At 38.3% G+C, this 72,089-nt stretch overlaps 1 long non-coding RNA gene across 3 annotated transcripts; it reads left to right on the top strand.

Moving 5' to 3' along the window:
- Positions 1-21,376: 21,376 nt before the first annotated feature.
- Positions 21,377-70,286, top strand: LOC137848292 (uncharacterized). 3 transcript variants are annotated; one of them, XR_011091254.1, is made up of 8 exons: positions 21,377-21,940; positions 28,050-28,216; positions 39,937-40,055; positions 41,547-41,625; positions 46,010-46,347; positions 56,711-56,866; positions 63,425-63,595; positions 70,028-70,286. It is a non-coding gene; the product is annotated as an uncharacterized lncRNA (long non-coding RNA). The 3 variants fall into 3 exon arrangements; XR_011091253.1 differs by having other exon boundaries at positions 21,377-28,216; XR_011091255.1 differs by lacking the exon at positions 56,711-56,866 and having other exon boundaries at positions 21,377-28,216.
- Positions 70,287-72,089: the final 1,803 nt, after the last annotated feature.

Here is a 72,089-nt window from a genome sequence, read left to right as displayed (position 1 = left end):
AGAAAAGTAAAGGCTAGAGAAAGATAAAGGAAGTGTTAAAAGGTTTGTTGAAAGTGTTAAAGGTATTCGAAGTTGAATGAGCAGGGAAAGGTGATGTAGGCATTATCTAAGTAACAGTCTAGAAGTTTTGGTATATTTGCATATTTGCTGTGGTGTTTGTTCAGTTTCCCAAGCATCGGGGAGGGGGGAACAGCCTGCTCCACCAGGGGCCTCTCCAGCGGCCGCAGGGGGGCTTCGGCTCCAGCGCCTGGAGTGCCTCCTCCCCCTCCTTCTGCACTGACTTTGGTGTCTGCGGGGGGGTTTCTCGCTCTCCCAACTGCTGTTACTTGTAAAGTATCAGGGATTAAATTAACTAATGAAACCCTAAATGTGATGGGGGTAGAAGGGACTGGGATAACAGTGCCACTTTTGGGGGATACCAAGCTGAGACTAGGGGATAAAATGATCACTGGGCAATTATTGTATGTATCCAAGGCAGGGACTAACTTGTTGGGAAGGGAGTTGATGATTAAATTGGGCATTCAACTAGTAAATTGTTAGACTGGAAAAACAGTGTTATTAATGCAGTGCTCTCTGGCCCTGAGAGCAAACATACATGTATATTCACCTCTGATTGGAAAGACCCTGAAATGGAGGCGGAAGCAACAATATAGGTGGACAATTTTACCTCAGAAGTTTACAGGGCCACCTATCTATTTGGGTAAATTCTAAAAAAGATTTTGGAGCAATTACAACCTCCCAAGGAGGTATTAATGTTACAAATATGTGGATCATTTTAAGGAAAATCGATACTCCCTGATGGGAGAGAAATGCTGAATAAAGTGATAATGAGGCAAATATTAACTGTTTTACATCAGAAGAGTCATTGGGAGGTGCAAGCAATGTGTGATGTTGTTCTAAGAAAGCATGTCTATGTAGGAATATATATACTTTAGAGAAGCACACATGCAGAGGATGTACTATATGTCAAAAGGTAAATAAAAAGGTCTTCTGTAACCTATCTAGAGGGGGACGGGAGCCAGGGCTTTGACCTTCCCAAAGTATCCAGGTAGACTTTACTGAGTTACTTGTTTGTCCTAATTGACCACGTGACTGAATGGGTGTAAAGCTTTACTGCAAGGATTAAAGCAGGACTTAGAGATTGAGTGGGATTTTCACAGCCCCTGGCACCCCTCCTCTTCTGGAAAGGAAGAGTGAATGAATGGTGAAATTAAGAAACAACTAACAAAACTTGTGCTGGAAACTAAGGCTTCTTGGGTAAAATGCTTACCCCTTGCACTGTTAAACATATGGACACAGCCCAGAACTGATGTAGGAATTTCTCCTTTTGAAATGCTATATGGTATACCCTATGACTTGGAATTGCCACTTGATCACCCTCAATTCTAATTAAGACTTGGAAAGAGACTGCTTTAACACCACGATGGGGAAGGCCCCTATGTTGTTTTGCTTACCACAGAAACGGCTGTTCGAACTGCGGAGAAAGGATGGACGCATGCCAGCCGTGTGAAAGGACCAATCCGGGAAGGTAAATGGGAGGCAGCTCCAGGCCCTGACGACTTGAAGCTGACACTAAGACGGACTCGATAAGTATTTTATATTATCTGTGTATCGTGGGAAGGGGAGGAGGCCCTGTTTCAAAGGCTCCCTAGTAGGTTCCCCTGAAGAACACTGCTGCTGCCAAGAAGAACCAATACCTTGTAGTTCGCTGCAACCGAACTGACAAGCGAGGCAGAGAAGTGAAAACGGTGGGGGACTGAGGGGCCGACAATTTAGATGGGCTCCAACCACCTCCTACGATACATGGGAGTCAGTATCATCGTTTTGGTCAGCTATGGGTCTGCGCATCCCCATCAGCCTTTTAAATGGAGCTTGATCAGATGGAAGGATCAATTCGTCATCCAGCAAACAACGACAGCGGGTGCTCCCAGTTTTCGCATCACATTATGTGACCTGGTGTCAGTGCAGCCATGCTTTAACCGATCAGGATTTTATTTCTGCCCAAGTTCTAACCCAGGAAAGGGGTACTGTAATTACCCGAACATGTATTATTGTGCATAGTGGGAGTGTGAAACCATTGCTATGGACTGGACACTCGGGGCTGGTCGGAATAAATTCTTACAAGTGGGATATGGGCCGCAAGGTTGTAACCAACAAGCAGGTCCCCGTTACAGGTGGTGAGGGCATGGTATAGGGTATACAGGAACCTTCCATGGAAATAAAGAAATTTGCAAGGTTCTATATATAAATATAACAAACTTGGATGATACTAGCTGGGTACTAGGAAAAATGTAAGGTGTCAGATTTTACAAACACAGAACAGAGAGGGGAGGACTCGTGCTAATAAAAAGGAGGATGCCGATAGGCCCCAGGCAGTAGGACCAAATGAGATATTGTCAGAAAATGTCCAGGGAATCCAGCCTGCGGAAAATACTGCACTTCCAACCCTCGGCAGCCCTACGAGCTCAGGTGATAATTATACCAAGGATTCTATACCACTCTGAGGATTATATGTACACCCAGACACAGTGGAAAGTCATCATCTGGAAAGATGGGAACCATTCACGGCTCTAACTTTGGCCACCCTAATAATCCTGGGAAGAGCTGGAGTGGGAACCAGGGTAGCCTCATTGGTTAAACAAAATCAAGAATTTACTTCCTTCTGTGGACGAGGACCTGACCCAAATTGAACAATCCATCTCGGCCCTGGAAAATCTATCAGGTTGCTTTCAGAGGTAGTGTTACAAAATCATAGGGGATTAGATTTGGTATTTTTTTTACAACAGGACAGGCTGTGTGCAGCCCCGAAAGAGGAATGCTGTGTGTATGCTGATCACACTGGAGAGGTAAGAGATACAATGGCAAGACCCAGGGAAGGGTTGAAAAAAAAAAAGGAAACGGGAGAATGAAGCCCGACAGAGCTGGTACGAATCTTGGTTTAATTATTCACCTTGGCTTACTACTTTATTATCAACAATAACAGGACCTTTGTTGTTCTTAATAATAGCACTAACTTTTGGACCATGTATTTTTAATAAATTGATTGCGATTGTAAAAGGTCGTTTAGAAGCGGCACATCTAATGCTTATACGTGCCAAATATGAGCCAGTAAGTACTAACGAAGAAATCGAGGAAACATTAGTTCTTAGTAGTCAAGCATTGCAGAGATTCAATGAACAAAATGAGTAACTAAAAGAAAAAGGAGGGATTGTAATACATACACCATAGATGTTTGTTCATTGTCCTTTGTATTATAAAACAAAGAGTTTTATTTGAGGAGCAGGTGTTGCGAAGGTTTCCTGCTGAAGTAAGGAGCTGTATAATGCTTAGCTAGACACTATGAAAATTCCATTGCTTAATGTAACAAAAAAAAGAATCCTCTCCCCTTCCCTCCTTCTGCATCTCAGTAGCCTCTTTTGTTCAGAAAACACAGCTGCAAAGTTCATGTAACCATTTTCTGATAAGTTGTTAAACTAGTGTATCAACACCCTGCCTTCCTGTCTCACGCTGGGCCAACATGACCAAATAAAGAAAGAAGTTGAACCACAACGCCGAGGAAGACTACGGCCTTCATCTTCACGACCACCAGAGGGACAGAGACGACCCCCTAGCAACAGTGCGCGCAGTCGCAGAACATACCCGGACGTGCTGCGTAATCCTGAAATCACCAAGATATAAAAAGGGACCCTGGGGGGGGTGAGGTGCGCGCCGTTGGCGGAGCTGAGACTCCCCGGCCGCCCAGCGCTGTTTTGCTTGCTGTTGCTTACTCAATAAATTCCTTTCTATTATTAATGCAATGCTCTCTGAAAATTAATTACGGGGGCAACTTATAACAGTATATACCAGAGGAAAGACAATATCTAGATGATGAGTGTATTAACTCAGTTTTTGTATGAGAAAATTCAGATCAGTTAGCTACTATGACTGTTTTAGAGGGCACCTACTGTTGCTCTATGCATATATAGCCTCTGCTCCACATTAACTAGTACTAAAACGTGAAAGAATAAATGCTTCCACTAGCACCCTTCAGTTCATGCTTTTAACAAGGAACATGATGTATTTAACATAGAAATGCTGAAAAGAGAGAACAGTGCTCACAGAGAGAACAGCTTTATCTCCCATTAAAGCTGTGAAAAACTGGGTAAAGTGCATATACTCAAACTTAGGCTTGAGCACTTGGATTTATATATATATATATTTATATAGTGATGAAATTAATGCAATACTAAGCATAAATAAATAAGTAAAGTGGACTACTACATGTACAAAGTCCTCTTAACTAAAAGAACATATTTTCTATACATTTTAAATGGCCTGGCCTCAGGCCTGCCTGTGTTGTTTCAACATGATAATACTGCATATATATAAAAATACTGAGCCACGAAAATTCAGCTGAGCTGAAAGAAAATGAAACTTCAGGTTGGTGGAATGATATCTTCTGCAAAAGACAATTTAAAAATGACCCCAAGACAAATCAGAAATAGCTTAGGTCCCTATGTGACAAAATAATTACCTACTACATCATTTACAGTACTACAAACACTTCAAGCAGAAACAAAACAAAACAAAGCAGTTAAAGCAACCCTAATCTTACACCATCATGTAAAAAATGCACATTGGGCCATATTGTGCCATCTGTTTTGAAAACAGAACGTGAGATTAGCAGGGAGGTACCCTTAAAGGCCAGATGGCACAATGTGACCCGTTATTGTCAAGTCTGAAAAAAAATGAATGTTTCATCACAGCATAAAGAACTTAGCTTTTACCCATAAGTCAATACATATTGAATATGTTTTTTGTCTTTTAGGCAGCTAAATATTTTCCTTAAAGACTTATTGTTTGATGGGAAATAATTTAAAACATTGATTGTGCAGCAGTTGCTAATTCCTTTTTGGGAAAAATATACAGCATGTTTTAAAGTTAATGCAATAATGGCTGGAGAAAGAAGAGTGGAACAGCTGTGAAGAACTTCTAATTAATTATGGGGCAGTGCCATGCCTGAGGAGACCCTCGCTCGGACTCCAGGATGAGGATGCTGTTTCAGGCTTTTCTAGACTGTATGTATTTACTACTTTTTACACTAGGAATACTTGCCTTATTTGAGAATATTTATTTATGGCATATAAGACAAGGTTTGCAAAAATAAATGTATTTATTACATTTACAGCATGTGAATGATAGCTGTGGTTTCTGCTTGAACTGAAGGAGTTCTTCCACTACTTGTAGACAACAAAACTGTTATGCAGTGAAAATTCACATACTGGCAGATGGCATACTCAAAAGTGTCATCTACCTTCCAGTCATAAAGGAATGAATCATTACATCCTTCACTGAAAGTGACCTAGGCTCTCTCTGAAGTTCCCTTTAAGGAGAAATAATGAACCTTTCCTCTATCTATCTAGTTTGCCTAGCATAGGACTTCAATCTCCTAAGGAACCCCTATATTAGTTTCATGGATCATTTCTGTAACTGTAAGAATGTGTTCTGCAGATTTTTATAACATATTTAGAATTTTCACAATTACTGTTTTGGTCAGGGAACTTTGCTGAGTTCGGCCTAGTCTAGAAGATACCACAGTGATTTGGAAAAAAAATCCCTCCTTGAGACAAGGACTTGTCCTGCAGTATTTGAGAACAGAATGGGGAAAATGGAGTGGAAAAGAGGACAGACAGCAATGAATAGGGAAATAAATCACTATAACAAACACTACTCTGTGAGAACTGGATGATACTCCAGGTATACATGTAAGATATTTATTCTACAATATATAGAACTTATTCTACAATATACTATGCAAGTCTAGGTGAAACTTCCTCTTTCCATCACTGCTAAGGCCTGGCTTCAGTTTTGTTTCTTGCTTCAAGAAAATTCCTCCTAGCTGACTCATATTTTAAGAAAAAAATAAATGAGAATTAAACTGTATATGTTCACTGAAGAACAAGGATTTGTGTCAACAAGTAACAAAAAGTATCAGTAATTCTAGTAATTAGTTGGATAGAATAACTTCATTATGCAAAATATCTTCTTAATACTTCTCATGTAGTCAGCACAATATAGAACATCTGTACCGAGATGGCAACTCTACAGATGTATTCCCATCTGTTCCTTATGGCTTATTCCATATCTGGCTTGGCTGCCAAACTGCTTGACAAAAGTGTCCCATTGAACTTAATCCATATAAATTACAAGAACATTTTGAATGTCTATGATACTGTGATATTTTTTTTTTTATTATTATTTTTTATTTTGATTATTCCAACACAATCAGTTTCTTATAAAGTGCTGTTTTGAACTCAAAGACCTTCCAAATAGGACTTATTGCTCCATTAGTTTTTAAAATACCATAAGCGATAAGAAGTAGTAAAATTGACGCTGGTTCTAGTATATATAGTTTATTTTTTAAAAGTTAAATAAGTTCCTCAAGAGAAAATAGATGTTTCCGCAATTGAAGATTCAGATGTAGGATTAAATCTATTGACAGAAAGAGAAAATTTTATAGAATCACAGAATTGTCTAGGTTGGAAGTGACCTCAAGATCATTGAGTCCAACCTCTGACCTAACACTAACAAGTCCTCCACTAAGCCATATTGCTAAGTTCAACATCTAAATGTCTTCTAAAGACCTCCAGGGATGGTGACTCCACCACTTCCCTGGGCAGCCCATTCTAATGCCTCACAACCCTCTCAGTAACGAAGTTCTTCCTAACATCCAACCTAAAACACCCCTGGCACAACTTAAGCCCATTCCCCCTCATCCTGTCACCAGGCACGTGGGAGAATGGACCAACCCCCACCTCGCTACAGCCTCCTTTAAGGTATCTGTAGAGAGCAATAAGGTCGCCCCTGAGCCTCCTTTTCTCCAGGCTGAACAAGCCCGGCTCCCTCAGCCGCTCCTCACAGGACTTGTTCTCCAGGCCCCTCACCAACTTGGTTGCCCTTCCCTGGACTCGCTCGAGCACCTTGATGTCCTTGTAGCAAGGGGCCCAAAACTGAACACAGTACTCGAGGTACGGCCTCACCAGAGCCGAGTACAGGGGGACAATTATTTCCCTAGATCTGCTGGCTATTCTGCTTCTTATACAAGCCAGGATGCTGTTGGCCTTCTTGGCCACCTGAGCACACTGCTGGCTCATATTCAGCGGACTATCCACCAATACTCCCAGGTCCTTCTCTGCCAGGCAGCTTTCCAACCACTCATTTCACAGCCTGTAGTTCTGGTTGGGGTTATTGTGCCCCAGGTGGAGGACCCGACACTTGGCCCATTTTGCATTCAGGGGCCTTGAGTTGTCAAGTCTCCCATATTGCACATAATTACCTTAGCTACATGTTTGTTATACAAGTGTCTTCAAACGACTGTTTTTTTGTTTGTTTGTTTGTTTGTGTGTTTGTTTTAAAAATAATATCTTTTATTGCTGAAGTTTTAGAGGATGGAAAGTACCATCTTGCATAAATGCAGTTTTACAGTTAAAACCTCAGAAACATTCAGTTAATTAAACACAAACAAAGCCCTCAGCCTGACAACCCACCATCTGCAGATGCTTTTCAGCCACAAATCTATATTTGCGTCTGAAATATATATGTGCATGAGGACAGTAAAATGGTACACATATATCATTTCAACTCCTACAAGTACTGTGCAGTCTTGGAGCTAAGCTAAATAGGCCTTAAGATTTACATTCATATGGATAAGAGAGCTGTAGCACCTTTTATTGAACTAACATTTGATCTAGCTTCAAACTGATAAGAGAAAAAAGGTAGTCGTTATGTTAAAGCCATGTAGCTTAATGTCAGGAGTCATGGGTTTTTCAGGCTTAAGGATTTGCCTCATGGCTTTATGTTTCAGCAAGAATAAAAGATCTGAAAGGCAATGTTTTGAACCTTACCATAAAAATTCTATTTCTGGACTTCGAACTTGGCACATACCTATTTTCAAAGGGGCTATATACTATTTTGGAGAATGTTTTTTCTCCTTGACTTCATCATAGATAAAGCTATGCCTGGGGAAACAACTAAGAAAGTCCTCTAGAATATCAAAGACATCTTTGTAATATGTTAAGCTTGCAGTGCATCACAGGGAAAACTCTGAGACTCCAAAGTTGAAGGTAAAAATGTTTTCTACAGTCTAGCCAAAAAAGAATCAGATAAAAATATTTTAGGAAAAATAGTTAAAGCTATAATCTCTTTCAGCGAGGTAGCTTTAAAACGTATTTAGTCTTCTATCAAACTCTTTTTATTTCTGACAAGTATAGTAAGTTAATACCATTTTGGTAAGGAAACATCTTGAAAATTGTTTTGCCACATAATTTGGTAAACTCTTAACCTTTAATACAGAGAGAAAAGAAAACATTGAATTCTCAGAAAGCAATTCCTGGTTTAAAACAGAGAAAAGATGAGGGTGTTAACCTTCTCTAATTACTGTGGCCTACAGCTTCAGCAAAATGATAAGTTTATCCTCTAATATCTGAATATGTGACACAGTTCACAAAAGTATCACCTCACTAAGACATAGTCTTAACCTTCCAAATAAGTTCTTATCACCTCTGTGAACCTTTACTCTAGGGACTGTGCTATGCTCAAGATAGAAATGATACTGCTCACTAAAAATCAAATTAATAATTTAATGCCATCTGGTAGTTTCTGGTGTAAATAGTCAAGCTGAAAGTTGCAAAGCAGGTAAAGAGAAAGGGCTTTTCCTGTTGGTATAATATTTTAATCTGTGTACAAACTAAAAACATAGAGCTTGTCTTGTTTTCTATCTACAGAGAAAAAATACTTTTAGAGAAAATTGAATGTATTCTAATTACATGGATAAATGTAAAAAGCACAAATGACTGCTAATTGCTGAATCACAGCATTAGGGATGTTGGAAAGGACCTCTGAGATTCATGTGGTCAAATCTGCTGCTAAAAGCAAACCCAGTTACAACAGGTTTCTTGTGGGCATTCTAAGACAATTTTTTATAAACATCAAGGATGGATATCCCACAGTCTTTTTGTGCTTGTGTTTGGTCATTGTCTTGTGGTAAAGTTTTTTACACAAAATTTCCCATGTTCAAATTTGTGGCCATTGCCTTTCATGTTTCCACCATGTACTTCTGAGAAGGTGCAGCCACTCTATACCCTCCAATATATCTCTTGTAGTTGCAGACATTGGTAAGGTCTCCCTTTCCCATCAACTTCCTCAGCCTCATACACCCCAGTGCCATATGCCTTCCATTCTGCATCCTGTGCTCCAGCAATGATAGTCATGGGGACCCTCCACTGAACTTGCTGCTATACAGCACAGTCTGTCTTCCACCAGGAGAGCAAACTTGAGGAAAGAACACCAGCAGCACTCTCATCAGTGCCAAGCAGCAGGGCAGGATTGTTTAGTTCTATTTCCTGGTCACTCTTCCTTATACTGTAAAAGGAACAGTTATTTCTGCATTATATATATGTCAGGTAGATAAGGAGTATGAAATTACTTGGTTAAAACAAAACAAAACAAAACAAATAAACAACAACAACAAAACAGACAGAACTAAGAAACTACAGAATCACAGAATGTTAGGGTTTGGAAAGGACCTTGAAAAATCGTCTAGTCCAATTCCTCTGCTGGAGTGGGAACACCTAAACCAGGTCACACAGGAACATGTCCTGGCAGGTTTTGAATGTCTTCACAGAAGGAGACTCCATAATCCCTCTGGGAAGCCTGTTTCAGTGTTCTGTCACCCTCACAGTGAAGAGATTTCTTCTCATATTTAAGTGGAACCTCCTATATTCCAGCTCGCACCCATTGCCCCTTGTCCTATCATTAGATGTCACTGAGAAGAGCCCGGATCCATCCTCCTGACACTCACATTTTACAGATATATAAGCATAATAAGGTCACCCCTCAGTCTTTTCTCCAAGCTAAAGATACCCAGCTCCCTCAGCCTTTCCTCATAAGGGAGATGCTGCACACCCTTAATCAAGCTCATGGCTTTGTGTTGGACTCTCTCTCCCTGTCCTTCTTGAACTGAGGGGCCCAGAACTGGATGCAATATTCCAGATGCGGTCTCACCAGGGCAGAGTAGAGGAGGAAGAGAACCTCTCTCAAGCTACTAACCACATCCATTCTGATGCCCCAGGATGCCGCACCCCAGGATGCCCCAGGGTCCTTTTGCCTACACTGCTCTCTAATAGGTCAGTCCCTGGCTTATACTGGTACCTGGAGTTGTTGTTCAGATGCAGTACTCTACACTGCCCTTGTTATATTTCATTAAATTTCTCTCAGGAAGATTACAGTCAACAAAGAGATTTGTTCTAATGGAATCAATATTTCAAAAAATTAAAGTTGAAAAAAACCAAACAAATTAAAATCCCATTTGATCCACATAACTTCAAAAATTAAAAAAAAAAATAAATTATGTAGTCATAGATGTATTGTTTAAGGAGATTAATGGTAAAAGTGAATGGAAATTCCTTCATCACCACAGCTACATGCTCCTGTGAGCTGCTCCTGTGAGCATCAGACTAATATTTCTAAGTTTTATTAGAATCATTTCTAATGAGCAATGCTAAAACACAGAATATCAGGCTCCTTTATGCAGAAATCAGTATTAAAAGTAATAACTTCACTAAAAAGAAGAAGAAAGCAGTTAGCTTTTTATTTTAAGACAATGTGGCAGGAGCAGTTAGTTTTATGTAACTAGTGAGGCATTGCTCTGAAGAAGCTGGCAATCAATTATATCTGCTAAACTATGTGTTTTTTTTATATTTATTTTATTGTGTCAAATGTAAATACTGTCTTTGTAAGCACTGTTATCTTATTGGAGAAATACCTTAGTTTGAAATTCTATCTGGTTAATCAAATTATTTTCATAACATCTTACTTCAATTCCTTCAGTCTTGTAATACCATTACAACAGAACTTGCAATTCCTTATTAATCAAGTTTATGTTGTTCATATTATAATGCTCTAGCGAATCTGTCTACTTAATAGAAGCCATGTTTGACTTTGTCTAAAAAACCTGTAAGGTTCTATTATACTCTGTGGGCCAAAGGAATACTAAGCTATAGGCATGCTGTGCACTGAAGCTGCTGTACATCTAGAAAACTTATTGGCCTAATTTTTTTCCTGCAATATGTCAACACTTCAGTGAGACAAATGAATTTCACTGTAGGTAAAACAGAGATTCATCCTAAAAGATGTAGCTCAACTTAAAATGCTGAATGTAGAGAGAAGAACAAAAACCTGAGATTTTCAACTTCTGGGTACCTTTGATAGTCCAGAAATCTTTCATAAGCCAATATATCTCAAGCTGATAATTTTTCTTCTCAGTGAATAAAATCCATTAGAAGGAAGTTTGTGAGCAAGGACTTAGAGCCAAGGTTTTCTATGGAAATTCTCTTTTTGATTAACTCTGTTGCAATCTTATTATATAAATTTTAGAAGTTTTGCTTGACACATTCTAACTCAAATGGCATGCATGAAATGATATCAGAATGTTATTGCTTTGAAAATGAGACATCTAACATAGAGTGGAAATGATATTGCTTCTGGGCTTTGCTGACGCCTACCAAATTCCTGCTTCATATTTCATTGTGTCAGAACCAAAGGATTTTCACTGATCATAGGTCCTCTTCATAGCATTCTACCAAATCAGTTCAGCTTCTCTTCCATTTAAACCCTTGATGTCAGAACAAAAAATAACTGTCCATAAGAACATACAGAATCCATCGCTAATTCATGACATTGATATGTATATGTCAAAGTAGCAGTTTTTGGATTAACAGATATGGTAGCATCAGGATTATCAGCAGGAGCAGATTTTTTTTGGGGGGGTTACAGATGAGATAATAATTCATAGATAATTATTAATTGGTGGTTTTGGCTATTTCTGTCTGTTCACACAATGCTGTCTCTGCAGTTTATGTTCCAAAGGCTTTCTTGCTGATGCTCTTTACTGAGAGGTGGAAGAGCTCAGCTAGCAGTCTGTGAGGCTTTCAATCACTTGAGAAGCAGCAGTAGACAGAAAAAATTAAGGTCATACTGAACTTTTAAAAGCTGCATTTCGCTATGCTATATAGACCTTGCTTAGCTTCTATCTATATATTTATTTATTAATTGTCCTGCTGGAGAGCTGCAGTTTTGTCACATTGGATAGTGTTTCAAAAGGGTCCAGAGTTTCAAGAGCATTTCATCAAGCCATGTGAGAGAGATGATTCCCACATGTGATCTGAATGTTTACTTTCTGTCAGAACACTCATTTCCCCTGTTAAGGGATTGGTGTCTGGCAGCACAGCCTTCTGCTAGGAAGCTGAGCATGACCACAAATGGTACAAAACAAAGAGTAAGAAACTACTCATTCAGATTAGAAAAGACTTCTAAAATCCTCTAGGTCCAATCTTCAAGTTCAGCACTGCGAAGTCCACCAATAAACCATGTCACTAAGCAATACATCTACACATTTCCTGAAGGCCTCCGGGGGTGGTGGCTCAACCACTTCTCTGAGCAGACTGCTCCAATGCTGCACAACTCTTTCAGTAAATAATTTTTTTCCTAATATCCAGTCTAAACTTCCCCTAGCACAACTTAAGGCTATTTCCTCTTGTCTTATCACTTAGTGGTTGGGTGAAGAGCCAGATCCCCATCTCACTGTAGTCTCCTTTAAGGTAACTGTAGACTGTGATAAGGTCTCCCCTGAACTTCATTTCCTTCAGCCTAAACAACCCCATTTCCCTCAGCCACTCCTCATAGGACTTGCTTTCTAGATCCCTCACCATCTTTGTTGGCCTTCTGTGAACATGCTCCAGCACCTCAATATTCTTCTTGTAGTGAGGGGAGCAAAACTGAACGCAGTATTTGAGGTGCAGCCTACACAGAGCTGCGTACAGGGGGACAATTGCTTCCCTAGTCCTGCTGGCCATGCTATTTCTGACACAAGCCATGATGCTGCTGGCCTTCTTGGCCATCCAAGCACACAGCTAGCTCATATGCAGCCAGCTATTGACCAATACCCCCAGGTCCCCTTCCGTCTGGCAGCTTTCCAGCCACTCTGTCCCCAGCCTGTGCTGCACGGGATTGTTGTGCTCCCAGGACCTGGCACTCAGCCTTATTGAAACGCATACAGTTGGCCTTGGCACATTGGTCCAGCCTATCCAGATCCCTCTTCTTACCCTCGAGCAGATCAACAGTCATGCCTAACTTAGTGTCATCTGCAAACTTACTGAGGGTGTGCTCGATCCCCTCATTCAGATCATTGACAAAGATATTGAAGTGAACTGTCTCCCTTACTGAACCCTGGGGGACACCACTTGTGACTGGCCTCCAACTGGATGTAAATCCATTCAGAACAACTCTTTGTGCCCAGCCACCCATCTAGTTTTTAACCCAACAAAGTGTACGCTTATCCAGGCTTTTAGCAGCCAGTTTCTTGAGGAGAATGCTGTGGGAAACCATTTCAAACGCTTTACTGAAGTCTAGGTAGACCACATTTACAGCTTTTCTCTCATCTGCTGAGTGTGTCATCTTGTTATAGAAGGAGATTAGGTTTGTCTTACAGGACCTGCCTTTCATAAATGGAAGGGTTTTTTTCTACTCTGAGGACAGAATTGCAAAACTGTGATTTAAATAGCAAGAAGAAGAATGAGAAGTAAAATTTATTTGGTCATTATACCTGCACAGAGAATATCAACATTAAGAAACACTATATTGTGTGGTTTTACAGAGGCAATAAAACATTCTCAGGTATTATTTTAAATCACAGTAATATATAGACAAGGCATTGTTCACTGTCTTAGAATACTCCATGAACACAAAATCTGCAAGATAATAGTTATATCCAGACCTACAAAGTACCAAGTACCATTCTATTGATTCTTAAATAGTATTATTTAACAAGTATCTACATTATTCCCAAACTTCTGTGAGGCAGCCTTTATCACCAAAATATACAGAGGAAACACTGAGATATGCAGGGCAGTGTATTTCTGGTTGTGTTTAAACCTGAAGACGACTATAAGTATTCAGAAACAAGTGCAAGATACTAATAAAAATACATATGAATTTAATTGTCACAGTGACTCGGTGATTAAAACTGTGATTCAGTTAAATCAAGCTAGTTGCAGTGTTCAAGCTGTGATAGCCTAGCAACACCAGAGTCATATTGGAGTAGATTTATTTCAGTTCTGCTAAGATTTTTTTTTTTTTTAATGGTAAAATAATTTGTGTTTCTTTTGTTCAGAATTTAAAATTTGAAAAATTACCTTTCCAACAAACATTATTGATGGAATATTCCTGAGCAATTGTTGTAGAAAGATACTCTACAATTTTCTGTTCAACAGTACAATTTCAATTCCATTATTATTAATATACTTTACAAGTGGATGACCAATACAGGCCATTTGAATAACTTAGTTGTAAAAAATATTCCATGTCAGTAAACGTTATATTTTGGGGTGATTTACTTAAGGGAGATATTTTTGATACTTGGGAATGTATTACACATGTAAGGATATTTAAAGTTGTCTAAAATACTTTTATGAGCAGCATATTATTGTTGGAGCTTCAAGATGTCAAATTTCTCTTTTCTTTCTATGTCAAGTTCAAAGGAGAAAGAATTGCCTTGTGAGAGATAAAGGTTTATATAAGAAATCTCTTGAAAAGGTCAGGATCTGTAAATGTGAATCCCAGAGTAGCCAGCTGGGAACTTAAGTTACAATAAAGCTGAAATTCTAGAGACAAGCCAGGCAAGCAAATGTACAATCAGCAATCACACACAGGAATTTTTGAAGACTGCATTTTGATGGTGTTGTGAACTGACCAATACAGAAACCAACAAAATATGTTTAATGTGAGATGGAAATTTCTTTGGTATCTTAAGACAAACAGGTCCTCACAGAACTACCGAATCATTCAGAAATGTAGCGCTGCAGGATTATTTGGGATGGCAGGGACTTGGGACGGTCTGGCCACCTGAACTGAGTAGGCACAGCTGTGGGGTCAGACCAGGCTGCTCTGGGCTTTCTTCCTCTGAGAAGGGAGATGACACCACTTCTATGTGACCCAGTCCCATGGTCCCTGGGAAAAAGCTTTTACTTCTCCAAAGCAACTGCTGTGAAGAGCCTTTCTCCAGTCTCTGGATCAAGAGTTCTGCAGGGTGTCCCAAAGCCTCCTCTGCTTATGGATGAGCCTGCACTGGCTCCACAGCCTCTCCTAGGGCTCCAGTCCCACCTATCTGTCGGTGTTTCTGTCAGCATTTCTTGAGGTTTTAATCATAGTAAACACATTTCCTGGAAATCATTTGATATTGCTTAAGCTGCAACTCTATCTTATGCTACATTTAATTCTGCAGCCAGTAGAGTTCTTCATGATTTGCACAGGATATACCCAGAGGAAAATCATAACTTTTAGGAAGAGTTAGGTTTTATTCTGTGTTTATAAGGACTCCAAAAAATTCTAGGCCTATCCTTGCAAGTTCATTTTTACAAAGGTGATTTTTCTAATTTTTCAGGGATCAACCACCTCACACTTAGGAAACATGACTTCTTCATGTGACAGACTTAGGTAATGACTCATAATGTTTTCACTTGAGGAAAATCCAAACAGTTTGATCACACTGACTTAAACTAGGAGAAAAAAAATACACTTAATTATTACACTGACAGCTGGCAGGCTGTACTGATATTGTTGTAGCAGGTATGTCCCTAATTCCAGTGAAATACAGAGGTTAGTCTGACCCAGTAACGCAAGATGAGACTCTTGCAAGAAGCATGATTTCTCTGGTTATACCAAAAAGGGAGCACATTCACCTGGTTCATGATGTGTTTTTAATGTAAGTTTAAGCTAGAACTGAGCTCAAGGCAATAAGTCTTATCAGGAATAAAAGTTAGTTGTGGCAGGCTCAGACTCTACTGTGTGTCTCTAGTCAAATCTGTCATTAGAAGTATGGACTTAACTGAGAAATGTGATATGTATACAAATGAGCAGGCTTTCTTAGAGAATAAAACTCGTCTCTGTTCTGTATTCCTTCCAAAATTTGAGAGCAATGTCTCTCTGCTCTTGTGACAGCATAAGGTTCTTTTCACCATAAGAAAAACAGGACAGAAGGTAGATTATGCCTTTCATCTCTCTCTCTCAACCTTTCTTTTTTCAGGTCTTCAGTGCAGAGTTACTAAAATCATTCTAAGTGTCAGTGTCCTAACCCCCAGACTCCTTCCTCAGCTCTGTAGTCCTGCTCTCCAGATCAACGATGAGGAAATATCACTGTAATGCTGCTTCATAACCAGCTAGAAACAGTGGTCAGGTTGGTAGGTCTCTGTGTCCCATCTCCCCACAAAATTTGACACTCAGGTGGACTTCTGCTCAGTATTCTCTCACTTGAACGCTGCAGATCAGGTCTGAATGAGGAGACAAAGCTCACTATTTAGCAGGTGGATTTGTTGTGCTGATTGAAGAAAGGTCAAGTATTTTAAATTCTTTATGCCAAGCAGGCAAAAAACCTGCCTGCTTTCTTCTCTCTTTTCCCATACTCACCACTGGCTCCATACTTATCATTCGAGACCTAAGACAGCAACAACTAACTGCAGCAAGATTTTCCTTTTGAACTAGTTATCATTGGCTTTATGGGGTGTGAGGCGTAGGTGTGTGTGCGTGTTTGGGTGGGGGTGGGAAGGGAAGTTTACTTTACAGGAAAGGAATTTGCTGTGTTATTTTGGTAGTATAAAAGAAAAATGACTCTTCCTTTCTTCACTCATTTAAACCGAGGAATTAATGCTGTATACAAGTTAAGATTATCAGGAAGAAAAGTATATATAACTAATAAAAAATGTGAATTGAGTTGTTTGCACTCCAGTTCTTTCCAGTGTTCCTTTTCAATTTTGGAAGAAATAACATTAATTACATTAACCGCCAAAACAAATTGACTGGAAACAAGATGGAAATAATCTTAAACCCATCAAAAAATAAAGAGTAGCTTGTTCCTAATTATACCATTCTTTATCAGCAGATATATACATGAACATATATATATATATGTATGGACATATACTGAATTAATAATCTTAATCAACACTGTGTTTATCAAGATGCTAAACATATTCAATGCAGATTTAAGCCATATGTTACTGGAACAACAACAGTCCAATCAAAAATCATTTCTGAGACTAGAATTTGGACAGCAATATATTTTTTTTCTCTCTTAATTTCCATTAAATCCTTATCAGCTGATGAAATAGTCTTTATATTTTCCTGTAGCATTTTCAAAAATGTTTCTTCTCAGAACAACTTCTTAATGCCTTAACAATAATAAGCTATCAGAGCTTCTATAAACTTAATGAATACTTCAGTGATCATGATTACAAAACACTTTTGGAAATCAGAAATACTAACTTCCTGTTAAGTGCATGCCTCTAAAAGTTCTTTGCTATTCAATGCCTAAAAGCCTGTTGTTTTAAATTGCACTAAGACAAGCAAGATCTGTAAACTCTTTTTTTTTTTTTTTATCACAGTACAGCTGACATTAAGGTTAAAAAGGAAAAGGCCCTTTCTTCAAAAGCTAAATACTGCATTATTTTGTATTCTATCAAACTAGAGACATATTATATTTACGAGCTCATTAGGGTGTGAATGAATACTTCACTGACTTAAACAGAGTTTGGATTTGCCCATTACTCTGCTGGCATTCTTTTTTCTTTTTCTTTTCTTTTCTTTTTTTTTTTTTTCCTACATAAACTAATGATCTCAGATGAAATCTGTTATTTTCCTTTGGAGATTGTTGTTCCTTCTACTTCACTGTTAATAGAATTGGGAAGCAGAATGGGGATGACAAAGAACGTATGTGTGAACACAAAGTATTGCTTCAGCCTGGTGAGATTTAGTAAGTGTTTTTTGAACCAATAGAGTATCCATTATATTCTTTTATTTTAATTGCAGAATTATGAACAAATCAATTTATTCTTCAGAAATCTCACCAAGCTTGATGGGTATGGTTATTTCCATTTAGTGTAAATGCATAAGTTAAGTGACATAACAAAACTATGGTAAGCTATGTGGCAACATTCCCATGGTAAGCAAGTTGTATCAACAACTATAAGGTCTATTACTGCTGCACGCCAAATTCATGTTCAGTTGAAGACTGGTTTGAATATCTGTTTGAATGCCTGAAAGCAAACTGAACTGCTACCAGTGGAAAGCCTGTAGTCTTTCTCTGGATATGCTTCAAATGAGAGAATAAGGGCAATGTTTTGTGCCTTGCTGAATCTTTCCTCGCTCCTCTTTACACCTGGGACTGCTGAAACTACCATTCTACCACCTGACAAAGTGTGATGGAGCTTATTAGCCTGGCTATTTGCCTCCTATGTAACAATCTGACTTAGCAGGTGGAATGCATAGTTCTAATGAATCCCCACTTGTAGGGAAGGAAACTGAAAGACTAAAACTCCTGATAGCTAGCAAGAGATGTTCACTTCACTTTTTTTTTTTATTTATTTTATTTTTTTCAGTATGCTCCATTTCGGCCATGAGCTTAATATTTGACATTTATTTATTTATTTTATTTTATTTTTTAATTATATATATATATTTATATATATATATTTGAGTGAAAATTGAAGAAAATGTTGAAAAGATTTATGCATATACTCTTACTGCCTCAACTCACCTATATTATGATTTAAGTTGCCCTTGGAGGAAAAGGACAATTCTGATATAAGAAACAGAGGCTCTTGAAGGAAATGTCCAGTAATTTCCTAGTGGTATAAACTGTTCCACTCAGGTTAACAAATTCTTCACTATAAAATAAAGCTTGAAATAGGTGGAGGCAACTGAAGTGGTGAGGGAGTTAAGTATGGGAAAAATACATCGTTAATAAACTGCCAAGCCAGTCACAGAATAACAGAAAGGTTTAGGCCCAACCTCACTGCTCAAGCAGGGACACCTCTTTGGGCAACCTGTCCCAGTGCTTGGTCACTCTCACAGTAGTGTTTCCCAAAATTCAGAAGGAGAGTGTTTCGGTTTCTTTCTGCCCTTTTCCTCTTGTCTTTGCACAGGGCACCACTGGAAAAAGCCTGTCTCAGTTCTCTTTTCCACCCTCCCTTCAGATACTTACACACAGTGGTAAGATCTCCCACTGTGCTGTGCTTTCTCTTCTCCAGGTTGAACAGTCACAGATCTCTCAGCCTTTCCTCATAGGAGAGGTGCTCCAGTGCTGTCATCATCTTTGTGGCCCTATGTTAGACTCTCTCCAGTAGTCTCTCTCTCTATGTACTCTCTCTTGTAATGGAGGGCCCAGAGCTGTATACAACACTCCAGGTGTGGCTTCACCAATGCTGAGAATGATCACTGTTCTTGACCTGCTGGCAGTACTTTAATGCAGCTAAGAATGCTGATAGCTTTCTTAGTGGCAAGGACTCTCTGCTGGCTTATGTTGACCTTGGTGTCTACAGGAACCCTCCAGGCATATTCTGCTTGGTGTCTGCAGTTATTCCTCCTTGGGTACATGACTCGGAACTCTCTCTTGGCTGAACTCCATGAGGTTCCGGTCAGCCCATTTCTCCAACCTTTCTAGACTCCTCTGAATGACGCTCTAGCATATTAGCCAGTCCTCCCAGTCTTGTGTCATCTGCAAACTTGTTAAGGGTACAATCTGACCCATTGTCCACATTATTAATGAAGATGTTAAACAGGACTGGATCCAGTATTGACTGCTGTGGTACACCAGTAGTTACTGGTTTCTGACTAGAATCTGCACCACTGATCATTACTTCCTGGGCTTAGCCATTCATCCAGATTTCAATTCACGTCACTGTCTGTCCATCCAGCCCACACAACAGTTTGTCTATAAAGATCTTATAGGAGAACGTCAGAGTTAGGTTTTATTAAGTCTAGGTTGACAGTATCCAATGCTCCCTCCTCATCTACCAGGCCAGTCATTTTATCGTAGAAGCTTATCACATTGGTCAAGCTTTCCCCTTGGTGATTCCATGCTGACTACTGATGATGGTTTTCTTGCCTTTCATGTCCTCCTTCTTGCCCTTCTTGGAAATAGGGTGTGGCATTTGTTTTCTCCCAATCTTTGGGAATTTATCCCAGTTAAAGTTGTTGAACGAAGATTATCAAGAGTGACAATGCAATGACATCTGCTGGTTCTTTCAGCATCCCCTAGTGGCTAATGGATTTATGTTCATTATGTATGTTCAGTTTGCTTAAGTATTCCCTGGCTTGTTCCTCTTCCACATTGCAAGTATTTTCCTGACAGTGGAAAATACTGAAAATGCAGTCACACCTGCTTGTTTGTGTGCATGTGGCAAAGCATGTAATCTCTCAGCCCCATCTTGAGAACCATCTTTCTGCAGTGGTGTACCATATATAACCACTTTCTTGCTTTCTGTGAAAGACCAGCTTGCAGATCAGATCCCCACACATCCCACTGGCAGCTGCAAATAGAATGCCAGCCTGTGTTCTGTGTTTCAGAGTCTGCAACTTGTATTATATTTTGGAGAACTACATCTGACACATTTAAACTCGAAGGATATCAAACTTTATTTCTCTTGGCAGCAAGAGTAATTGCTATGATGTGCAATAAAACTGATAGAGAAGTTCAGATCTGTTTGCTTTCCCCATTTTATAGCACAATCTTTCCTGCAGATCAATGTTTTGATGGACATATACAAAAAAGGACACATATGGAGAGATCTTATCTCCCTTAAACTGGTGTAAATCTACCCCAACTGCAGTAAAGTCAGACAATTTAACTTGGAATTAGAATATAGCCTCTTATGTGAGACAATAAATAGTTCAGGCTGCTTAAAAAGTTATCTTTATTCCCATCTTTGCATACTTAAAAATAAAAAAAAAATATTAAATTTCCCTTTTCAATTTTGAAAATACATGTTAAAGAAATACGCATGCTTTCTCGAAGTGCCTTATAACACTCTCATCCTACATTTTAAGTAAATCTTCCATAATGAAAAATCAAATGCAGGGAACTCCTCATGGTCAATGATGTTTGTTCTTCTCCACTGCTCATCTGTCTGTATCATAAATACTATTGGTCAGTCTAGTTTTATTTTTTATTCTTCCCCTTTTATTCTCCCCCTTCCCCTCCCCCTTCCTTTTTTGCTAAGGTTTTTATTTTTGCCTTTTTTTCTTGTGTTTTGCCTTTTTTAAAAACATATAAAGTATATAAAATATAAATATATAAAAATTATATGATATATAAAATATTATATAATATACATCTCATATATATTATATAATATAAAATATATAAAGTAAAAAAACCCATATATATAAATAAATAAAGTAATATAGCAAACATTAGCAGGCTTCCTTTCTGTTACGGGGTCTAGGGGTGGGGTGCGCTTCTCTAGTCACTAATTACAAAGTGACATAGAAACAAAAATTGCACTGCACATCAAATTTTCTCATTGAAATGTGTTATAAATGAGGTCTCAACTCAATCTGAATTTTGTAATATTTATAAAACAAATATTTCTAAAAGGTATAAAAGGCAAGTAAACAGCGCTGGGTATGCAGGGCGTCTACACTCCACCAACACGCACACATGAACATCAAACATTCTAAATATACAGAACATTGCTTTGCATACTAAACCCGAGTATGCCTATTGTCCTGGTTTCAGTGAGAACAGAATTAATTTTCTTCCTAGTAGCTGGTGGAATGCTGTCTTTTGGCTTAGGATGAGAAGAGTTCTGATAACACCCCGATGCTTTAATTGTTGCAGAGCAGTGCTTATACTAAGCCAAGGACATCTCAGCCTTTTGCTCTGTCCTGCCAACGGGCAGGCTGGGGGTGCAGTAAGAGCTGGGAGGGGACAGACCCAGGACAGGTGACCCAAACTAGCCAAAGGGGTATTCCATACCATCTGACGTCATGCTAAACAATATATAGGGGTGGCTAGCCGGGGGGGGAGGAGGCTGGACTGCTCGGGGTTAGGCTGGGCATCGGTCAGCGAGTGGTGAGCAATTGCATTGTGCATCACTTGTTTGTACATATTATTATTACTTTCCTATTATCACCATTGTATTATTATTATTATTATTATTATTATTATTGTTATTGTTATTATTATTAATATTTTTGTTATTATTATTTTCCTGTCTTATTAAACTGTCGTTATCTCAACTCACGGGCTTCACTTTCCATTTCTCTCCCCTGTCCCAGAGAGGGAGGGGGGAGGGTGAGCGAACAACTGCGTGGTGTTTAGCTGCCGGCCGGGTTAAACCACGACACCTATACATACTTACAATCAGGATAGGTAACAAACAATCCTTTAAGTTCCATAACTTACTAAAATCAAGTACGCCTATACATATTCACAATCAGAAAAGGTAACAAACAACCCTGTAAGTTCCATGACTTAACAGTCTCCATTTTCCATTCCTTTTGAACAATATGTCTCGCTTTCTCGCTTTAAGTTGTCAAGCAACTCGGCGGTCTTCAGGCCTTATGTATCCCGTCCTTCCCAAATTGAGGAAAAACATATCCATATCCTTTTAAGGCCAATGAGGCCTGGGTCAAAAGGCACATTCAGGTCAACAGGGGGCATAACAGCAAAGGCCTTTGATGGCTGTAGCAGCAGAGGGGCCCATGGAGGAGCAGTTGGATCTGTAAAGGAGCCCGCAGCTCCCTCACTATCTGGCAAACCACACGTGTCTGACTGTGGGCCCACATGGCTTGTTAAGGCCTCAGAGGCTGCTCGCCAGGTGCCGAGCAATCCCACTGCAACCTTGCCATTTTTAGTTGCAGAGTCCTACACCTTGACATCAATTTGGTCCCATATTTCAGGCTCATAAACTGTCCAATTGTTAATAAGGATGAATAAGCTGTAAGGTTACCAGGACAGTCTTCGTTCCTAAGGACAAGTTCCTCATAATGTGCAACTGCTTACCAGCGAGAGGCAGTTGTGTGCATAGGTCTGCTTCTCTTAGCTCGAGCTTCTCTCCAGTGCGCCTATTTCCAGCGACTTTCTGTACGAGCTTCTCTGAGTAGTTTGCTGAGTTTGGCCTGTGGGAATAGAAATGTTGTTTTTGCAGAGTTACATTGTTTAGAAGGAGGGAATGTGGTACTGAGATATGCTTACAGTGATAAGAAAGTTTAGCAGGCGGCCTAGTAAAATGCAGACAACCAGACTCCTTAGGACAATTAGGTGAAAATCACGGTGTCATGTCAAGTCAGATAAGTGAAGAAACATTACCACTTCAAGCAGTAAAAATGTCAAAAGAAATTTGAAATTTAACAGGCCAGCAACTGAAGGCCATGCATTGTTTGTGAAGCATCAGATAGATTGTGAACCTGGATTACCCACTCAGTGGGGAAACAGGGGAGGGTCCTGTCATCAAAAGGTATATAAACTGTGTTTTGGAACTAGTAGATGCGCTCTCTCCTGCTTGTGGGGCGCCCGCCATTGCAACAGCGAATAAATTACTACTTCACTGAGATCCTCGCCTGAGCCTAAGTTATTGGCTACGGAGTGTTTCTCACAGGCCGAACCTATCTTCATGAGGCAATCAAGTACCTGTTCCCGTCCTGGTCTCTGATCTGCCAGCCTGTTCCTCTTCACTTCATTTTCCTGCTTCTTTATTGATGTAACTTCATCGTGTTGCTTTTTTTTTTTTTTTTTTTCCTTCTGCTTTCTTGAGGGCAGGCTCCCCTCTTATACCCTTCGCTCCACAGCAGTTCTTTTCAAAACAACTTTTCATTGGTCAAACAGCTTTGAATGTAACAACAACAGCAAACACCCAGAAATTTCCATGCCTTAATGGCTGGAGAACAAGAAACCAGAGACTGCATGGAGTCTCCTGAATCACCGTTCTTTGTTCCCTCTAAACTCTTTTATATGCCTGAGGGCCTCGTCGTTAAGAGTCTAATGTTATCTCAACCACGGGGCTTTCCAACCCCCATGGCCACATTCCCAAATCTCCCCCTTCTTTATTAATATCAACCATTTTCTTGACGCGAATTTCCACTCCATATATAACAAAACGTAACATTACACAATTAAAATAAAAGAGAAAATAATATATTTAAGAGACATTATATATTTTTTCAATTTTTTTTTTTTTAAATCAGAACTGTCAGTAATACAAAGCATAAAGATGACAAAACTCAAATAAAAAAAAAAAAAAGAAGTTGGACACAAAAACTCACAAAACCACATATCCACTAACTCCTGTCCTGAGAAATAATTAGAAGTCTGAGTTTATGTCATCAGACTTTGCTGCTATCAATTACTATGCTCAGCAGAGTGTTGAGAATCTTTTCAAATGAAAAATTACTGGTGAATGAACCTCTAAAGAAGGTTTAATTTGCATAACCATACAAAGTTTATCCTAACTGTCTGGGCCTTTAGGTAATCGGAGTGGAAGGGAAGAAATCTATTCCCTTCCCTCATGACTTTCGCTAAAACAATCTTATGCGTGGCAAAGCTTTCTCTTCTGTTCTTCATACAATAATAGACTCAAAAGGATGATTTACAGATATTTTCTTTTTAACTATCACTTATCTCCCAACTTCATTCCCTGTCAGGGACTGCTGTCTTTGTTAAGCACAGGCACAAGTAACAGCAGGAGATTATGGGAAGGAAAGAAATCTATTCCTGCACTTTTACAATGGAGCTGCTTTTAAGGGATGGGGCTGTTCAGACTTGACTGTTTTGTCCTCTTCTAAAGACTCTTAAGGGAAGCAAAAACATGAAGGTGAAGAAGAATGGTGTAATCTCTCCCTGGCAAATAAATCTAAGGAAGCCCATAGGAACTTCTACCTGAAGTTTTTGTGTTGGCATGTGTGTCAAGTTAGTAATGAAACAAGTCTTAGGAAAAGTACTTTAATTAATGCCTGAAACTTTACTTCCCTTCCCCGATAAGTGAAGTAGCTTCCAAAGGCTTTGGCAGCCTAGCTTCCAAAACTGCAGTCAGTTCCACATCTGGGCTGTCTCAGTTTCAGATCCACAGATGACCCCCACAAAACAAAGGGAAGAGCTATACTACTTACTTTTATTGTTTTTGAGTTGAATTCTTAATTTCAAAAGGGAAACTGAATGAAATTTTGAACAATTTTATGAAGAAAGATTTCCCCCCTTTTTTTACTTCTAAATTTCCCAGCAAAAATGAATACAGTGAATATCATAGTTGAACACAAGACTTCAATACCTGAACCTGTTACATTGTAATGAATGCTTTTAGGAGAATACTTATTGGATAAATTAATTACTTTGGGTAAATGATAAATATCCATGTCAAAGAAAAATAACTGAAAACTTCCCTCCAAACAACACCCTTTCTCAACATTAGTAAGGTGTTTTTAACAATATAAATGATTCCACTAATTAGCATATGTCCTTGAATTAAAAAGTAAATCTTAACACTAGAAAAATAATACTTATCATTTTAAAAACAATCTATTTTTTTGCATTAATTAATTAAATATGTAAATTTATTTTATTTTAACATGTAAATTAAATATTTCCTTTATTTAATGGAATATATCCACTCACTTGAAATTACAATTAGTCTGCCTGAATTGCTGCTTTGGAGTACTGCCTTTAATGTAAAATCTGTGAAAGTCTACAATTTTTTTATTATTTATTTATTTATTTATTTTTATGGTAATAAGAACTATGTCTAGTCTTCCTCTATGCATATGTATTTATTTCTGAAGTGCTTTGAACTGCATTGATACTGCCTCAGGAAGTTTCCTTAAGTCTTTAAGTCTACATAAATTCCAACAGATTGATCAGGTAGATTCCAAACCAGAGCTGCTGCAACTCCTTTTTTGCGAATTGACTATTTTTATTATTTTTCAGACAGTATACTTACCATGAATCTACTTAAGATTTACAGTTCTCAATGGTTAGAAATGACAGTCTCATTGGACTTCATCTCCTTCATACTCATTGTAACCTAGATTTCCCTTACTGGCTCAGATCTTCATTTGAAGAAAATTTCTGGTGATTCAAGCTTCCAATTACAGAATTTCCATGCCAATTTTATCAATTAACAAGATTGGCTTATTTTGTTTACAGAAAATTATATTTGATAGACAGATATTTATTCTAATACTTAATAAAAATTGAATTTGACCATACAATGAATATGAATTCAATGAATTCAGTACTATGTATGAAAAGCAATGAACTCAGCTTGTTTAGTGCTTTGGCTAACTTATTTATTTATTTATTTATTTATTTTTAGCTTAAAGAAATAGCTCTACAGACAAACCTCAGATCTTTGCACACAGACTAAGGAACATGAATGCACAGGCCACAGTAGAGTTATCCTTCTCTTGTAGGAATAAATACATAGAGGACAGGAAAAAGACTGTGTTTGTTAAGTGTGTCAGGTCTGGAATACATCAGAAAGTAGTTGCTAGAACTTTACCATTTATTCAGTCTTAAATTTCTCAAAGTAAAAAAAAAAAAAAGCCAGAAGTCAAAACTAAACCTCAAAATCCTAAAGAAATGAACTCTCAGACAGCTGAAGCAGCTCAAGTTGTGTTTTAATTCTGCAGAATATTATTTCCTAATAGTTTTATTAGTTTCCAGAAGTACTTGAGTAAATGTTAACTGTATAGAACTGGAAAGATTTCTGGTTCCACATCACATGCATTTCCCCTGTTTGAAGTATGATGACTGTGAAAGTTTTTGGAAGAGAAAAAGATTTCTTTTAGATTTCTCCCTCTCAGAGGATTGCTAAACACACCACCATATATAGAGCAAAATGCAACACTCATGTCTTTCCCAGGAGAATAATAAAATAACAGAAAATTTTCACAATGAATAAACCATCTGCAGGTGAAGAAAAATAGGAGGCATTTTGGCCTCAGGAAATAAGGTTATTCTCCAAGAATAGATAAAATAGACAAAATATTGTTATCTCAGTATGATTAGATTCATGCTGTTTTAGAACAACCAGCATTAGGTAAACTTAGTGTTTTCAAAACCTTTGAGAGGACTGTGCTCATTGGTGAAGAAATTCCTAAATTTCTTATAAACAGGTTAGGCCTGGCTTCATTATAGTACAATTTTTGTACAGTTCATTTCATCTGCAGGATTGTAATGCACTGTATTCACAAAAATTGCCCTCCTGAGCATGTCCATTTCACTGTTTAGCACATGCTGTATGTTGCAGGTTTGAAAACAGACTGTATCCACCCTTCAATGGGCTATCCCAAATACGATGAGGGAAGATCACTCTAATTCTTCTGTTGCTAGGACTAATAGAATCAGAATGGCAGTAATAACAGCAAATGTAATTTTCCTGATCTGGCTGTACTGACAACTGTAGCACTTTTTAACAGGCTCATGGTTTTCTACTGTTGATAAAACACCAAACCTCAGTTTTGATTGTATTCCCCAATACACCTGAAGCAAAATGTTCTGTCTTCACTGACTTTTAAAAACTAACCCAGTTTAAATCCCCACTGTGGATCAGAATTGACTGATAAAAAGTGGCACAAATTAGGATGCAATCTCCATAGATACATGGTAATATGTAACTGAAAAAGGTAATTTCTTTAGCTAGTGTAGTAATTTCCAAGGCAAATATATGTCGGTAGCTTCAGAGAATCCCAAAGATACTCAAAACTGCAGTTATTGTAGGGCATCCCAAAGAAGTCTTGACAAGCAGAGTAAGTCAAGGTCAACTATTCTGAAAAATGAAAAGATTATAATATGACAGAGTAATATTGCAAGTGTTGTACTCGCAAATTGAATGGATATTAACATTTCAGCAGCAGCAACAGTCAAACAGGCCAAAGATAACATGGAAAACAGTGATAAAGAGTGGAAAATGGCCTATCTGCTAAGGTCCCACACCCAGATTATAACAACAGTAGTTGCAGAACTTGCATGTCTTGCTTCTTTTTGACTACCAGGCTTGAGCTATTGTACATGAAAAAGGAAAAGCTGATAATGAAAAATAGAAATTCTTCATACCTCACTTTCTGTTTGTGGTTAGATCAAGCTAATATTAAAAGCAGAATTGATATATCTGAATCTTTATAGAAAACGCTACAGCTTAATAAGGTGAGCTCCCTTTTTAGCTGAATTCCTGTTATCACACTTGCAGGTCTGGATGTGAAATGACAGTGCCATTATTGTTATCATCGTTCTTTATCTGCTGAAGGACATTTGAGCTAAAGCAGTACAAAACTCCTCTGACAAATTCCAAAACCATGGTCAAGACACCTAACTTCAGATCTACTTAAAAAGTGAAAGTTACTGCTACTCTTGTTGGTAGGTTTCTCTGATGCTTAATCTTTTTAAGACTTTCTAGGAATATTAGAATTTTTCTGGATAAATTTTTCTCTAATGAGCAATATTTCTCTGCAAACAGTCCTTGTGATGTCTTATTTCTTACTGTTGTCTTCTGAAATAGAAATAAACCACAAAATTCTTTGTACTACTGCATGATTTTTTTTTTTTTCCATGCTCTGGGTAACCTTGCTCCAATTCCATACTTCTTTGTTAGCTAATTCAAGGCTTGACACCATTTGATTCCAACCCCTCCCACCCTTATTTTTTCTTTACCAAATAACTCTTGTTCATACCTTCTGCCTTGTTTCCCAGTCAGTTCTTGCTCCCTTGCCCAGGTCCCATTGGTGAATCGCCATACTCCTTCAGCTCTTCAGCCACTATATTCTCTTTTGCTTTTGTTCACATTCATTTGTACAAATGTATTGAATTAATGGCTATACATCACAGTTTACTCGAAGTTATGATTTACTGTTTCTTGTCATCAAATTCCTAACTGTCATAATCAAAATGCAATGGTGTTCAACGAAAACAAAAGTGTATTGAAAAGTTGCTAATTGCAGTTTTCAGCTTTGCCGCTTTGCCAATAAAATAGGTTTCCTCTCAAGGGTGGTCTTGAAAAATGATCTTTGTAAGCAATAGTTTTTTTTTGTTTTGTTTCCCAGCTCCTATAAGAAATGTGCTTGTTTCATGTTTAGAAGAACATAAGCACAAATAATCTCTTATTCTGTATACACCGTATACTCTAGCTTGAATTCTCTTTAAGAGAATCTTGTCTGAAAAAGAAGGTATTTCAAAATAGTCATTAGAATAATAATAATGGATTTGCTTTAATCTTCACAGTCTTTTTGTTTGCTGTGAACACTTGTAAAAAAGCTATTTGGTCTTCAAAACCATTCCAAGAAAAGGCCAGTATCATGCAAAATTTATTCAGATGTGTTAGTGCAGATGCTTGAAACTAATGTCTGCGAAGTTATCATAAAATCCCTTTGATCTCCCTACTACTGTTGTTAAAAATTTGGGTTCTCCACTGCAAGAGGAAAAATAATGCCCTCTGGTTTGTGATCTAAAAGAAGCAAGTGGTCTGTGAACTTGAAATGTGTAACAGGGAGTTACTGTACTTTCATGAATACTGAATAAATACATGTAAATAAATAAAAGCAATAGTGGTGTAGTGCTGTAGTGTTCAGTAGTTCAGGTTAAAGAAGGGAGATGTATGTATAGCAAATGTTATATGATACGATAGTTTGTATAACAAACATACTTCTCCATGATTCTTGGTGCATCTTGAGCCTTCTCTCTTCCCTAAGTAATCCTCTTTCTCTGACCTCAAGTCACATCTACATCTAGTCCTGAATGAGGTGATTTAAGAAGTCAGATCCTGCTATTTTTAAAAGTTATATTTGCCAAAATGTAGAAATGAACATTTATGATCAAATAACAACATTTGTCAAAGAAAAAGTAATTCAATAGAAAATTCTCTCTCATGAGAAAGATCTTTTTGAGGACCACATGGATCAATCTTCATTCAACTTTTCCTGGTACTTGGTGTGGAAAACTGGGCTCTGTTTTTGCATTTATAATGCTGAAATAATGTATTTTATGTTACACACACAGATCCTGAAGTTACCACACTGAACACATTCAAAGCAAATGATGTTTTTTGTCTTTTCCATTAGAACTCAGTGAAAATTGGAAGACCAGACCAAGTAACCTTTAGTTACTTGTTGCTCTTGTGGAGTGGATTTTGCTGTTTATCTATGGGAACAGCTTAAATGCTGTAGAGAATATACTGTGGAGTCAAGGAAGTCTGTGGGCAGCTGTTTGGAAAAGGGGAAGTGAAGTCCTTTTACTGCTTGATCTTCCTTTTCGTCTTCAAACAAATCTGGGAGTTGCATTGCATTTAACCTGCTCTCAAATCTCTTCAATAAAGAGGAAAGTATTCAAAAGAAAATTAACCCAGCCCCATAATAATGAAATTTAACCATCGCTTCACTTAACTTTGTGTATATCAAGACTGTATTTTTTAATAGCCTGATACTGAGCTTTTAATTTGCATTTTCTGAATTATTTCAGTATGGTCTAGAAAAAATTACACTAATTTTATTTTATACCTTCATATTTTTATCAAACCAAAGTGCATTTTATACCTCAAAATAATTGCCAAGAGACATTGTTATGTTCCAACAGGCAGGTGAGGAAAATCTCTGATTTTCACCAGAGATAATTCCAAAAATGTGAGCTTTAAAATAACCGAAACAACTGTGTCTCATCAGGGTTTGAATACTTCCAAGTATTGAAATTCCACAGCCACCTCATCTGATTTATTTTGTTGCCTTGTTAGAGTTATTTCTTAAAAATATATTGTATTTATCTCATTAGAATTATTCCTAAAAGGTAAAGTCACTTGTACATACAGATTATATTCTGGATGTAGTTATTGAATAAAATGATTTGTTCACATCAAGAAATGTCAGATTATAAAAAGATTGGCAGAGATCACATTCCAAATTTTAATAACGTTTATTCTTGATAAAATAATTTGAAAACTGTAAAATGCCCTTTGCTTTTCTGCTCCTGCAAAAATGCTTTTATCTATGAACATGAAGAAGAAGATCAGTCTTCACTGTGGTAATTTCTGTTGTTACAGAATTCTGCTCAAGTAATACATTTAATAATACACCTATTTCCAGTTCATTCAGACCATTAGATCTTTTTATTCTTTTTTTTTTTTTTTTTTCCCCTCTTTCCTCTTAAATCCACATATTGCTTCATATTTTTTTCTCACTTTAAACCCAAGCTTCTCTGATAGTTTCAAATCTCTCCATAGCAACACACTGCCTTCATTTTGATGTTTATCCTTTAGTCTCCTGTCTACACAAGCTTTGTTTTAATTTCAGAGGTTTGTTCACAGTCCAACACTCGCAAAACAGTTTCCCATTTAATCTTTATTTTTCTCCCACTCATTCATTCTTTTAAGTATTTCCGGAAGACTACTTACTGTTCAAAAAACCTTCAGTTATGTTCCAAGTATTATAGCAGTTAATGTTTCAGAATTTTATTTGTTGATGTTTATCTGAGCACCTGAATGAATTTGCATAAACTATAAGATGTTCCTTTTGTAATTATGTTGCACAAGTATTCTTGCTAAATAAATCAGCAAAGGAACATTTTCTGAATCAGTGAATTTACAGAAGGTGTGCACTAAGTTTCAGAATTTTTAATTCTTAGATATACCAGGATGCTCAAACACTATTGGAATACTTCATGATTCTAAATAGACTAAATAGACTGCCTGGGAAGAACTCTATTGGGAAGCCTTGCAAGAACAACTATGTCTGCAAATCCTAGAAATCATGATAATCGTAGAAAACATGATAGTCACTCCTGGTAGTGAAAGAATTAATGGAGATATTACACCTAGTGATCAGACCCAGTCAGCATGGGTTTGTGAAAGGCAGGTCCTGCCTGACTAACCTGATCTCCTTCTCTGTCAAGATGACCCTCTTAGAGGAAGCTTGAAAGGCTGTGATATTATTGGACATCATCAAGGAATTTGATGCTGTTTCCCATAGACTTCTCCTGGAGAAACTAGCTGCTCATGGCTCAAACAGATGTACTGTTGAGTAAAAAGACGTCTAGATGGCCAGTTCCAAAGGGTTGTTATAAATGGAATTAAATCCAGTTGGCAGCCAGTTACAAGTGGCATTTCTCAGGGCTCAGTATTGGGGCCAGTTTTGTTTAATATCTCTATCAATGACATTAATGCGTGGCTTGAGTGCACTCTCAGTAAGTTTGAAGATCACGCCAAGTTGTGTAGGAGTGTTGACCATCTTGAGAGTAGGAAGACTTTGCAGAGCAATCTGGATAGGCTGGATTGACAAGTCACATCCAGTCACATGACATTCAGCAAGGCTATATGCTAAGTGCTGCACTTGGGTCGTAACAACCTCATGCAGCATTATAGGCTGGGGAAAGAATGGCTGTAAAGTTGCCTTGCATAAAAATGCCTGGGGGTGCTGGTTTACAGCCAACTGAATATGAGCCAGCAGTGTACTCAGGTGTTCAAGAAGGTCAATGGCATCCTGGCCTGCATCAGAAATAGTGTGGCCAGCAGGACTAGGGAAGTGAATGTCTGCAGCTCTGGTGAGACTGAATCTTGAGCACCATGTCCGGTTTTGGGTCTCTCGCTACAGGAAGGATACTGAGTTGATGGAACACATTCAGGGAAGAGTAAAGAAGCTGTTAAAAGAAAACAAGACATATAAGGAGTGGCTGATGGAACTGTGGAAGCCTAGAGAAAAGGAGGCTCAGGGGAGCTTATTGGTCTCCACAACTACCTCAAGGGAGGTTGCCGTGGGGTGGGGGTTGGTCTCTTCTCCCAAGCAGCAAGCAATAGGACAAGAGGAAGTGGCCTCAAGTTGCACCAAGGGAGGAGTAGGTTGGGTATTAGGAAAGATTTATATTTTGCTTTCAGGTGTTTGGAAGTATTGGAATGGGTTGCCCAAGGAAGAGGTTCAGTCACCATCCCTGGAGATCTTTAAAAGATGGTTAGATGTAGAGCTCAGTGATATGGGTTAGTGGAGGACTTATTAGTGTTAGGTCAGAGGTTGGACTAGGTGATCCTGGAGGTCTCTTCCAACCTAGATGATTCTGTGATTCTACAAAGACAGAAGTGCAAATAGTACCAGTTCACTTCAAATCACTTGAGTGGGGTTAAGCTCTAATTAATGTTAACTTCCACTATAAGAATTTATCCTAGACTTTGTTTCTTAGTTCCACCTACTACCATCTACCTACTGCCAAAATGGGGGTGCTACTGTGAACTATGATTTCATATTGTGGAGATGGTTTAAAATCCAGTGCATACATTGTTGTACATAAGCATAGCTATCTTGGTGTTCCAGGCTACTCATTATGGTGACTCAGCTCCAAATTGAGAACTTCCAGAAACGAATGGAATGACTTTCCACACTGCCACTGTCATTTCTCACAGTTCAAAGTGGAACATGGGTTTAAGTAGTAGGGCTATCACTGAAATAAGTAAATGATGTTAATATACCCTTAATAATTGCCAAGTTCTCGGTATTTATTGTCAGTGTTTGATTCCAGATGGTATGTTGCATTAGACAGTGAGACCATTTTATTTTGAATTACTTATTAACATTTCTCAGGGGAAAATGCATGCACTGGAGAATCTTGTAAAGGGGTATGCAGGAAGAAGTTCAACTTTTTATATAAGTTGATTTATCCCATGTGCTACAGGATAACAACAGAAATAGGCCTGTATGCCAGAAGCCAGAATTCCACTTGCCTTCATGCAAATCACTTGCATCCTTGTCCCAGCTCAATCATAGCAGGAACCTGTGCTTTGCTCAAAGACATCTTGCTGCACTTATTTTTAATATTTTATTTTATTTTATTTTATTTTATTTTATTTTATTTTATTTTATTTTATTTTATTTTATTTTATTTTATTTTATTTTATTTTATTTTATTTTATTTTATTTTATTTTATTTTATTTTATTTTATTTTATTTTATTTTATTTTATTTTTTGTCTGTGGTTAGCATTCACTACAGCTGATAGATGCAGGTTGTCCATTTTCTGTTTTCTGTGGTGTTGACTGGAAAGAATACCTTTGTACAGTGAAACTTACATATAATGGGCAACCTGTCTGAAAGCATCAGTGATGCTCCAGTGTTTAAATGATTTCCCTGTCCTGTTGTCATTCTTATGAGCTATGAGTGACATTTATATGTTATATACCATTGCCTTAGACACCTTCAGTGTTTGTGCCTGTTTCCTGAGTAAGTAGACTGGAAATGTTAAGTCTTAGGGGCTTTTCTTAAGGAAGAGAGCAGAAACTCGTTCTGTGTTAAGGAAAAGTTAGTTAGTTACATGAGAGAATACTCACCAAATACAACAGGAATCTGCCTTGATGGGGTCTGCGAAGATGGTTTTATCTAGAGAAAAAATATCTATGGCAAACACACACTACACACCTTAATGCCTTATCTGACTTCTTTTCAAGTCCTGATGAAGGACTTTCCTTCTTTTACTGACAGTCTCATAGATGTTGTCCAACATAGCTAATGATACTAAAAACCTAGAAACTTTGTAGTCACCTGTTTGTAACCTAAGCACTCCTTCCTATGCCATGTAAAATAACATGCTATCAACATAAGAAGTATAATAACTAAACCTTCTTCAGAAGTAGGATATAAGTAGCTGTTAGCTCCCTTGCCTAAGTAAGGAAGCTAAAGTGAATTCTTTGTAAAAACACTTTAAAGACAGAAACAAACATTAAATCTTGAAAACAATTTTAAAAAAGCTTGGCATTTCCAAAACCATATCACATAACCATGATATGTATTTTTAGATATGTAATGCAAATTAATTTGTTGTACTTAACAGGTTTTTGAAATCTACTGCTCTTTTCCCTTCATTCTGCAATCAACATTTCCTTAACGATAAACTATAAAATATTTTCAATAGGAGCAAATAGTTCTTATGAAATATTTCTTTTGAAGTATTTGACAGTCAGATCATATACTTGATTTCATCTTTGGGGTTTTCTAGAGAACATTTTAGCTACCTCTATTTCAATCTGCTCTGGCTGTCACAGATTTTCTGAACTTTCAGCCTGAGACAGTGAATTGGCATTCTGAAGATTAGCCTGCCTACAAGCATTTCATGTACCTAATCTTGATTCAGAATTACTTATTTAGGCCTGCTGCATTAGCTAAAACTTGACAAGGAACTGTGGTGGAAGGTAGGCTTTTGACATGCTTTAGATTCTTATGGTAACGTACAGCAACAGTGAAAAACGTTTAAGAAAACAGCATGTGCAATACATTTAATTTCAAAATATAAGGAACAAAGTGGATTAACCTGTGCTACTTCTAACAATATCTTGCAGGTTTGCAACAGTTTTTTGATTTCTAAAGCTGATGTTGTTTTATCCACTGTCTGTTATGTAATGCTTCTGGAAAATTCTGTTACTACATGAAAATAAGCACCAACACATTGCTTTCAGCAAATGGCCACTTAGGTTTATAGGAATTCCCTGAAACAAAAAACCTAGGGTATTTTCATAAGATAATGCAGACCTTGAGAAAGCACATTGACTTAGTGCAAGCAATGAATGTACTTATGCATCGATAGGGGCTAGGTGTCTCTGGATAAGTACACTACAAAATGAAAAATCAGAGGTTCTTGAAATATCAAGGGATTTGAAGGCAGGAAATAGAATTGCCCAGAAAGACATACTACTGCACTTGAACAATTTCCAGAAGACTTTAGAAATAATATCAGCAGCAAAGATCAAAGCAACATGTACTGGGTATTAATATACTAGCATTTGCATATATTTTGTTGATGGCTGAACTTGATTCTTGAACTTGAACTTGATTGATGCAGCATTCAAGTTAGCATAAATGCATCAGACATGGTAATATCAGAGTGTGCTGGATACAGAGGGATTACATGCTGCATGCTGTTTGTTTTACCCTAAAGCATAAAGCAGCAAAGTGGTCTTCCATGCAAATATGCAAGATAAAACTTAAGATATTTTCCAAACAGGAAAAGATTCCAGAGACTTTGAGAAGGAGCTTCAGCAAAAATTTCTGACTGTTCAGCTTTCTGTACCTGACTGCCTTTGATGTCTGCAGCTGCTAACTATTGTGAAGGCTTCCCTCAACTGTGCAAGGATGGACAGGAGTCCATTTTGTCAAACAATTGTCAGTAGCATCACTTTACTTTTCTAACTACTGCTGGAGCAGTTTGTGATAAATGTGGTACAAAACAATGAATTGTCACTGTAGTTGTAAAATGGAAATAAACAGCTATTGTCTTTATCCAGCTTTTGCAAGTGAAACAAAAGAGGAAAATATTAAAAGAACATTTTTCACCTCAGGGAGCATAGATTTTTCCTCTTGTAGCATTAGAGGTGTGAAGGCATCACATCCAGCAGTAATTAATGTTAGGCAGCATTATAGGTGACAACTGAGTGAGGGGGGAGGAAAAAGCAAAATAGAGCAGGTACTTTAGCTACCTTGGGGTAGCTAATGACACATTTTAAAATAAATGATTTATTTGTTAATTTTGTTTAATTATTTTGTTTTGTTTTATTTTATTTTATTTTATTTTATTTTATTTTATTTTATTTTATTTTATTTTATTTTATTTTATTTTATTTTATTTTATTTTATTTGTATTTATTCTGAAAATACATATTTTTCTCAAGCTTAGGACAAAGCTGTGATAGAGGTCAAGAGACAGAGACGCAAATAAAATCCTGTACACACACTTCCAAAATCCTCCAAAATAATGATAGATCTGCTTGTGATCAGGGAAACACCAAAGTCTTTGCCAGTTTCAGACTCTTTCCTGATATGAGATAAGGTGATGTCCATAGGACCAAAATGCTTAAAGGAAAAAATTAGCTATGGAATAATTTTTCTCTATCAAAGCAAATGGAAATTCTGCTTACCAGAGAGAAAAATGAGTTGTGGAAGATATCATCAATCAGGCTCTGTTTATAGAATTTGATGAGGACCATTTTCATGGACATTTTCATGCCATTTTTTCTCTGGTCTCAGATTGGCATTACAAATATTTCCTAGTGTTTGCTACTAAAGGGAAATACATATATATATATATATATATATGTATATATATTTTCAGAATGTTGTCCTATCATTGCAATTTATGCTCACCATTTTCTTTTCTACTGCTAACCTAGACAAGGGCTTCATTACCTTTCTAAAACACCCATTCATATTGGGATGCCAATAGAGTACTTTCATGGAAATTTTCTCGGGATGAAGTGAGGTGTACTGCATAGGACAAAAGAAGCATACCTCCTTGCTTGTGTGCCACTTCATAAGCAGCCTGGAGGTCACAGTCTTCACAATCAATTAGTAATATCACCCTTGGGAAAGTCTGGAGAGAAAAGTCAGACAAGATAATCTGGGATGAGGGCTGCAGGCAGGACAGAAGTTTGTCTGATTTCTGATGCCATGTAACACAAGTTCACCACTATTTGTTAAGCTATTCCTGTTCAGAAATAACATGATTGAAAAATTCACTTGAAACGGAATAAAGAAAACAAGTAGTTAGTAATGTTCATTTTGCATTTACAATGGCTGGAGAGCAGGCAAGTGGCCAGCAGTGGCAGGGCAGCTGCTCAGTAGTATCTCTGAACTATTCTGTCAATATTATCCATTGAATAAAATTTTGTCCTTCCAAGGAGTGCCTCTGACATAAAAGAGTCAGGTCCCAAGTCCTGAGAGTAACAAGTGGAGCCAGTCTCTAAGCCTGAAATTACAGGTTTATCAATTTCATGGGAGGCAGCAAATATAAGACCATTCTCAGTGAAAACCTGAAAATGTTTCAGACTGTTAATGTCAAATCCTACAATGTAAATAATTTATGCAATGAAAAGAGGTAGGCAGAGCTGAGACTGTATGCTTGGTACCATTGTAACAAACCTGAAACTTCATTTACAGTCTGTCCTGACCACCTCTTGGGGCTGGCCCAGGGCAAACATGGTGGACATGCTCCTGCCAGGAACTAGGCCAGGAAAGAACCTTCCTCTCTGTTCAGGGGCCCATGTTCAAGAAGACGTTAGGACTGACAGATTTGTCAGCTAATGGAAGAATATGCAATTTCTGTGGTTTGCAAAAGAGAGATAGTGATAAACATTTCACAAATTAAGAAAATGTCTATCTAATCTATTTTTTAACAGAGCTATGCTCTCAAAAGACAGTTAAGTACAATATGAGCCCACAAAACAGTCAGAATTTGCTCAGTATTTTTGTATTACTGAGAAAGAGACTTTCACTACCTAAAATTCCTTTAGATACAGAAGACCGAAGCACACCTTGGCAACATTGCCTTTTTCCATCTCAGTACTAAGTAAAACACTTCATTACACTGCTTTTGAACTGCTAAACCTACTGAGTGTGGCAATCCTAATGTACATTATCTTGCATAAGAAACAATCCACTTTTCAACGTTTCATACTCATTGTATAAAAAGCACTAATTAACCACCTTAGTTATTGTCGTACACATTGTAGAAGAAATCTCAGGAAGTTTCATGCAAGAAAAAAATTAGGACAAACCTAGCTCAGTTTAAAAATAAACTCCAGGACAAAGTTGTCACATACAAAAATTGATTTTTTTTTTCCTTTTCATTATTCATTTATTTATTTATTTTTATTTGACATGTTATACCAAATACATACATAGTTTTTGGAAAGTCAAGTTACTTCATCATCTTGACAAACAAATTACTGAAAGACTCAATGATTGTCACAATACATACCAGACTACACCTATGTGAAACTTTGTTACTCAGCTGTGTCAGTCTTTCATTGTTTATCACTTGTGAAACTTCAAAATACCGAGTAATGGTAGAATGGCGTTGGCTTTTGTGTGTGTGTGTTTTGTTGTTGCTGTTGCTGTTTTTTGAACTATTTTATGAATAACCTCAAAATCTATTTTTGTATGAAATCAGAAACTGGATCAAATTGTGAGTCAGAAGTATTAATAGCATATGTAATTTAGTTCAGAATTTCAAGTATAAAAGTTCAAGTTACTAAGTTAAAGTTTGAATGAATTTGAATTCCCTGGGTGAATGCCTACCTATCTACCACTGCAAGCACTACATGCTTGTATCATCACCCAAACTGTAAAACAGCTGTGCTCAAGTAGCCCACAGTATAACTATGCTACAAGTCCTCAATCCTTCAGCCTTGTGCAAAGGTGGGAACAGCAGCTTTTGGATCTTTAGAGACTTAGACTCGTACATTCCTAGTTGAATTACAACTTCCCTACATATGTAAACAGAAGATCTACTAAAGCTGCCCTGATCTTAATGAATGAAAAGTCTGTGGCTTAGTATGAGGACTATCATTTTCTGCCATTGACCTCTCATTCCCATGATCTTTTCCTGAATGCTCTTCAAAAGCCATTCCTTCAACACTGCAGAGTGAGGCAAAGCAAAGGGTATAATTAATCATTGCTTCCCTGACTTTTTACTGTTGCTGTCAACATATTTTTATATGATGCTTCAGGTTCCTGACATAAAATATTCTCTAATCTGTTAGCATGAGTTTATATGGTAAAGTTCACCAAATCTGTATTTGTTTTAGTAATGAAACATCTATATGAACAGATTTTATTGCCTTCAAAGTAATTTTGGTAACAGAAAAATAAGTGTTTGGGGAAATATTATCTTTTTAGAAATAGCAAAATAATTGTTGTCACTAATTTAATTCCTTGCAACACTTTCAGAAAATAATAGAGTTTTTATGTTATTGTTTTTAATCAAATGAAAGTCCCATTTTAAAAAAATCTCAAATAAGGATAAGGTCCTATGGAAATTGTGAAGACACAACCCAATTTCCATTGCAAAGATACAAAATGGAATGAAAAATTATATTAATTATTTGCATTTTACACATAGTTAATGGGCTAAATGTGATGGCCATGGCAGTAATGAAGAGAGACTTCAGTCAGATTTATGCTGTCTCAGATCCTGCTGTAAAACACACAGCTAGCCTTTCTTTGTGAATTTGTATGTGTATGTGATTTCATTTTAAAAGTAAATTCTTTCATCCTTTACTTTGAACACCTCCTTGCTGTTGAAACTCTAATAAATGAAAGGTATTCTACACCTTACTTTAATTGTAGGTGCTGAAGAATGGGTCATGTCGTCCTTTTTATATACTTGAATGGATTGTGGCATTCCAGATCCATTTCAAGTTGTGCAACAGCACTTCACATACTGTAGCTGAAGTGCCTTAATTCAGGTGAGATAATTTTTCCATTTCATATTTCTCAATCTACTTTTCACTCAATCTTTTGGTTTATTATTAATTCTTAATAATTCTTAAGTTTTTCCCACTTTTTTTTTTTTTAATCTCCAGTATTTCAGATTGAGTAAAGCTCTGGGCTAGCCAGAGTGGGAGATCACAGGAAATACATGAGAAAAAAGGCATATTTTTTTCTATGGTATTCATTCAACTTTAGCTTGTGTTCATTTTGTTTATTTGGCTTTTTATTTTTTTTCTTTTTTCTTCATTTTTACAGTTGCATTTTTTCAGAGGAAAAAAAAAAAAAAAGGAGTCCAGAACAGTTGTTATCCACCTAAGTTACATGGCCAAAAGTAAGATATAGACACTTAGAAGCACTTATTTTAAATAACATTCTGTTATGGTTTAACCCAGCAGGCAGCTAAACACCACACAGCCATTTGCTCACCCTCCCCCCTCCCTCTCTGGGGGATGGGGGAGAGAAACGGGAAAGTGAAGCCTGTGAGTTGAGATAAAGACAGTTTATTAAGACAGAGAAATAATAACAACAACAAAAATAATAATGATGATGATGATGATAGTACTACTACTAATAATGTGTATGAAACAAGTGATGCACAATGCAACTGCAACTGCTCACCACCTGCTGACTGATGCCCAGCCTATCTCCGAGCAGCCGGCCCTCCCAACCCAGCTAGCCACCCCTATACATTGTTTAGCATGACATCAGATGGTGTGGAATACCCCTTTGGCCAGTTTGGGTCAGCTGTCCTGGGTCTGTCCCCTCCCAGTTCTTGCTGCACCCCCAGTCTGCCCACTGGCAGGACAAAGCAAGAAGATGAAATGTCCTTGGCTTGGTGTAAGCATTGCTCTGCAACAAGTAAAACATCAGCATATTATCAGCACTCTTCTCATCCTAATCCAAAACATAGCACCCTACCAGCTACTAGGAGGAAAATTAACTCTGTCTTAACTGAAACCAGGACACATTCATTTTCAGTAATTTTTAGCTGTCAAAGTCCCATTATTTTAGAACAGTTAAATAGTATGGGAAGAAGAAACACATTTTTTCCTGAATCTCTAAACTCATTTCAGTTTATGTAGTTCCAAGAAATATTTAAAAATGAGTACTCAACAGATATATATATATCTGTTTCATGTTACTACAGAATAAAATTAACAGCAGGGATCTTGAAGGGAATTTCTCCTGGGGTTTCTATGAAACAATGTCTAGTTCTTTTTGTCAATCGGTCTTTGTTTGAAACTATTTGTCAACTATTTAATAATATTATATATATGTGTATATATATATATATATTTATTTTTCTTGGCTTTAAGATGTCCAAGATTCATTCATTCAGTTGTATACTGCAATTCAGAGTGTCTTGGAAAACAGTCCTCACTCCAGGTAACTTTATGATGAGGAATGGTTTCATAGCAAAGTATCTTCTGTTCGTTTTCATACCCATTGGCATCCTTATTTTACAGTGATCAGACTGTGACCCACAGGCCATTTTTAGAAATCTACAGAAGTAACTGCAGCTTTGCCAATACACCATCTACTCAGGTAACTGTCCAGCTTTGGTCCAAACATTGTCTATTCTGTTGCTTAGTGCTGCCTCATGGTGCAAAGAGGTAGGTAGTATGGATCCTCAGGATACAAGGGGGCCTTTGTTAAAGGACCCCCTTCTGTTGCTGTTGTTATTGTTTTGTTTTTCCTAACCTTAAGCATGTGACTATATCTGAATCCTCATTCGTGTTTGTTACGGTGGCACTTCTTCCTACATTCAACACCATTCACATGTCCTACAGATGTCAGGAATAATAACATTCTTAATCAGAAATAAACTATGGTTTGGCCTATAAATGTAATACATCTGTAGCATGAAGGTTGTGTAGCACATGAAGTCTGTTCCTCTTTTTCTACAGCAGAAAAGTCTGCTCCCTGGGAAGTCTACATAAGGTATATTGAGATGTTTCTCTGTATCGGGTTTATGTGGCAAGGTTTTGGCAGTTCTGGGTGTGGCATGCGTGAGCACAGCCCAGCAGCCGCCCCATGTCAGAGCAGAGCCAGCTCCAGCTGCTCCAAAGGGACCTGCCGTGAGCCAGAGCCGAGCCATAATTGATGCTGGGTGGGCCGCTGGGAGAACGGAGTTAAGAAAGGGAAACAAGTGCTGGGCAACAGCAGCTGGGAGAGACTACTTCCCTAGGCAGCCTGATCCAATGCTGCACAACGATTTCAGTAAATATTTTTTTCTTATTATTCTATCTAAACATATCCTGGTGCAACTTGAAGCCATTTCCCCTCATCACTTGGTACTTGGGAAAAGAGCCTGATCCCCATCTAGCTGTAGTCTCCTTTAAGGTAACTGTAGACTGTGATAAGGTCTCCCTGAACTTCCATTCCTTCAGCCTAAACAACCCCATTTCCCTCAGCCACTCCTCATAGGACTTGCTTTCTAGATCCCTCACCATCTTTGTTGGCCTTCTGTGAACATGCTCCAGCACCTCAATATTCTTCTTGTAGTGAGGGGAGCAAAACTGAACGCAGTATTTGAGGTGCAGCCTACACAGAGCTGCGTACAGGGGGACAATTGCTTCCCTAGTCCTGCTGGCCATGCTATTTCTGACACAAGCCATGATGCTGCTGGCCTTCTTGGCCATCCAAGCACACAGCTAGCTCATATACAGCCAGCTATTGACCAATGCCCCCAGGTCCCCTTCCGTCTGGCAGCTTTCCAGCCACTCTGTCCCCAGCCTGTACTGCATGGGATTGTTGTGCTCCCAGGACCTGGCACTCAGCCTTATTAAAACTCATACAGTTGGCCTCGGCACATTGGTCCAGCCTATCCAGATCCCTCTTCTTACCCTCGAGCAGATCAACAGTCACGCCTAACTTGGTGTCATCTGCAAACTTACTGAGGGTGCGCTCGATCCCCTCATTCAGATCATTGACAAAGATATTGAAGTGAACTGTCTCCCTTACTGAACCCTGGGGGACACCACTTGTGACTGGCCTCCAACTGGATGTAAATCCATTCAGAACGACTCTTTGTGCCCAGCCACCCATCTAGTTTTTAACCCAACAAAGTGTACACTTATCCAGGCTTTTAGCAGCCAGTTTCTTGAGGAGAATGCTGTGGGAAACCATATCAAACGCCTTACTGAAGTCTAGGTAGACCACATGAACATCCTTGTTACCTTGTTGTAGAAGGAGATTAGGTTCGCACTGAAAGGACCTGCCTTTCATAAATTCATGCTGATAGCCTGTTTACCTGATTGTCCTTTAAGTACTACATGATAACACTGACGAAAATCTGCTCCATTAGCTTTCCTGGCTCTGAGGTTAGATTGACAGGCTTGTAGAAGCCTATGTTGAGTTTGTTTTGCCCATGATAATAATTGCTGAGTGATCTCCCTATCCTTATCTCAATGCTTGAGCCTTTTTCCATCTTATTTTCTCCCCCTTTTCCTTTGAGGAGGGTGACTGAGAGGTCAGATATGATGGCGTTTAGCTACCCAGCAGGGTAAACAGCATATTGTCAGTAACTCTTTGTTTCCAAATAACTGTCAGGACCATCTTGCCTGTTGTGGACTTCCAGTCCAGAGTGTTTCCAGAAATTATAACACGTCACCTATGTATCATCTTGGCTTGCTAATACTGACTGCTGACAAGAGGTGAGGCAACTCACTTCTTCAGTATAATGAATCCCATGTAAATTTTAAAGACCAAATTTCCAAATGTATTCAGAATACCATTTTGTAGTACAGAGAGCTAAAATGCATATAATACTGCAAAGTTATGCATCATTCAAGGTAAACAATAGCCAACCGCATGAAGTTCAATAAGAGCAAGTGCCGGGTCCTGCACCTGGGACAGGGAAACCCTGGCTGCACGTACAGACTGGGCGATGAGACGCTGGAGAGCAGCCTAGAAGAGAGGGATCTGGGGGTCGTGGTAGACAGCAAGCTGAATATGAGCCAGCAGTGTGCCCTGGCAGCCAGGAGGGCCAACCGTGTCCTGGGGTGCATCAAGCACGGCATCGCTAGTAGGTCAAGGGAGGTGATTGTCCCGCTCTACTCTGCGCTGGTGCGGCCCCACCTCGAGTACTGTGTGCAGTTCTGGGCACCACAGTATAAAAAGGACATGAAACTGTTGGAGAGTGTCCAGAGGAGGGCTACGAAGATGGTGAAAGGCCTGGAGGGGAAGACGTACGAGGAACGGCTGAGGGCACTGGGCCTGTTCAGCCTGGAGAAGAGGAGGCTGAGGGGAGACCTCATCGCAGTCTACAACTTCCTCGTAAGGGGGTGTTGAGAGGCAGGAGACCTTTTCTCCATTAATACCAGCGACAGGACCCGCGGGAACGGGGTTAAGCTGAGGCAGGGGAAATTTAGGCTTGACATCAGGAGGGGGTTCTTCACAGAGAGGGTGGTTGCACACTGGAACAGGCTCCCCAGGGAAGTGGTCACTGCACCGAGCCTGTCTGAATTTAAGAAGAGATTGGACTGTGCACTTAGTCACATGGTCTGAACTTTTGGGTAGACCTGTGCGGTGTCAAGAGTTGGACTTGATGATCCTTAAGGGTCCCTTCCAACTCAGGATATTCTATGATTCTATGATTATCTATACATTACCTACCAAATACTTTCATTATATATGCCAGAAGCGGAATAGTCACACTGAACCATAACGGGTATGTTTTTGGTTGCTTGTATGGGCCATAAGCAGGACATAAGGAGCTTGAACATCTGAAGCAACAAACACCTAGAGACCTGGTTGGCTCTAAACTGAATGGTATGCTCTAAACTCTGTGTTTCTGAAAATCAGACTCTAATCTTTTCCCTGTAGCCTAGACATGAATTTAAAAGGACAGAACTGAAATGTAGTTGTTTTATAGAATTAATGTTTGGGTCTATATCTGTTTTAGATCATACACTTTTTGGATTTAGTCACTTGCTAAATGAGGGATCATTTGAAAGTGCAAAAGTTTTGTTGTAACTAATGTAACTGCCAAGATTGATTCACTGGCAGTGTGAAGATGTTACCACCAGTCCTCACTTAGACTCAGACTGATGAAGTTTCATGTATATGAATATAAGTATGTCATGCATACTTTCCAAACAAGCTATTTTCTCATGTTTTCATCATTGAATATAATTTGTTACTTGGTTTTCTTCGCACAGAGGAAAAGAATGTGAAATTACTTATGTCACATAACAGAAATTGTGTCTGTAACGTTTATTGGAATGGCACTACAAGTTTACATATAGATTCATGGCTACCTTAAATGTGATAGTAAAAAAGGATGAAAAACTGAATAGTCCAGCTGATTTATTTTGCAAGGAGGAAGTTGTTTGTTTGTTTGTTTTCCCCTGAGTGTGAATGTAAAATGTTTTCCTCAAGCAAGTCTGTCAGTTGCAGTAAATTGCTGGCAAAAGATAAAAAGATGCTACAAGTAGGCAGAGAGGTGGAGAGAGGAGTAAGACAAGGACTCAGACAATACTCATGAAAACAGTAGAATCGAAGAGAAATATGCTTAACAGTATTTACTAGCTCTGCTATCATAGCTGTGGACAGTGGCCAGGTTTGAAATCTCTGCTGTTCATCCAATGGGAAAAAAATGAATTTCATTGGGAGGATAATTTTTGATTGAATTGAGGGGACATAATGCCTGAGTAATGATGGATGCACAGAATATGTTATAGAAGTCAAATTCAATTACAATTATCAACTCTCAGGGACAAACAACTTCATTTGCTTATGCTGACGTGTTAATTATTCTTTTCATGATAAGTGTTTTGGCTAGAATATGTTTGAATAGATCATTTTGATTTTTAATGACTGTTGATTTTAGTGTGTTGCTTTGATACTTAGATTTTAGAGTAAGCAGAAGTCATACAAAAGAATGTTGACTTTATCCATCAACTTTTTAAACTACATTCTATTCCAGGTAAAGAAGGACAGCTAAGTGGTGAGAAGACTGCTCCACTACTCCATACTCTCCTGTAGAAGCATAACAGATTCAGGCAGGATTTCTGATAAATCTCTGCTTATTTTCAGCCTTGTTACCTGAGGCAGGAGAGAGGTTTGAAACTCCATGCCTCAAGTGCCTGTACAGACTTGCTGCCTATCTGGTTTAATTCCCCCAGTTTCTTCCCTTACCAGAGCTCATATACAACAAAATTCTTGGTCATACTGTTCCTACTCATTGGCATCTGGAGGCCTTACACACTGAATAAAAAGAAGAAGGCCACTAGAGAAGGACAGAAAGAGTATCTGATTGCACAGGTAATTCTCCTTTTTCATTTTTAGTGAAAGATTAGTAAGAAGAAGTAGCAAAGGCAGGATAGTGAGCTGAAACAAAGTCAGTGGCTTTGTGTTGCCCCTATTTATCCATTTATTGTCCTGTTCAGACTAGTTATCTGAGTAAACTTTCAAAAGACTGAATCTTTCAGGAATCACACAGAATCACGGAATAGTTGAGGTTGGAAGGGACCTCCAGAGATCATCTAGTCCAACCCCTTTGCTCAAGCAGGGCCACCTAGAGCATGTTACACAGGATTTCATCCAGGTGATATTTGAATACCACCAAAGGAGACTTCACAGCTCTCTGGGCAGCCTGTCCCAGTGCTCTGTCACCTGAACCATAAAGAAGTTCTTCCTCATATGGCGATGAAACCTCCTGTGGTTCAGTGTATACCCATTAGCCCTTGTCCTGTCACTGACCACCACTGATAAGAGTTTGGCCCCATCCTCTTTACATTGTCCCTACTTGTAGTAGTAGAGGTTGATAAGATCTCTCAATCTCCTCTTCCCTAGGCTAGCTCACTTAGTCTTTCCTCACCGGACAGATGCTTCAGTTCCTTAATCATCTTTGTGGCTCTACACTGGACCCTGTCTGGAAGTTCTACGTCCCTCTTCTACTGGGGAGCCAAGAACTGCATACTGTATTCCAGGTGTGGCCTCCACAGAGCTGAGTAGAGGGGGAGGGTCACCTCTCGTGACCCACTGTCCACATTCCTTCTGATGCATGCTATGATCCCATTGGCCTTCTTGACCACAAGGGCACACTGCTGGCTAATTTAATTAATTTGTTGGTTTAATTTTCTGGTTAATTTGTTGCCCATTATGACCGCCAGGCCCCTCTCTGCAGAGATGCTCTCCAGCAGGTCAGCTCCCAAACTGTACTGGTGCCTGGGGTTGTTCCTCAGTGGAGCCCTTGTTGAACCTCATAAGGTTCACAGAATCACAGAATTTCTAGGTTGGAAGAGACCTCAAGATCATCGAGTCCAACCTCTAACCTAACACTAACAGTCCCCACTAAACCATATCCCTAAGCTCTACATCTAAACGTCTTTTGAAGACTTCCAGGGATGGTGACTCCACCACCTCCCTGGGCAGCCTGTTCCAGTGCCTAACAACCCTTTCAGTAAAGAAGCTCTTCCTAACATCTAACCTAAAACTCCCCTGGCGCAACTTTAGCCCATTCCCCCATGTCCTGTCACCAGGCACGTGGGAGAACAGGCCAAGCCCCACCTCACTACAGCCTCCTTTAAGGTATCTGTAGAGAGCGATAAGGTCGCCCCTGAGCCTCCTCTTCTCCAGGCTGAACAAGCCCAGCTCCTTCAGCCGCTCCTCGTAGGACTTGTTCTCCAGGCCCCTCACCAGCTTCGTCGCCCTTCTTTGGACCCGCTCAAGCACCTCGATGTCCTTCTTGTAGCGAGGGGCCCAAAACTGAACACAGTACTCGAGGTGCAGCCTCACCAGAGCCGAGTACAGGGGGACGATCACCTCCCTAGCCCTGCTGGTCACAGTGTTTCTGATACAAGCCAGGATGCCGTTGGCCTTCTTGGCCACCAGAGCACACTGCTGGCTCAGATTCAGCCGACTGTCCACCATCACTCCCAGGTCCTTCTCTGCCTGGCAGCTCTCCAACCACTCATCTCCCAGCCTGTAGCTCTGCTTGGGGTTATTGTGCCCCAGGTGCAGGACCTGGCACTTGGCCTTGTTAAACTTCATGCAGTTGACCACAGCCCATCGGTGCAGCCTATCCAGATCCTCCTGCAGAGCCTTCCTACCCTCGAGCAGATCGACACACGCACCTAACTTGGTGTCATCTGCAAACTTACTGAGGGTGCACTCAATGCCCTCGTCCAGATCATTGATGAAGATGTTAAAGAGGACCGGCCCCAGCACCGAGCCCTGGGGGATGCCACTAGTGACTGGCCTCCAACTGGACTTGAATCCATTTACCACAACTCTTTGGGCCCGGCTATCCAGCCAGTTTCTAACCCAATGAAGCGTGCGCCAGTCCAAGCCAAGAGCAGCCAGTTTGTTGAGGAGAATGCTGTGGGAGACGGTGTCAAAAGCCTTGCTGAAGTCAAGGTAGACCACATCCACAGCCTTTCCCTCGTCCAACCAGCACGTCACTTTGTCATAGAAAGAGATCAGGTTCGTCAAGCAGGATCTGCCTTCCATAAACCTATGCTGACTGGGCCTGATCGCCTGCTTGCCCTTCAAGTGCCACATGATGACTCCCAAGAGGATCTGCTCCATGAGCTTCCCTGGTACTGAGGTCAAACTGACAGGCCTGTAGTTCCCTGGGTCAGCCCTCCGGCCCTTCTTGTAGATGGGCGTCAGATTTGCTAGCCGCCAGTCAGCTGGGACCTCCCCCGATAGCCAGGACCTCCCCCGATAGCCAGGAAAAAAGGTTCCTCTTGGCCCCACCTTCCAGCCTGTCCAGGTCCCTCTGAATGGCTGCACAGGCCTTTGGTGTGTCAGCCACTCCACCAAGCTTTGTATTGTCTGCAAACTTGCTGAGGGTGCACTCTGTCCCTTCATCCAGGTCACTGATGAATAAATTCAACAAGACTGGGCCCAGTACTGCCCCCTGGGAACATCACTAGCCATGGGCCTCCAACTAGACTAGGCACCATTGAGCACAACCCTCTGAGATCTGCCTTCCAGCCAGTTCTCAATCCACTCTAATACCCAGTCATGGATCCCACACTTCCAGAGCTTTCCCAGGAAGATGTTATTGGAGACAGAGTTGAATGGTTTGCTGAAGTCAAGGTAGACAACATCCACTGTGGTTTCTGCATCCATTCCTCCAGTCATACCATTATAAGAAGGCTATCAGGTTAGATAAACATAATTTACCCTTGATGAATCTGTGTTGACTGCTCCTGATCACATTCTTATCCACCACATGCTTAGAGATGGCCTCAAGGATGAGCTGCTGCATCAGCTTTCCAGTGATAGAGGTGAGGTTGACTGGCCTCTAGTTTCCTGGGTCTTCCTTCTTGCCCTTCTTGAAGACTGGAGTAATGATGGCTTTCTTCCAGTCCTTAGTCCTTCTGGCGGAGAACTTAATCCTTTCTTATTTCCTTGCTGAAAAAGTAATAGCAGAATAAGAGAAGGATAAGAAGACAGCAAATTAGCAAAATTAGCAGAATAAGAGAAGAATAAGAAGATAGCAAATTACCAAAATCTTAAATTTCTGTTTCATGGGCAATTCTGACATTTCATCTGACAACAAACTTAACTTCTACATTTTTCTCTCCATCATGGAAAAAACCCTAAATATTTATAACATAATGGCTACTCATTGAACTGCAAAGTTTTTTTTTGGGGGGGGTCAACAAAAAAATATTTAATGTCCTCAACTTCCATAGGATTAGCATCCAATTTTTCTCTGTGTTAGTGTCCAAAAGAGGAGGGGGAAATCTTTCTATTTCTAGATCAATTTCATTGCTTCAAGATTTTTTCATGAACTGCAAATTTAATAAGAACTTGGGGGACCAATACAGAAGGAACTCCCGGGACAAGTAAAAGATGGCATCAATCTGTAATCTTCTGACAAAAAATGAGATAGCTCATTCTGGAATCCAGGAACTACTTCTTGTGCCCAACTCCAACTTTTTCATTAAAAAAAAAAAAAGAAAAAAGAAATATCAAACAGAAATGTTTGTGAGATTAGGTATTCTGCTCATCTTCTGTGACTCAAATTCTTAAAATCTTATAGTGGGTACTAAAGGCACTATAAAATATAAAATGAATGGATAAGACTGAGAAAAAAAAAAGAAATTTCAAAACTATTCTAGAGTATTTCTTTAATCTTCAGATTAACTTACATGCTCACTTGGGCTACAGTTAAACAGAGTATTGCCCTTTTCCCTTCAGTATGGTATATGGATTTTAATAAAGCATGCTAGTCACTTGGAATATGGAAGCAGTTACAAAGGATTTAGCAAGGAACAGGCCGGTTATCTATCACTATCTGAGGTATCAGACCTTGCATTGGAGCTAGAGACTCAAAATAGTTGTTGTGGTTTAACCCGGCCAGCAGTTAAACACCACACAGCCATTCGGTCATCCTCCCCCCTCCCTCTCTGGGGGATGGGAGAGAGAAATGGGAAAGTGACGCCTGTGAGTTGAGATAAAGACAGTTTATTAAGACAGAAATAATAATAACAACAACAACAATAATAACAATACTGATCACAATAATAATAATAATAGTACTCCTAATAATAATGGATACAAAACAAGTGATGTACTATGCAATTACTCACCACCCACTGACTGATGCCCAGCCTATCTCCGAGCAGCCAGCCCTCCCAACCCGGCTAGCCACCCCTATACATTGTTTAGCATGACATCAGATGGTGTGGAATACCCCTTTGGCCAGTTTGGGTCAGCTGTCCTGGGTCTGTCCCCTCCCAGTTCTTGCTGCACCCCCAGTCTGCCCACTGGCAGGACAGAGCAAGAAACTGAAAGTTCCTTAATGTAAGCATTGCTCTGCAACAATTAAAACATCAGCATATTATCTGCACTCTTCTCATCCTAATCTAAAACATAGCATCCTACCAGCTACTAGGAGGAAAATTAACTCTGTCTTAACTGAAACCAGGACACTTATTTATTTATGTGATAACCATAAAATATGTCTTCTTTGTATTGTACTGCAGCAAACATCTTAAACTGTGTTCAAAGAAACACAATATATGTAAACAACATAATGGGGAAAATTAAAAAAGTTAAATAAAAATGTCCAGAAGACTACTGCAAAACACTGAAGCAAAAGAATGTCACTCCTTCCAGATAACCTTTATTTGTTCAGAGACTGTTGACTTCTGGATGTGTAACACACATCTTAATTTCTAGTTTAGTCTCTGGGGCGAAAAGATATGCATTATGTTGTCCAGAGCTATTCAACAAGTCATGGATAGCACTTTGACATTTGTCACCCCATATCTTCCCTCTATTCATAATATACAATGGATCAACATTTCTCCCTAATATTAATGTTTCATTCTAGCATTAGTTTAAAAAAAGAAACAAGGAAGTATCTCAGATTTCTAAACTACATTTTTTTTTTTTTGGTTAATGACTGTATTTCTACACTAAGACAATATATTCATAATTTGCACTTTGAATATTAAACCAATATTAAACCAAATCAAAACAGCTGGTTTAACCACAAATCTTCCACACCTGTGCACAAGTCCTGTGCTACACAACTCTTTAGCATCCCAGTTACCAGTTCTGGCAAACTTCTTTCTTTGCCACTGCACCTCTCTACATATAGATATAAATCAAGCAAGATATATATAGAAATGTATCTGCACACAGGGAGAGGTCTGTCTTTCCTCAATTGACTGTAAATTGTTTCTCACCTAGCATTTAGATAATTGCATGGTACATGTATTTGTTTGGCTAAATCTGCCTTTTTTTCTGGAATTAAAGTAGCAGTGTGCATTCTCTGCACTAGAGAGAATACACTTGCTTTCACTGTTCTCCAACTTTTTGTTCATGGAAATGTAATAAAAATATTGAGTTTCATTTTACATTTTCCCTAATGTGTGTTAAACTTTTTACCTTTTTCAAAGTGTCAGCAATTTTGTAAAGGTAACACATGGCTCGTCCTCTTCACTGGATTTCAGATGAATGATTCCATGTATTGCTGTCATTTCCCATTTGTGTGGGAAAACACATCCTCTGATTATTCTGATTATCAGAGTGGTTACAAATTCAATCATCCTTTGCCTTCACTTTCCTCTGTAATAGCTGTAATTCTTAAGATGTGAACATCGTGACCTGTTTTCCAGGTCTTCAATTTTATTATCAAAATAGTGTAATCTTTTCTGAATCACTTGAAAATCTCACTTTGCAGAAATGCTAAAGTCTTTCACAAAGCAGACTCTTCTTGTCTACTTTTTATGACTTCCTGCAGTTAGTTTTTGCTGGTTTCAAGAGTAAAATATTATTAATGTATTGTGACTCAGGCCAGATGTGTGTACTTCAGGGAGAAATTTCAAAACTGTCAGATTCTAAAGGAAGAAGATACAATCATTTTCATCTTGACTTACCTTCTGTAAAGTGTGCACCCAAGATTAAGTCTTGCAGTAAGATTTTTTTTTTTCCTAATAGCAATCCAGCAAGAACTATCCTTCAATTAAAAATACAAGTGCAAGAAAAGGTATGGTGTTCTATTGGTAAATACCTTCTGTCAAACTGAATGGGATTATGGCAACCCAGCTGCAGCACCTTGTGCTTAGACTTGTTGAACCTCATTAGGTTCACCTGGGCCCACTTCTCAAGCTTGTTCAGGTCCCTCTGGATGCTGTCCCTTCCTTGTTGCACTGACTGCACCATTCAGCTCGGTGTCATCTTCAAATTTGTTGAATGGACACTCAATCTCACTCTCTGTTTCATTGATAAATATGTTATACAGCTCTGGTCCTAAGATAGACCTCTGAGGGATACCACTTGTCTTGGGCCTCCACCTGGACAGAGAGCCGTTGACCAAGACTCTCTGGGTGCATTCTTCAAGCCAATTCCTTATCCACTGAATGGTCTACTCTTCAAATCCATATCACTCCAGTTTGGAGATCAAGTTGTCATGTGGTACCATGTCAAAGGCTCTACAGAAGCCCAGGTAGTCGTCAGCCAGTCTTCCCTTGTCAACTGATGCATTCACTCCATCATAGAAGGCCACCAGATAGGTCAGGCATAATTTGCCCTTGTTGAAACCATGCTGGCTGTCTCAGATCACCTCCTTGTCCTGCATATGCCTTTACATTGCATCCAGGACAATCTGTTCCACGACCTTCCTAGCCATAGAGGTGAGGCTCACCAGCCTGTAGTTCCCCAGGTCTTCCTTTCTACCCTTTTTAAAAGATTTTTCATTTTTTCCAGTCACCAGAGGCTTGGCAACTCCATCAGCCAGTTCCCTCAGGACCCTGGGATGCGTGTCATCGGATGCTGCAGACTTGTACCTGTTCAGTCTCATGAGGTGGTCAAGAATTTCATTTACAGTGGGAGGAACTTTGCTCCTCCAGTCCCTGCCTAGAGGTTGAGAGACTCAAGAGACATGGGCAGCCTGACTGGCAGTGAACACTGAGGCCAAGAACTTGCTGAGTACCTCAGACTTCTCCATGTCTCTTTTTATCAGTTCTCCCTTGTTGTTTATCCCTTCCCAGGCCACATGTCCCTGCTTCCACTGCCTGTGCATTTCTGTCTTGGGCCTCAGTTTGACCAGCAGGTCCTTGCTCAGCCATCCAAGATTTCTGCCCATCCTGCTTGCTTTCTTACATATGGGAATGGAGAATTCTTGTGCTCTAAGAAAAGTATCCCTTAAAGAGTTGCCAGCTCTATTCAGCTCCTCTGTCCCCAAGGACAGTGTTCCAGGCGATCTCATCCACTAGGCCTTTAAATAGCTCAAAGTTTGCTCTTCCGAAGTTCAGGGTCCTGACTGCTCTTCATCAGGTCCATACTCCTTGAGATCACAAACTCAACGAGGGTATGGTCACTACAGCCCAGACTGCCTCCAATCTTAACCTCTTTCATGAGTTCATCTGCATTGGTGAGCACCAAGTCCAGTGATACTTCTCCTCTATCTGATTTGTCATAGCACGTGGACAGGGAAGTTATCCCCAACACACTCTAGGAGTTTCCTGGATTGCTCACAGCCTGGTGCGTAGCTTTTCCAGCAGACATCCAGGTGGCTGAAGTCCCCATCAGGATGAGAGTGTGCGAGCATGACGTTTCGTGTAGTTGAAGCCAGAAGGCCTCATCAACAGGCTTCCCTTGATCAGGTGTCCTGTAGTAGACCCCAACCACAAGGTGTCTGGTCTAGGCCTTAGCTTTTACCCACAAGCTCTCAACCTGTCCATGGCTGTTTCTCAGAGACAACTCTTCTCAGTCAATCCATTCCTAACATAGAGGGCAACAGCCCTGCCTCTCCTTCCCTGCCTGTCTCTTCTGAAGAGCTTTTAACCCTCTATTCCAGTGTTCCAGTTATGTTACCCACCATGCACCAGCCATGCGGCCAATTGTTCACATGGTCTGGTCATTTCCTTCTTCTTGGCTCCCAGTCAACTGGGAGGATGAAGGGCATGGAAGAGCACTTCAAAGGTAAGGGAGAGACTGTTCCTCTGATTCCTGGCAGAGATGAACGTCCAGTCTCACTTGCCTTGTGAGTTGGTCGAGTTTGTTGGTTCAGTTTCTGAGGCTTTCTTATCTTCCCCTTGCCACGATTTCGGGTAGGCCCATTCCTAGGCCAGTCTCGGCACATAATGACATTTGTAAATTTCCCACACAGATTCCTGGACGCTTGAAAAGTTCATTCAGCTGGGCACACTTACAACCATGACAGCCACTTCTGCATCAAGACCCAGGGGGACTTCCAGATTCTGGAGTTCCCTGGAACTGAGGAGACTTGGGAGGTCTGTCTGGGTGTAGGCATCTGCATGGGGAGGTTGTGGCCCCTTTGAATTTCAACCTCAGCCCAGCAGGCACAGCAGGTGGACACCATTTCTGTTTCAGTAGAAGACACCTTCCTCTGTTGCTCCAAGAATAGAAGAAACCCACCCACCTTGTAGCTTCCCATGCTACCTGTCTTTCCAACTGCAGTGCCACGTCCTGTTTGCCTGCCCTGCTCTCTGTGCTCCCAGTCACTTGCATCCCCCAAAGTTTGCTTATGGAGGAACAGGAATTCAAGCTAAGACATGCATATTTTTATGGGAGCTCATAAAATATTTCCTCTCAGCTTTCTCTTTCTAGACAGATTATATGGATAAAGTCTTGACTTTTTCATAGGGACAAGAACCTAGAAAATATGCATTTGCTTGCTCTAATTTTCTGCTCGTTTCCATTGCTTCTGTAAAATTCCTTGTCTTCCACCGTAGATGCAGGTTACTTTCAGACAAAGTCAGAGAACTAATCAGGCTTAGATACTTCTGAGTTGAAGAAGCCAAGGGTTCTTTCATAGGCAAAAGTTGTTGTCTTCCATGCCTTCAAGCATAACTCAAAAACATGTAAGTGCAAAAGAGAAAAAGGGGTTGCAGAATGATCACATAACTTCCTAACTTTGAGTAAGTGGTCAGTCACAAAATTAGAAATAACTTTTCTAATTTTAAGAACTCTCCTTTAGATACTGTGTTTTTCCATGTTTTTATTTTTTATTCTTTTGAGCTTTTGCCTAAGGAACACGTGGGATATTCAAAGTATTGTCAAACGTTTATCTTTGTGTGTTTTCTATATGGATGCATTCAGTCAAACTAAATATGGAATATTCAAGAGACAAAGCTTTGATGGAGACATTTCTACTCCTGGGACAGAAAGCTATCATTAGGAACTACTATAATTATGCCTTGCTAAATCTTGACCTTGAATTTTTCTGCCAGTTGTATATTATATGTTCATTTTAAAAATCCTTCTTTATTTATTCTATCCTTTACAATGAATAGCTAAGAAAAAAAAAGATTTGGGGTACCTCTATAAGAAGTAAGTTTTAGAAGAAGAGCCGTGGTTATTCTAGAAATATAATACACTGGTTTGTTTTGACTTTAAAAGCCTGATACTGAAGTAGATTAGCTAGACCTACTGGGAAAAGGATGATGTGGAGGGCTGGATCTTTTCTGACAACCTGTGGAAGATTTTTACTATAAAAATGCAATGAATAAATAATGAAAAACGTGACAGTCTATTGCTCTGGTTTATTGTATCATATTATTCATGCAAGTAGCGGAGAAGCACCCTGTAGTATAAGCCTGTATCCATTCGGGAGGATACATCTCTTATTCCAGAGGTCCTGACCTTACTCTCAAAAGCAGATAAAAGCAGATGAATAATAGCACTATGCGTGATTTATTTTTTAACTCATCCATAACAATCTTGATTGGCATAGGGGGAAGGGAAAAATGGCTTAGAAAATTAGATATAGAAGTTTCAGATGGCAGAGCTGGTGCAGCAGTGTGTAAGTGCATATGGCCATCATCAAGTGCCTTCCAGGAGAGTGGAGCAAGAGCTATGTTAGCCAATTAATTCTCACAGAAATGAAGATTGAGTCATTTGCTGTTGCTTGACAGAGATTTATTTTCATCCAATATCTCTGGTCCTTTGTTGCTGCTTTTTTTATTGGTAAGTTTCCATACAAACAGAAACCATGATGAGGTTCACCCCACTAGCCAGGAGTCTTCTGTCAGAGAGTTTGGCATTGTTTTCTTCCTGACAGAAGATGTAATTTCTCTTGCCACATACTTCATCCAAATCTTCCTTTCAAAATTATTTGTTATCCACAACTCATTACTTCATCAATAAGTTTATTTATCTTTCTCATACCTGAAACTCTGTACTGTTCTCTCAGGTCAAGACCAATGAAAGCAGTTACTCTGGCCTTTAGTACATTCTATGCATGTTTCCTCTTCAAGTCCTTTAAGAATTTGTTCATTTATGCCTCAGAAGTGATAATGACCAAAGAGGAAAGGGAATTACTCAAACTGGGCTCCTCACATAGCAAAAGGTAAGCTTCACTGCAATCATTTTATAGGCAGATTGTACCTGGCACCCTCAGAGCATTTTACTAATATTAACTATTACTGATCCTCCGAGATTTCTTGTCATGTATGAATATCCTTGTATCATAAAAAGTCACTTCAGTTAACCTGTTCAGTTGTCACCCTGTTCAGCTGCCCTACAACAGAGTATAGGATTATTCTGTTCTGTGTACCGTACTTATCTAACAAGGAAAGATGGAAAATAAGATTAACTAGGGTATACCTGAGGTAGATCAAATGTAATAGGGAAGTCAGGATGCTTCATAAAGACCCTCATCTCCCCTTGTTTCCTACCCTTGTTGTACTGTACTTAGTACCCTTTAGCTGGATCATGTAGAAATCTTTCTTCGCACATACTAAACCCTTTTGTATAACATAGCATTCCTTTTCAGTCATCTTAAGTTATAATTACATCTTTCACCTAAAAATATTTCACAACATATCCTCATGCAGATACAATTTTCTTTTGTATCTGCAAAGCAAACTTATTGTTTATACAAGGTTTTAAACTTCTCCCGTTTTTCTCCATTTTCTTCAATAGTCAATAATGATTTTTCTTGGTCACCACAGTAGCAGAGATAGAGAGAGAGAGAGAGAGAGAGAGAGAGAAGGTTAGAAAATATTAACTTTTACATATAAATATGGTATTTAGATTTTTATTTTCATCAGTAAGGTTTCTAGACAGTTTTTGTTGTGCTAAAAGAATTAAAGCACCATGAGAATTAAAATTTGTTAGTAGACATCAAATCTCCTCAAATCTGTTCATTTAGAAAAAAGAGAGCACAATTAAGTAAGGTATATTCAACAAAGCCTGAGCTAGGGTATAGCTGCCTAGCTTGAGCTAGGGTGTGATTTCATGGCACATAATGCATCAACTAGCTGCTTTACTGAACACATGTTCAAAAACCTCATCAGCAAAGCAACAACTGTCCCACATATTCTGTAAATGTGATGAAATTTGTTACACTGCAGAACTACCTTAAGAATTGACCCAGTTTTGAAGCATCCTTCATCTTTTGTACTCAGCAGTTTCATCTGAGCACACAGTCTTGTTTATATTTTGTTTTGAATGTTTCAAAGTAAGGAGTCTTAAATAAGTTAGTTTTGTTTTGTTTTGTTTTTGTTTTTTGTTTGTTTCTCTTCCTTTCAGCCACAATAATTTTCTATAAGCAGAAAACAGAGTAAATATGAATAACATTGAACATCTGAAATGGGAGAGGGATGAAACTAATGCCATATTGCCTCTTTAGTAATAGAATAGAAGCAACATTCCATTTGAAACAATTTTTATGGGTATGAATTCATCTTTAAGAACAATTTTACAGAACCAGAATTATTTTCTTTATTTACTTTTGTGGCTTAAAAAGTTGTTAATAATACATACATTATATATATATAATATATATATATTTGAGAATTATTTTATTTTTCTGTAGTTGACTTTTTTATGTAAGAAATTTTTCACATCTGTGTTGTTCTCTGCAGAAAAGGCTCTCATACCTGTAATCATGCTTGTTCTTCTTATTCTACACGGCTTTGGGGTAAAATATCAATATTTGTAGTAGAGGTCTGTTATCTGAATGTACAGGGTGTTCCACAGTATTAGCAAATTCTGTGTTCCTCTTCAAAAAATTAATCATTTTCAGTGGATTTTCATGAGAGAAGTTCCTTAAAAAATGTTGAGGCAGTCACCCTAAAGTTCAACTGCAAGGTATCTGTTTCATTTTTGACAAGTGTTACCAACAAAACATTGCCAACATAGATTTCTGCTCACTTCTAAAGTGTGCAGCACAGCCATCTCCTCCCCTACTAGGATGGTAAACAGCAGAACAAAGTCGGACTTTTAGAAAAGGTAAATCACAGAGTCAGGAGAAGATGGATTACTGTTCTGTATATATATGATAAGAATGCCTATAGAAAAAATAATGAAATTATGGGGTCTTAGGTTGTGTCAGAATATTTTGATCAATCTTGTCCAGGTTGTGTCAATATGAGAATATTTTGAGAGGTCTTGCCCTACCAATAGAACATTTTAAGTTTTCTAAACTTAAGTTCAATAACTTTCTAACACAAAATATATTACGGTCATATGAGATAGTCCTTCTTTGAACCTAACTATGTTTAGATGTTGCCTCAAGAATCACAGTAACATTAACTGTAGGCAAACGGAGATCAAATGCAGTAATATGTATAAAAAATGCCTCAGATGTTGAGTGCTGAGAACATATGGAGGTAAACTGGTTGAATGAAAAATATGGCTGAAAAATCTGAGAATAAAAACTTATTGCAAGATCAAGATGGTACAGCCACACAGACATACAGACATGGAAAAGAAATCTTAGCATAGGTAGCCATATTGATTCAGTGTAAGGACAACACAATTAGAAATATATACTCTATTTGTTATCCCCATGGGGAACAAAAAAGGCAAAACACAATAAATCAGAAGTTGTGAGAAACAGAACACTGATGTTAGAGAAAGATGAAGACATTAAGGAAAAGATAGTAGCTGACTCAAGGCTAAGTAACAGAAACATTTTTTCAACAGGAAGAGTCTTCACTAACATGGATTTGTGGGGATGTAGAATAGAATTTTCTGACATACAGTAGGAAATAGAATGAGCTAGTCATATTGCAAGGACATTTTACAGAATTAAAAGAAAAAAAAAAAGGAAAAAGGAAGGAAGAGGGCCAGAAACATAAGAATATTCAGAAACAAACAAACAAACAGATTGGCCCATCTAAATTTATTGTATTAATCTGGGGTCAGTGTTTAAAAACAGGTGAGGGTTACATGAGGTCCTCTGAAAATTTCTGCAAGATTGCAGTGAAACTCAACAACAGACTTCTAGTGCAGGATTGATCTGCCAGTTATATTAATAATGGGAAATATTAAAAAGAAATGATTAATTTAAATATTTTTGAAACTGTAGCAGAATCTTTCAGCTCATGTGGATATGTTCTGCCTGACAGTGAGTCTTGATTTATGAGTTCGGTTTGGGTGCCATGAGTAAAGCACATGAGATTTTTTTTTGTTTAGTATATACCACGGATTATACTATGCATAATTAATTACATAGCTGAAATAGAGCTAAATACAGCTTATAGTTCTGGGGATAGTGAAAATTTCACAATTTGAAATTCAGGTCCAGGCTCTCAAGTGTGTTTTTAGATATAGAATGGTATGAATTCAGTAGATCTTCACTATTTGCACCAGGCAGCTGATTCCTTATTTTTAAAAGGCAGGTTTTATTTGCCTTATACTCTGTCCTATCATAGATCATATGAGAAAAGGGAGTGGTAAACAGGATTAAAATATTTCCAGACTGTATTTGTGTTGTTTTGCTCTCATCCTGCCATTGTGGGAGAGGCAGCTAAAGTGCAGAGCAGCAGTTAATTAGCGTTTCCTGCGTTATTTAATTAAACACACCTTTGTTCTCCATCTGTATTTTGGGCCCCAAGTTGTGCAGACCTTGCTGCACAACCCTGAGGAACATTCATTAATCTTTTTGTCTCTTGAATACTAATTTGCTGAGTGAGAGAACAGCAATCATTTCATGTTGTAGAAAGTTTCCTACCTGATAAACTGCATGTAGACAAAAGAAATCTGAGGCCTAGGACATTTTCATTGCTCATTGACAGCATATATAGTGAGGCTTGTAATTCACAAGAGATATCTTGTGAAAAATATCATACTTTTAGTTTGCAGGCCAGAATTCTTTGTGTTCTAAGTCCCAAATAATTATCTGTTTTTGTAACACCCAGGCATGCGAAGCAGAAGAAGAAAAATAAAATAATTGCAATAAATTTAGCATTTTCCTACAAGACAAAGGATCTTCCTGAGAAGAAATATGTAGTAGCACACAAAAAGACAGAAAATGGTGTCCAAGGCTTATGCAAAAAAAACAGAACTTCTCATAGAGTAGCCCATTTTTTTCTCCAAACACAAAACATCACCTTCATTCAAGGAACCCTCAGGGAATCTGAACCAAGAAATCAAATGCCATCTGTTGTTTAGCAGATGTAAATATTGACACTGGTAGTATTTCACTTGTTTAAAAGGATAATATAGAAATCATTTAGCAGTCAAAATAGTTGGTGCCAGAAGTGATCTGAAGGGGCTGAGTTCAAGAGTAAAATGCTTATTTTTTATACAAACGGGTTATAAAATCATTAGATTTCCTGGCAGAAATATTGTGCAAGACAAAGACTCTTTAATCACAAGTCTGCTTACTTAGTATTTGTACATAACTGGAAAGGTACAGTACCTTCTTGGTTAGAAGTTTCAGAGAAGATCTCTTAGCATCATTTGTCTTTTATGAAAATATATTATAGAGAAATTCTGGTCTGACTTACAGAAACTTCATCTGTACTGACAGCAATGATGGACTTTGAGAAGAACATCCTGGAGATGATATACTAAAAGTCATATTATTACATTATAATGCATAAAGCGGATCATTAATTTCTATTCAAGCCCCTTTCTTCTGATACAGAATAGAGGATTCAAACATGGCTGATAATATATTACAGGAGAGTAGTGCTTGCTTATAGAGCAATTTGGTGTTATACTTCACAACACTATTTATTGAGAAGTGATTGTAAAACTTTTTTTTTTTTTTTTTTTTTTAACTGTATGCTTTGGAATGTATGTAGAATGCTGATCCTCAGTTTTGGCTGCACCAACAAAACAATCGCATAAAAAATTACACGTTGTTAAGGACAGCAAAAAGGGGATACAAGATGTACAACTTGGTCTTGATTAGTGGCTGCACTAACAACATACCATTGTGGGAAATGACAGAAGGAAGAGACAGTGTACAGCAAAGAGAAATTAACATAAATTACTAATCGGGACAGAAATTATCAGGGCAACTCTATCACAGATACTAAGTAAGAGTTTAAAATCTGAAAAATTTATGAAAGAATATATGGGGGAAGCTATTTGCTTGAAATAGTGTGGTGAAGGAGATAACTTGTAGGAAATAAGGGGTAATATAAGGGGTATCAAGATTTGGGATCCTTCTGCAGCAGTCACACTCTTTATTACTGTTTCACAAGAGAACCTGTTCTTGTACCTATGCCTTTGCCTGTGTCTGACCCATTTCTGCAGTTTGAGGGCACATGAAAGTGGAGGGAGGGAGGAATGGAGGAACTGATGGAGCATCCTTACCATTCAATGCCATGTATTGTTCAGATGTTGTTCAGATGTGTCAGTACATGGTATCAGTATTACCAGTATTACTTTTTTTTTTTTTTTTTTTTTTTTTTTAAATAAAAAAAGAAAGGAAAGCCCCAAGGTTTTCAGTCTTCACCTTCACCTTGCATGAAGGTCCTTTAAGTGTCCTATAGATATCCTTAAAAGTGAGCATGAGGGATTGGTTTCACCTGCATGGAATGACCACAAGATTGGAAAGTCACTAAGCAAGCAGAAATGTCTAATTAGTAATTGGTCACTGCAGTCATCATTCAAGTGTGTTGAAAAGAATGGTTATATCTGCAGACTATGAACTGGAGTTGTAAATAGTTTGAGACTGTACAAATCATTGTACAGAATATATGATTCACTGAAAAAAAAAAAAAAATCACGTGGTTTAGCTGAGAAATGTACTCACAGTACTAATCTCAGCAGCTATTTATATCAGACTAATTTGGTAAGTGTTTTCCTTGAGGTACCCTAGATCACTGCCTCCATGTGACAAAATCACTGAAACACAATATATTGTCTTCAAAAATGGAAGAAATAAGAATTTTGAAATTGTTTTGAAATTCTGTACTTTTTCTTACCTTTTTTTTTTGGTAATTTTACCTGAAATAGAAGTAATTCAATTGCCTTTTAAAATGGCTAAACTAAAGTGCAATTTTAAAAATGAACTTTTGAATTACTAAATTCAGAATTCATGTACACTCTGAAGTTCATTAATGTGGTATGTTGTGTAGGTAAGTATCAATTTGTTCCTTAACAGTAGTTGTTGCTTTGTGTAGAAAAGACATTTCTAATGTCTCAAGAAGGAAAAGGTATAAAACTTAATGCTACATTCACCATTCACAGATTTTCATGAGTTTTTCAGACAGGAGCAGTGGAAAAACTAATGGGAAAAAAAAAAAAAGACAAAAAAAAAGGATGAGGGAAGGGAAGGGAAGGGAAGGGAAGGGAAGGGAAGGGAAGGGAAGGGAAGGGAAAAGGGAAAAGGGAAAAGGGAAAAAGAAGGGAAAAGTGAAAGAGAAGGGTTGTGTTAAAGGGAAAGAGAAGGGGTGGGCGAAAGGGAAAGGGAAGCGGAGGGAAGGGAAGGGAAAAGGGAAAAGGGAAAAGGGAAAAGGGAAAAAGGAAAAGGGAAAAGGGAAAAGGGAAGGAAAGGGAAGGAAAAAGAAAAAAGAAACCGCTCATACTACAGACTGTCTTAAAGAAAAAGCAAACAAACAAAACAAAAGAAAACAAAGCAAAAAATGGAATGGTGTAATTTAAGTGTCTGTGGTGTTTGCCCCATTCCTTTGATCTTACTTTTTGTCTTTCTCCTTTCTAGCCTGTGACTTGAGAACATGCATACAGATCTCCTTCCTTGCTCTGTTAGATAAAGGCCTGCTGAGCCAACTAGGTTTAACTCTCCAGTCAATGTTTGCAGAATGAGTAGTGTGAACTGCCTTGAGACGGATTTGCCACCCGCAGCTAGGAGCTTCCTTGCTGTTTAAAGCAAGTAAGTAGTAAGTAGCAAGAAGCCCTCGATTTCCATCTTTCCCGTGACAGGAGTCACACATTCTTCCTAAATTTCTATCTCCTTATTTCATGTTTCCCAGCAGAAGCAGCAGTCTTTCCATGTGTTTTATCTGGACCTGAAATAGTAAGTGTCCAGGTTGGATCTTCTCTAAAAAATTAGAAAAAAAAAATTATAGGTCTGTTCACAGGCCACATTTTTTCCCTGCTGTATCAGGTCACTTCATTCATTGCAACACAGAAATAGTTGTGACTTATCTATTTTGTCTCAAACCAAAAATAATCTTAATTTAAAAATGTGTCATACATGTTTCCCTTCTCCAGCTGCTCTCTCATCTTTGCATGATAGCTTTCCACCTAAACACACCAAGGAAAAAGAAAGTAAACTCTTTCCTCTGTTACTGTATTTTTTCCTCCATCTCTGAACTGGCCTCTCAACTAGCTAATAAGGAGCTTCACTTTAGCCTTTATGTAACTATCGTGCATTTAATTGGTGTCTAATCAAGAGTTTTAACTCTGTATATTTTACAGTAGAGATCCTTTTCAATGGCCTTCAGGTACATTATACTTATAAACCTGCTGTGAAATTTTTGTTCTGAATTATCAAAGAAAATTACATTTTTGATATTATAAGAATTAGGTATTCAATGACTAATATGACTTTGAAGAAATTAACTCTTATTGAGAAGATTTGAGCAAAATAACTAGTCAATATGATTTCTTCCAAATTACCTAAGGAAGACTGGTCTAACCCAAATGGGTTAGAATTAATGTGGGTTCTGAATATATATGAGCAGCTGTGATGAAAAGTGGATAAGGAAGCTTGCTTTTTTTTCTATTTGTAGCCAGAAAAGTAGGTTGTAGCGATCTATACATGAACACAAGAGGTGACAGCAGCTGATGAGCTGTTTTATTAAGGAGGGTGACCTTATTTTCCCTACCATATAGATCCAATGTATTCTTGTTTCTTAATTTAACTTCCATTTTAGAGAACTGTTGTAAAATTTCTATTTATTTTTAATGCAAGTGGCTAATTATCTCTAGGTAATTGCCTTTGTGCTTCTAAGCCTATATTTGGATCAGTAAGTGCCTGAGTTGAAAATTTATTTATTTATTTATGTATTTGTTTATTTATTTTTAATGTACAAAATAGAGGCATAGATAACAGTGCAGTATTTTGTTTACCAGTTTTTGGGTTTCGCATCAGAATCTTTTAAGTGTCCTGGGAATGTGTGAGGAGACAGCTGAGGAGTTACAGCTCAGGCTTAACAGGCAGACTGACAAGAGTGGAGTTACTACTGTAACATAGTATAATATCTATGGACCTAGTCAGGAAGAAGGTGAAGTTTTCTTCAAAAAACTGAAAGAAGCTTCCTCTTCTAGGGCCCTAGTCCTCACTGGTGTAGTTCTAATCTCTTGAATCTGTTGTATGGATAATACAACACAGAATAAGCAATCAAGGAAGTTTCTGGAAGTGCATTGATGACAACTTTGGAACACAGATGAATGAAGAATCAACAAAGGGAGATTCTCTGCAAGATGTGATTCTTATGAATAAGGAATGACTGGCTGGTGAAAGCTGGTGGCAGCTTTAGCTGCAGTAATCATGGTACAGTGGAGTTCAAAATCTTGAGAGGAAACAAGGCAAAAAGTAGACTTTAAAATAAATTTAGACTTCAGGGGAGCACACTTTGGCCTCTTGGTTCTGCTTAGAAGAATCCCATGGGAGACATCCCTAGAGAAGAAATGATTCAATTTTCAAGGATCATCTCCCCCTAGCTCAGGAACAGTCCATCTCTACATGTAGGTTATCAAACAACGGTGGCAGGATGCCTGTGTGGATGAGTAAGAAAGCTCATAAAACTCAGAAACACAGAAAGAAAGTGCACAAGAAGCAGGGTAAGATGATCCAGGAGATGTATAGACATTGCTGAAGGATGAAGGGAGTGTGATATGAAAGAAAAACTTCACCTGGACTTGGACTGGATAAGGAATATAAAACACAACAGAAAAACCTTCTGTTGGTAGAGGATCCATGCACCATTATGTGCTGTGGGCTGACTGAAAAGGAGCGATGCAGAAAAAGATGTGAAGGTCCTTGTGAACGGGAAGGTAGGAGGGTAATCATGAGCAAGCAATGTGTCGTTACAGCAAATATGGTCAAGAACATAATAGGCTGCATTAGGAGGGGTGTTTCTAGCAGGTTAATGAAGGTGATCTACTCCGCCCTAGCCACATTTGGATGGTTGGATCCAGTTCTGGGCTCGATATCAAAAAAGACATGTACATACCAGAGAGTGTCCAGTGAAAGTCAGCAAAGATGTTGAGGGAACTAGAGCATTTCTGATATAAGGAGAATGGACCAGAGAAGAGAAGGCTCAGGAGGATAGTATTCATGCTTCCAAATACCTGAAGGGTACACAGAAGATGGAGACAGGCTGTTCTCAGGGATTAAGGATCAGAGGCAATGGGCAAAAAATGAAATACAATAAATTCTATTTAAACTTTAAAACTTCTTTACTCTGAGGCTGGATGAATACTGGCACAGGATGCTCAGAGGGGTGGTAGAGTCTCCCTCCATGGAGATATTTAGAACCTGACTGGACACACATTTCTGTAGGGAAACCTGATATGACCTGTGGGTTGTATAGATGATCTCCTTAATGCCTGTCATCTTTGGTTATTCCGCAGTTCTGTGAAGCTGATATATCTTAACTCTGTGACAAGCAAAAAGTTTCTAAAAGGCAGGATATGGTGCAGAAATAGTTATGGGCATTTTAATTTCATTAGTACACAATCTTTGCCTTAGATTAATCTTTTTCTCCACACAGAAGTGTACCTAAACACACTTGGTTATTTTTGAATCCACTTGTGTTTACCTGAAATCAAGGAATGCGGTTTCAATTATTCACATGATTATGTTTTATATTATTAGTATTATACATTATAGCAAGGTACAGCCCAAAATGTAACTCAGGAGTAGGGTATAATCTGGACTAATGCAATTTAGATTTTTGCACAGTTAATTTTAAATGTGCATGCAGATCAGCTAGAGCAAGCCCTGTACAGTGCTCATGGACAGTTGCATTGGAGATGCTGTCAAGGGAATACAGGCACTGATAATATTGGAGGGGTGGGAGGGAAGAGGGTAGAATCTCTTGGAAATCTTTTGTAAAACTATTTCAGCTCCAATGAATTTAGTGAAGCAGATTTACTCCTGGAAAAATTTGGTCCCAAGTATTGAAGTAATAAGGAATATAAGGAATTCTAAAATTGTATCCACTCCCAGGCACGTGCAAAATGGTGTTCATGGTATCTTACTTTTTTAAAAAAATAAAAAAAAAAATCAGCTTTGCCAGAGCTAGTGTAATTTTCGGCACTCTCAAGATGTTTTAAAAAGAATTCTTAGTGTCTAATTAAGACAGGCACAAAAGCTGACCTGAATTCTACTATAAAGAGGACTTAAATGCCAACACCCAAAACCCAATATGAGTGCACCCCCTTGTAGTCAACAAAATAAAAAGACTAAAGGTAATATACAAGAATATGAGATACAATAAATCTTTGCCAGACTCCAGTAGTGATATATTATGAACATAAGCTTATTCAAGCTTTTCTAATAAAATGTAAATTGATTAGGATTTTCTGATCTATCAAATATCAGGGATTCATTTTTCAGCTTATTAAAAGGGTGTTAGAGCTGGCTCCTTTTTAAAACAGATAAATTAACTGAGAATGTTGGATTTGTCGATTCTGGAACTGATTATTACGCTGCATGAACTAATGATCAGTGCTAGAGTTAATTAATATGATTTTTGATAAAGTTTCTGCATCATATTATCATATTACTATGAGTAACAATTAGTTTTTACAAAAGAGTATTGTAGGGAAGATTCTCTATACATATAAATCAGCATTGCCTCACTGGAGTGAGCTTGTTAAAAACAGCTGAATACCTTATTCTCTTCCAATGAATTGTGTGTTGATTTTTTTACAAAAACCTACCGTGGTAGAAAACATTTTTGTCTAGTTAACAAATTGTAGACTGAAAATATAATTTTCAAAATCAATGAAAAAAAAAATCTATTCACTATGCATGATAAGAATTAGCTGTATTAATATACTTGCCAGAAATGCAATGTTTTACATGATACAAGGATAAGTATTTCTTACCAGTTCTAATAACAATTAAATTTGGCAGTATTAATTCACAAATCCACACCTTAGAGAACATTGAATCATATTTTTTTCAGATAAATAAATAAAAAAATTCACACACTGATGCCAGATTCTTGATGTGTATTTTCCCATCAGAGATCTATAGACCATGAATATTTTAAGCATGTCTATAAGCATGGATGATTTGAAGCATTAGAAACTTTGAAACAGCAACCTCTTAAAACCCTAATGAGAAGCCTTTGGATTAATTCTTACCACTTTGTAAATTGCTTTGTTTCCAAATGAACCTACTCCTAATTTCTAAGTCTCAGACTTGTATTCTCAGAAGCAATGAACAGAATCAGAGAACAACCTTGCAAATCTTGTGAATTATCTGTGCTTTTCAGAGTCTGTGTGTTTTTCAAGACAAAGACTAAAGTTGCAAAGAGTAAAATCTTTTTTTATTATTATTTTGTTATTATTATTATTATTTATATTATACTACTATTTCTTATTTTTATTTATTAGTTTATTTTTTTAAAGCAGAATGAGGTAATAATTACAAAACCAAACCAAACAAAAAAAACAAACATAGAGCTGTATGCTAGGATTGCTTCTAGACTGTGTTGTGTAACCTCTACAGGAAAACACGTAGGAGACTAAAAGTTTTATGAAATTTAATAAGAGATTGTGCTTGCTGCTGTGATTGTTTTTATGATATTGTTCCTATGTGACTAAACATTACTGCTTACTGAGCAATTACAGGAGAAAAATACTGAAAGAAGAGCAAATCTCAAGGTATATCTGAGTTACTCAGGATTTAGAAGCAATTAAATCTGAAAATCCTTATGCTTTTCTTTACACTAAATGAAAAGGAAAGAATTACGTGAAATTATAACTATACTAAAACTTACCAGCTTAGGTAAGAGTAATTCAGGTTTGTTGTGCTAAGTAAAAAGCTAACATAACATTTTCAGTGGTCATGTCTTAAGTTCTCAGTTTTGGGCCCCTCGCTACAAGAAGGACATGGAAGTGCTTGAGCGGGTCCAGAGAAGGGCGACGAAGCTGGTGAGGGGCCTGGAGAACAAGTCCTACGAGGAGCGGCTGAAGGAGCTGGGCTTGTTCAGCCTGGAGAAGAGGAGGCTCAGGGGCGACCTTATCGCTCTCTACAGATACCTTAAAGGAGGCTGTAGAGAGGTGGGGGTTGGCCTGTTCTCCCACGTGCCTGGTGACAGGACGAGGGGGAATGGGCTAAAGTTGCGCCAGGGGAGTTTTAGGTTAGATGTTAGGAAGAGCTTCTTTACTGAAAGGGTTGTGAGGCATTGGAACAGGCTGCCCAGGGAGGTGGTGGAGTCACCATCCCTGGAAGTCTTCAAAAGACGTTTAGATGTAGAGCTTAGGGATATGGTTTAGTGGGGACTGTTAGTGTTAGGTTAGAGGTTGGACTCGATGATCCTGAGGTCTCTTCCAACCTAGAAATTCTGTGATTCTGTGATTCTGTGATTCTAACTAAACTGGCTGAAACACTTTCTCACTACGTCACACAAAGAAACTGCATTTATGAAGCACTGTGGTACTAGAAGGAAATGTATTTGGTGTTGATGGCACCAAAATGTTTACACACATTACATTTTTTTATTATACACATGGGTCAACAGTTGGGCTTTCAACAGAGGAAGTCTAACCCTGACACTCTTCATGTCCATGGGATCAAGGCACAGAGTGGCCAGCAGGAAACAGCAGTGCCTTCCACTCCCTCTGTGTCCACCTTGCCAGACATCTGATTTTTCCAGTTTGTTTCCAAGTAGACTCTTAGCTTTGGAAGAAAATGAAGAAAATAAAAACAACAAAACAAGAACAACAACAACCAAACAGAGAAAAGGATTCAAGGAGCTGTTTCTTCTTATATGTGATTGAATCTGTTTCTCTTTGGTTGTTACAATTTTTGTTGTCCCTAACTACTTTTATTTCTAATGATCTCTGATAACTCTAATTTACTTACTTCCTTACTTACTCTAATTTACTTTCTTCCTTACTTACGAAGGAAGAAAGGAGAAGTGTCACTAAGCTGAGGTTAATAATTGTTCAGGGGTGGCAAGAAAGAGTCTCTGAAAGCTTTCTGGAAGTGTAAAGAGAAGTATAAAGAGAGTTGTAGCTGTTGTTTTCAATAACCATATTTCCATGGTGTATCTTTTATTAAACAAGGCTGTAGTTTTTATAAGTAATAGGAAACTAAAAATCTCCTTTTCTTTCACAGGGCCAGAGGACTGCCAGTGTCATTGAGCTGTGGCTGAGGAAGATGCAACTGAAGAAATATTAGAGCAGCTCCAGCCTCCTATTTCTTACAGAGCTCTGTGCAAGTGTGTATCTCCACAGAGCCATCTTGAAATAATTTCCAAAACTCCGCAGATTTTAGAAATTTACTTTATCACAGACTTTGGTAAATTGCATTGTTTTAAATATAGACAATATTTATGCTTGCATTAGATATAAAATAAAAGACAGCAATAGTTCTACCTGTATGTCTTTCCCTGAAAACACATATTGATGTAATACGAATCTTATCTGGAGGTGCAGCATCAGCTTCGGAATCAGAGATCTGTCCCCGGTCCAAGAATAATTTGACAAATGGCATTGAGGTTGTTGGGAGCTCCATTTATCAACTTTATGTATTATGAAAGTGATAGGGAAAACAAGATGTCTATTAATGCTAAATTACTGCAATGTAGACATAGTGTTTTACGGGAAAAATTGCATAATTATGCTTTGACAGAGAAACAGAAGTACCCTGAATGATCTAGAGGGCCTGATAACATTGGTATTTCATTTGTATGCCATTGAACTCAGTTAGCTTAAGACAAGCAAATATAAAGTAAACTTTAGTTTACTATGCCCTGAAGATTTTACCATGTCTTCCACTACTCTTTGAAATCTCGCTAGATATAATCTTCAAGTCTTGCTGTTTTTTCAAAGGCAAGCTCAAACTATTCTCCATTATTTTCTATCACAGGCTACAAAGAATAGATATTTTTAAAAATAAATAAATAAATAAATAATAATAAATAAATAAATAAATAAAAACATTTTTAAATAAATTAAAATATATTTTTTTCCTTATCTGACAGTCATTCTTAGGTTTTATTTGTGCCATAAAGCTATTCCACAAATGAGGTTAAGGCAATTGTCAACTTGAACTGGAAAATTGTAATGTAACCTTAAGTTTTGATATTAAATGCAAGTATTAAAAGACGTTTAGATGTAGAGCTTAGTGATATGTTTTAGTGGAGTTAGTGTTAGGTCAGAGGTTGGACTAGATGATCTTGGAGGTCTCTTCCAACCTAGATGATTCTGTGATTCTACTTTCAAGCCTGAACTTGTTCTCTTTTCATTGAGACTTTCATTAGTTCATTAGTAATTTTTTATTAATTAGTTCATTGTAATTTTCTATTGCATACATATATATATATTAGTTTAATTTTTAATTTTCTTCTACAGGAGAACCTTGGTACATCCTTTTTTTTTTTGAACAAGCCTGAACAGACAAAATTTTGGCCTATCTCAAGAACTCATTAAACTAAAGCTTTCATTTCAAACTTGTTCAATTATATCAAAAGAAATCTACTCCAAACACTGTTTTAAATAATTATTAAATAATTAATAATAATAATAATAATAAAATTAAATAATTAAATAATTAAATAATTAAATAAATAATGATAATACTGGCATAGAAATATGTATGTATGTACAGTCTAGATGAGATTGAAGATGAAGTCTGCTATCCATATTTAATAATATTAATTGTAATAATACATGCATTAATAAGTGGCAGACTACTTTCAGATAATAGTGTTCTTCTTTTGCATGTTATGTAGAGAGCCAACTATTTATGAAGTGCTTTTGAACTTCTGGGGTTCCATACTGTGTTAAAATTCCTAGGAAAGAAGGAAGAGAAAATTGAATAATTATTACCATTGACATTTTGAAAAATCTTAATTTCACTGGGCTTTCTGAAAAAAAAAAAAAAAAAAGGTTCTTTTAAGCATTTTAAAACTTATTAGAAATGTTCATACCAATTGTTGAAGGAAATTACTAGAAGGAAGACATTCATATGTATGCGCCAAAACAACCAAGCAAACAACTAAACAAAACTAAAACCAAAACTTGTCCTAATTCAGAAGAATTAGTTAAAAAATAAGAAGCCCGGCACCCTTACCAGGTATTCCACTAATTGAAGAAATGAGAGATAAGGGAAGAACTCCTCAGAATCCACTGAGTATTGTGTGAGTGAATCTGTATCATTTATAATGAAGGAAAGG

The sequence above is a fragment of the Anas acuta genome, chromosome Z (genome assembly GCF_963932015.1).
Source record: "Anas acuta chromosome Z, bAnaAcu1.1, whole genome shotgun sequence".
Lineage (NCBI taxonomy): Eukaryota > Metazoa > Chordata > Aves > Anseriformes > Anatidae > Anas > Anas acuta.
This window is presented reverse-complemented; position numbering and strand designations above follow the sequence as displayed.